At 48.6% G+C, this 72089-nt stretch overlaps 1 protein-coding gene across 1 annotated transcript; it reads right to left on the reverse strand.

Annotated features, from left to right (window-relative positions):
- Window positions 1-20794: 20794 nt before the first annotated feature.
- Window positions 20795-56633, reverse strand: LOC143975688 (IgGFc-binding protein-like). Its single transcript, XM_077478183.1, has 4 exons — window positions 56553-56633; window positions 30519-31721; window positions 27370-27900; window positions 20795-22610 (listed from the first exon to the last, which is right to left on the reverse strand). Exons 1-4 carry the CDS (start codon window positions 56611-56613, stop codon window positions 22252-22254), a joined length of 2154 nt encoding a protein of 717 aa, XP_077334309.1. The 5' UTR covers window positions 56614-56633; the 3' UTR covers window positions 20795-22251.
- Between the last annotated feature and the right edge of the window lie 15456 nt (window positions 56634-72089).

Below are 72089 nucleotides of genomic sequence, written 5' to 3' on the forward strand. Positions count from 1 at the left end.
GATGCGCCGGGTCCTGTGGACCCGGCGGTCACGGATGCTCTCGAGTGCGCGCCCCAGGGGGGCGCGCGAGAGCAGAATTCTGGGAGGCCGTTAATTAACGGCCTCTCAGAGTTAAACAACCGCCCTGAAGCCGTTAATCGGCAATGGGCGGTTGTTAACCTCCTCGCGCCCGCCCTATAGCCGAATGACGGCCGTAGAGCAGGCGCGTTCGTCCGGGCGGTCGTCCCTGGACGGCCTGATGTTTACTTCCGCAATGCGCGCCGCCGCGGGCGCGCATCGCGGAAGTTCTGTGTTCGCCGTGTCCCCCGGGGACAGGCAAACACAGATCGCTGTAAACGGCCAATCACAGCGGCCGTTTACAGCGTGATCGGCGTGTCCAATGGGAGATGATCTCATATGTAAACATATGAGATCATCTCGCAGCGCCGCTCTCCTTCCTCGCACAGACAGTGCGAGAGGGGAGAGATGAACGACTGCAGCGGCAGCCGTTCTGATTGTGGAAAAATAAATAAATTAGAAAAATGAAATAAAAAGTGCCATCCGCCCCCAGCAGTGCCATCCGCCCCCAGCAGTGCCATCCGCCCCCAGCAGTGCCATCTGCCCCAGTGCCATCCACCCCAGTGCTACCTGCCCCCAGTGCCATCCACCCCAGTGCTACCTGCCCCTAGTGCCATCCACCCTAGTGCTACCTGCCCCTAGTGCCATCCACCCCAGTGCTACCTGCCCCCAGTGCCATCCACCCCAGTGCTACCTGCCCCCAGTGCCATCCACCCCAGTGCTACCTGCCCCCAGTGCCATCCACCCCAGTGCCACCTGCCGTCAGTGCCACCTGCCCCCAGTGCCACCTGCCGTCAGTGCCACCTGCCGTCAGTGCCACGTGTCATCAGTGCCACATAGTGCCATCTGTCATCAGTGCCACATATCAGTGCCATTTGTTATCAGTGCCACCTGTCAGTGTCACGTGCCATCTGTTGTCAGTGTCACGTGTCATCAATGCCACTTATCAGTGCCATCTGTCATCAGTGTCACGCGTCATCGGTGCCATGTATTAGTGCCATCTGTCATCGGTGGCACATATTAGTGCCACGTATTAGTGCCATCTGTCATCGGTGCCACGTTTCAGTGCCACGTGTCATCAGTGCCACGTATTAGTGCCACGTGTCATCAGTGCCACGTATAAGTGCCACGCGTCATCAGTGCCACATATTAGTGCCATCTGTCATCAGTGCCACATATTAGTGCCATCTGTCATCAGTGCCACCTGTCATCATTGCCACGTATCAGTGCCATCTGTCATCAGTGTCACGTGTCATTGTCCTGGTGCTTCAAAAGTGTAATAAATAGTCAACAAGTTAGATGTGTAACTTATGTTCCTAGAACACATGATGGCGCTACCTGCATGTTGGGCCTCTCTATGTGGCCAGGCTGTGAAAAAGTCCCACACATGTGGTATTGTAATACTCAGGAGGAGTAGCAGAATTTTTTGGGGGGTGTCATTTGTGGTATACACATGCCACGTGAGAGAAATAACCTATTATAATGACAATTTTGTGGAGAAAAAAAAAAAAAATGAAAAATCTTAATTTTGCAAAGAATTGTGGGAAAAAAATGACAACATCAAAAAGCTCACTATACGTCTTACTAAATACCTTGGAATGTCTACTTTCCAAAAAGGGGTCATTTGGGGGGTATTTGTACTTTCCTGACTTGTTCGGGTCACAAGAAGCGAGATAGGCCACCAGTACATCAGATGTGATCAATTTTGTGCGATTCGCACCACAGCTTGTAGACTCTCTAACTTTCACAAAGACCAAATAATATCCACTAATTTGGGTTATTTTTACCAAAGATATGTAGCCGTATAAATTGTGGCCAAAACTTATGAAGAAAAATTAATAATTTGCATAATTCTGTCACAGAAACAAAGAAATATGCGTTTTTTTTCAAAATTTTCGGTCTTTTTTCATTTATAGCGCAAAAAATAAAAACCCCAGAGGTGATCAAATACCACCAAAAGAAAGCTCTATTTGTGGGAAAAAAAGGACAAAAAATTCATTTGGGTACAGTGTTGCATGACTGAGTAATTGTCATTCAAATTGTGAGAGCACCGAAAGCTGAAAATTGGTCTGGGCAGGAAGGTGTTTAAGTGCCCTGTAAGCAAGTGGTTAACCTCCTCGCGCCCGCCCTATAGCCGAATGACGGCCGTAGAGCAGGCGCGTTCGTTCGGGCGGTCGTCCTTGGACGGCCTGATGTTTACTTCCGCAATGCGCGCCGCCGCGGGCGCGCATCGCGGAAGTTCTGTGTTCGCCGTGTCCCCCGGGGACATGCAAACACAGATCGCTGTAAACGGCCAATCACAGCGGCCGTTTACAGCGTGATCGGCGTGTCCAATGGGAGATGATCTCATATGTAAACATATGAGATCATCTCGCAGCGCCGCTCTCCTTCCTCGCACAGATAGTGCGAGAGGGGAGAGATGAACGGCTGCAGCGGCAGCCGTTCTGATTGTGGAAAAAAAAATAATTAAAAAAATGAAATAAAAAGTGCCATCCGCCCCCAGCAGTGCCATCCGCCCCCAGCAGTGCCATCCGCCCCCAGCAGTGCCATCTGCCCCAGTGCCATCCACCCCAGTGCTACCTGCCCCCAGTGCCATCCACCCCAGTGCTACCTGCCCCCAGTGCCATCCACCCCAGTGCTACCTGCCCCTAGTGCCATCCACCCCAGTGCTACCTGCCCCTAGTGCCATCCACCCCAGTGCTACCTGCCCCCAGTGCCATCCACCCCAGTGCTACCTGCCCCCAGTGCCATCCACCCCAGTGCTACCTGCCCCCAGTGCCATCCACCCCAGTGCTACCTGCCCCCAGTGCCATCCACCCCAGTGCCACCTGCCGTCAGTGCCACCTGCCCCCAGTGCCACCTGCCCCCAGTGCCACCTGCCGTCAGTGCCACCTGCCGTCAGTGCCACCTGCCGTCAGTGCCACGTGTCATCAGTGCCACATAGTGCCATCTGTCATCAGTGCCACGTATCAGTGCCATTTGTCATCAGTGCCACCTGTCAGTGTCACGTGCCATCTGTTGTCAGTGTCACGTGTCATCAATGCCACTTATCAGTGCCATCTGTCATCAGTGTCACGCGTCATCGGTGCCATGTATTAGTGCCATCTGTCATCGGTGGCACATATTAGTGCCACGTATTAGTGCCATCTGTCATCGGTGCCACGTTTCAGTGCCACGTGTCATCAGTGCCACGTATTAGTGCCACGTGTCATCAGTGCCACGTATAAGTGCCACGCGTCATCAGTGCCACATATTAGTGCCATCTGTCATCAGTGCCACATATTAGTGCCATCTGTCATCAGTGCCACCTGTCATCATTGCCACGTATCAGTGCCATCTGTCATCAGTGTCACGTGTCATTGTCCTGGTGCTTCAAAAGTGTAATAAATAGTCAACAAGTTAGATGTGTAACTTATGTTCCTAGAACACATGATGGCGCTACCTGCATGTTGGGCCTCTCTATGTGGCCAGGCTGTGAAAAAGTCCCACACATGTGGTATTGTAATACTCAGGAGGAGTAGCAGAATTTTTTGGGGGGTGTCATTTGTGGTATACACATGCCACGTGAGAGAAATAACCTATTATAATGACAATTTTGTGGAGAAAAAAAAAAAAATGAAAAATCTTAATTTTGCAAAGAATTGTGGGAAAAAAATGACAACATCAAAAAGCTCACCATGCCTCTTACTAAATACCTTGGAATGTCTACTTTCCAAAAAGGGGTCATTTGGGGGGTATTTGTACTTTCCTGGCTTGTTCGGGTCACAAGAAGCGAGATCGACCACCAGTACATCAGATGTGATCAATTTTGTGCGATTCGCACCACAGCTTGTAGACTCTCTAACTTTCACAAAGACCAAATAATATCCACTAATTTGGGTTATTTTTACCAAAGACATGTAGCAGTATAAATTGTGACCAAAATTTATGAAGAAAAATTAATAATTTGCATAATTCTGTCACAGAAACAAAGAAATATGCGTTTTTTTTCAAAATTTTCGGTCTTTTTTCATTTATAGCGCAAAAAATAAAAACCCCAGAGGTGATCAAATACCACCAAAAGAAAGCTCTATTTGTGGGAAAAAAAGGACAAAAAATTCATTTGGGTACAGTGTTGCATGACTGAGTAATTGTCATTCAAATTGTGAGAGCACCGAAAGCTGAAAATTGGTCTGGGCAGGAAGGTGTTTAAGTGCCCTGTAAGCAAGTGGTTAAATAACATAAACCATAATAAAAACAGTAACAAAACAATAACATCAGTTATGACCAAAACATCAGCTCCCCCTAGTGTTGGTCTTTGCAGGTACACCAATAACCCTCAGGTTATATCCAAAAATGATGACACTGCGGTCCCTCTGACGTGGGTTATTGGGCCTCAAGCCGACAGGCTGACTCAGAGACACCCACCTACCGCAATGCCCCCATAACCAATTACCAGATAACCTCCGTTAACTGGAGTACCACCCACAGGACCCGTACCACCGACAGATCCTGACTCTTCATTCAGAACTCTCTTCCTCACCCACAAAGACCAAACACCAGCCACTGCCACGACAGTCCACGTTCTAGTCCTGAAAGAGAAAAACACAAACACACAACACAGGAAAAAAAACACACCTCAACATATACAACCCAAGCTTAGGGAGGGGGGGTGGGAAACTTTTTTCTTGAATGCTTCCTCGTGGAGGGGGCGGGATCAACTTCTCTGCACTGAGTAACTCACAAGCTACTCCCCTCGGCCAATCCCCCGCCCCCTATCATGCAGGGCTGACATGCACTGTTCACACAGTCATGCCAGCCCTCTACCTACGGGGTTTTGTTAGCCCCTGCGGGGTCGGGCTTTTCTGAATATGTACTGTCCCCTCAAGAAAGTGGGTTGCCTTTCAAAATCCATATCCAAGGCTTATCTGCTTGATGGATTCTAAGGGGGAACCCAACACACAAATGTCAATAGTTTTCTTGCTGCAGGGAATCATATTGATTTGTTGGTTTAAAGTCATTGTAATCCCTTCAATGTTCCCGGTGAAGTGACTAGTCTCAGGTGAAACAAATCCTCCTACATCAGTTGTACCTGTTTATCTAGCGCCATCTTTCTCCTACATCCATTGAAAGTGCAGAATTTGCACATGATCTCTTGGCTCTGAAAAGCAGGGGGCGGAGAGCTGAAGTTACATCAGTGATGAGAGCTCTGGGACCTGATTGGAGGGGAGGGGAGGGACACCCCCCCCCCCCTTTCACACCAGAACAGAGTTGAGGCTATCAATCTCAGGCTGTGTGCTGGAGCTCCCTCCCCCGTCATCATTTTTCTCCCGGTGTCAGAAAAACTTAACGTAAGAAGCGACTCGTGATGATAGCAGAGGAGGGAGGCAGCAGAGAGAAATGACACTTAGTGCTCTGGACTGAGACAAGTACACACTATAGAGGGATATGCTATGTTCATATTTCATGTCTGAGGTTTACAACCACTTTAAGGCATCTCCCAGGCCTGTTATTTATGGGAAGTCTGTATTATTGATGACCTTTAAGGCTCATTAAAAGACACACTCATCATTACATTTTGCTTCTTTTAATTCTTTTTGCATTGGTACATGTCTGCCATGGAAGGGTCCAGCTTGCCACGTCCTTCTTTTCTCAAAAGCTTGCAAACCGACCTTTACAAAGGCCAGAGAAAGTAAGAAGATTCGAGACCCACACACTTCAGTGGGGTTTGGTGCTGATTTCAAGGTCAGGATTTCAGACTGGGTTTAACAAACGGAACTTAGCTTGGTGAGTATGAGCTATGTATGAGCCGCACACCAGGCAATCCCAGACATCAAGGAGGTGGTAGCAGCCTCAGTCTATCTCAGTCCCAGCCACACGCATCAACGCGTTTCGTCCTATCTATGGGGCTTAGTCATGGAGGTGCATGGGGCACTCATCCCTACCATAATGCCATTAATGACCTATATACACTGTGCTATGGGAAGATGGGAGCTGGTCATGGCACACCTCAATGGATATACAGCAGGAAGATAGTATACAGTATAAGAGTAAGAGATACATTGGTGGATATATAGAATATATAACCCACAGAGCTGTGTTTATATAGGAGGTGTGCTATACATGTATGTCTATATGTGAGGAGTCCTATAGATTTGTCTATACAAGAGGAGTAGTCTATAGATGTCTATCTGTAAGAGGCCTTCTACAGATCTAACGTCTATACAGGATAAGTCTCCTAGAGATCTGAGTCTATACAAGAGAGCCATCCTATAAATCTGAGTTCAACAGGAGAGGCCTCCTATAGATCTCAGCTCATACAGGAGAGGCATCCTATAGATCTGAGTCCATACAGGAGAGGCCTTCTATAGATCTGAGTCCATACAGGAGAGGCCTTCTATAGATCTCAGCCCATACAGGAGAGGCATCCTATAGATCTGAGTCCATACAGGAGACGCTTTCTATACATCGGCGTCTAAGCAGGAGAGGCCTCTTATAGATCTCAGCCCATACAGGAGACACATCCTATAGATCTCAGCCCACACAGGAGAGAGGTTCTACAGATCTGAGTCTATACAGGAGAGGCCTCCTATAGATCTGAGTTAATACAAGGTAGGCCTTCTAAAGACCTGAGTTTTTACAAAGTAGGTCTTCTATAGATCTGAGTCTATGCAAAAGAAGCTTCCCATAGATCTCAGCCTATATGAAATGGGCATTCTATAAGATCTGAGTCTATACAGGAGAGGCCTTCTATAGATCTGAGTCGATACAAGGTAGGCCTTCTATTGATCAGTCCATACAAGAGACTTCCTATAAATCTGAGTCTATACAGGAGAAGCCTCCGACAGAACTCAGCTTATACAAAAGAGGCCTTCTATAGATCCCAGCCTATGTAAAAGAGGACTCCTATCTATAGATTGGAGCCTATATAAAAGGGGCCTCCCATAGATCTGAGTCTATATAAAAGAGGCCTTCTATAGGACCTGAGTCTATACAGAGGCTTTCTATGAATCTGAGTTTGTACAGGGGTGACCTTATATAAATCTGAGTCTATACAGGAGAGGCATCCTATAGATCTAAGTATATACAGGAGACACCTTTTGTAGGCCTAAATCTATACAGGAGAGGTATGCTATAGAGCTGAGTACATACAGCACAAGTGAGGCCTCCTATAGATCTGGGTTCATACAGGGGTGGACCTTTAACGACAACACCCATAACATGCCCTCATCACCCACAGCAAACATAGCATGCCTCCATCACCAGCAGTACCCAAAACATGATCCATTATACAGAACACCCATTACACGACCCCATCACCCATAATACTTATCACATGACCCCATCCCCCGCAATACTTATCACATGACCCCATCACCCGCAATACTTATCACACGACCCCATCCCCCGCAATACTTATCACATGACCCCATCACACGCAATACTTATCACATGACCCCATCACCCATAATACTTATCACACGACCCCATCACCCGCAATACTTATCACACGACCCCATCACCCACAATACTTATCACACGACCCCATCACCCGCAATACTTATCACACGACCCCATCACCCGCAATACTTATCACACGACCCCATCACCCACAATACTTATCACACGACCCCATCACCCATAATACTTATCACACGACCCCATCACCCATAATACTTATCACTCGACCCCATAACCCGCAATACTTATCACATGACCCCATCACCCATAATACTTATCACACGACCCCATCACCCATAATACTTATCACACGACCCCATCACCCATAATACTTATCACACGACCCCATCACCCATAATACTTATCACACGACCCCATCACACGCAATACTTATCACACGACCCCATCACCCACAATACTTATCACACGACCCCATCACCCGCAATACTTATCACACGACCCCATCACCCGCAATACTTATCACACAACCCCATCACCCACAATACTTATCACATGACCCCATCACCCGCAATACTTATCACACAACCCCATCACCCACAATACTTATCACACAACCCCATCACCCACAATTCTTATCACACGACCCCATCACCTGTAATACTTATCACACGACCCCATCACCCATAATACTTATCACATGACCCCATCACCCGTAATACTTATCACACGACCCCATCACCCGCAATACTTATCACACGACCCCATCACCCGCAATACTTATCACACGACCCCATCACCCATAATACTTATCACACGACCCCATCACACGCAATACTTATCACACGACCCCATCACCCACAATACTTATCACACGACCCCATCACCCGCAATACTTATCACACGACCCCATCACCCGCAATACTTATCACACAACCCCATCACCCACAATACTTATCACATGACCCCATCACCCGCAATACTTATCACACAACCCCATCACCCACAATTCTTATCACACGACCCCATCACACGCAATACTTATCACACGACCCCATCACCCATAATACTTATCACATGACCCCATCACCCGTAATACTTATCACACGACCCCATCACCCGCAATACTTATCACACGACCCCATCACCCGCAATACTTATCACACGACCCCATCACCCATAATACTTATCACACGACCCCATCACCCATAATACTTATCACACGACCCCATCACCCACAATACTTATCACACGACCCCATCACCCACAATACTTATCACACGACCCCATCACCCATAATACTTATCACACGACCCCATCACCCACAATACTTATCACACGACCCCATCACCCACAATACTTATCACACGACCCCATCACCCATAATACTTATCACACAACCCCATCACCCGCAATACTTATCACACAACCCCATCACCCACAATACTTATCACACAACCCCATCACCCACAATACTTATCACACGACCCCATCACCCACAATACTTATCACACGACCCCATCACCCATAATACTTATCACATGACCCCATCACACGCAATACTTATCACACGACCCCATCACCCATAATACTTATCACACGACCCCATCACCCACAATACTTATCACACGACCCCATCACCCGCAATACTTATCACACGACCCCATCACCCGCAATACTTATCACACGACCCCATCACCCGCAATACTTATCACACGACCCCATCACCCATAATACTTATCACACGACCCCATCACACGCAATACTTATCACACGACCCCATCACCCACAATACTTATCACACGACCCCATCACCCGCAATACTTATCACACGACCCCATCACCCGCAATACTTATCACACAACCCCATCACCCACAATACTTATCACATGACCCCATCACCCGCAATACTTATCACACAACCCCATCACCCACAATTCTTATCACACGACCCCATCACACGCAATACTTATCACACGACCCCATCACCCATAATACTTATCACATGACCCCATCACCCGTAATACTTATCACACGACCCCATCACCCGCAATACTTATCACACGACCCCATCACCCGCAATACTTATCACACGACCCCATCACCCATAATACTTATCACACGACCCCATCACCCATAATACTTATCACACGACCCCATCACCCACAATACTTATCACACGACCCCATCACCCACAATACTTATCACACGACCCCATCACCCATAATACTTATCACACGACCCCATCACCCACAATACTTATCACACGACCCCATCACCCACAATACTTATCACACGACCCCATCACCCATAATACTTATCACACGACCCCATCACCCACAATACTTATCACACAACCCCATCACCCACAATACTTATCACACGACCCCATCACCCACAATACTTATCACACGACCCCATCACCCATAATACTTATCACATGACCCCATCACACGCAATACTTATCACACGACCCCATCACCCATAATACTTATCACACGACCCCATCACCCACAATACTTATCACACGACCCCATCACCCGCAATACTTATCACACGACCCCATCACCCACAATACTTATCACACGACCCCATCACCCATAATACTTATCACACGACCCCATCACCCATAATACTTATCACACGACCCCATCACCCATAATACTTATCACACGACCCCATAACCCGCAATACTTATCACATGACCCCATCACCCATAATACTTATCACACGACCCCATCACCCACAATACTTATCACACGACCCCATCACCCACAATACTTATCACACGATCCCATCACCCATAATACTTATCACACGACCCCATCACCCATAATACTTATCACACGACCCCATCACCCACAATACTTATCACACGATCCCATCACCCATAATACTTATCACACGACCCCATCACACGCAATACTTATCACACGACCCCATCACCCACAATACTTATCACACAACCCCATCACCCATAATACTTATCACATGACCCCATCACCCACAATACTTATCACACGACCCCATCACCCGCAATACTTATCACACAACCCCATCACCCACAATACTTATCACATGACCCCATCACCCACAATTCTTATCACACGACCCCATCACACGCAATACTTATCACACGACCCCTTCACCCATAATACTTATCACATGACCCCATCACCCGTAATACTTATCACACGACCCCATCACCCGCAATACTTATCACACGACCCCATCACCCGCAATACTTATCACACGACCCCATCACCCATAATACTTATCACACGATCCCATCACCCATAATACTTATCACACGACCCCATCACCCGCAATACTTATCACACGACCCCATCACCCGCAATACTTATCACACGACCCCATCACCCATAATACTTATCACACGACCCCATCACCCACAATACTTATCACACGACCCCATCACCCGCAATACTTATCACACGACCCCATCACCCATAATACTTATCACACGACCCCATCACCCACAATACTTATCACACGACCCCATCACCCGCAATACTTATCACACAACCCCATCACACGCAATACTTATCACACGACCCCATCACCCATAATACTTATCACACGACCCTATCACCCATAATACTTATCACATGACCCCATCACCCATAATACTTATCACACAACCCCATCACCCATAATACTTATCACACAACCCCATCACCCGTAATACTTATCACACAACCCCATCACCCGCAATACTTATCACACGACCCCATCACCCATAATACTTATCACACAACCCCATCACCCATAATACTTATCACACAACCCCATCACCCGCAATACTTATCACACAACCCCATCACCCGTAATACTTATCACATGACCCCATCACCCACAATTCTTATCACACGACCCCATCACCTGCAATACTTATCACACGACCCCATCACCCATAATACTTATCACACGACCCCATCACCCGCAATACTTATCACACGACCCCATCACCCATAATACTTATCACACGACCCCATCACCTGCAATACTTATCACACGACCCCATCACCCATAATACTTATCACACGACCCCATCACCCATAATACTTATCACACGACCCCATCACCTGCAATACTTATCACACGACCCCATCACCCGCAATACTTATCACACGACCCCATCACCCACAATACTTATCACACAACCCCATCACCCATAATACTTATCACATGACCCCATCACCCACAATACTTATCACACGACCCCATCACCCACAATACTTATCACACGACCCCATCACCCGCAATACTTATCACACAACCCCATCACCCACAATACTTATCACATGACCCCATCACCCACAATTCTTATCACACGACCCCATCACACGCAATACTTATCACACGACCCCTTCACCCATAATACTTATCACATGACCCCATCACCCGTAATACTTATCACACGACCCCATCACCCGCAATACTTATCACACGACCCCATCACCCGCAATACTTATCACACGACCCCATCACCCATAATACTTATCACACGACCCCATCACCCATAATACTTATCACATGACCCCATCACCCGTAATACTTATCACACGACCCCATCACCCGCAATACTTATCACACGACCCCATCACCCGCAATACTTATCACACGACCCCATCACCCATAATACTTATCACACGACCCCATCACCCACAATACTTATCACACGACCCCATCACCCGCAATACTTATCACACAACCCCATCACACGCAATACTTATCACACGACCCCATCACCCATAATACTTATCACACGACCCTATCACCCATAATACTTATCACATGACCCCATCACCCATAATACTTATCACACAACCCCATCACCCATAATACTTATCACACAACCCCATCACCCGTAATACTTATCACACAACCCCATCACCCGCAATACTTATCACACGACCCCATCACCCATAATACTTATCACACAACCCCATCACCCATAATACTTATCACACAACCCCATCACCCGCAATACTTATCACACAACCCCATCACCCGTAATACTTATCACATGACCCCATCACCCACAATTCTTATCACACGACCCCATCACCTGCAATACTTATCACACGACCCCATCACCCATAATACTTATCACACGACCCCATCACCCGCAATACTTATCACACGACCCCATCACCCATAATACTTATCACACGACCCCATCACCTGCAATACTTATCACACGACCCCATCACCCATAATACTTATCACACGACCCCATCACCCATAATACTTATCACACGACCCCATCACCTGCAATACTTATCACACGACCCCATCACCCGCAATACTTATCACACGACCCCATCACCCATAATACTTATCACACGACCCCATCACCCATAATACTTATCACACTACCCCATCACCCACAGTACCCATACCATTTCCCCCATCACCCACAGCATCCATAGCATGCCTCTATTACTAGCAGTACCCATAGCATAATCCAATTTACAGAACACCCGTATCATGGCCCATCACCCACAGTACTCATCACATGACCCATCACCCACAGAACTCATCATATGACCCCATCATCCAGCCAAGAAATATCTCCTGCATCATCGATCCTCAAAGCCATAGAAAAAGCCTTTACAGCATTGGTTTGGAGGAGGAGGGTACCTTGTATAGGGGGTGCCAGCTGGAGGCACAGCAGGGTGAGGAGGCAGGCAGAGCTCAGCATAGTGCTACCAGACAGTCCGAGGTGACAATGACAGGAGATGAGGAGGGATGGGGGATATCTGTACATACATATACATTACATCATCATTACACCAAGTGCCCCTCCTCCCGCGCAACCATGACAATGCCATGTATGTATAAATATCCTGAAGGGTGACAAAAATACCATTTTTGCATACATTTTGGGTTTTACAGACTATGTACGGCTTTCATTTCCATATTTTATAGCCATCCATAAATGATTATTGGTGCCTCCTTCTCCATCCTCTCCGGGTTGTCTATTAAACATGCAATGTTATGGATACAATAAACCTCTCCCTGGGCACATTGATACATTGAATTTGTCTGGAGCAGAATGCGTGAGGACCAGGGATACCTGTTTATACATTGGAGGGATAATGAGGGACACTCTGGACATGGACCTCCATAGGTATTCTGTTACATGTGAACCCGGGTCATCCGAACACTAATGCCGCGTACACACGATCAAACAAGCGGGTGGAAAAGTCCGGCAAACTCAAGTCTGCCGAACAATCCCCCCCGTGTGTAGCCTCCGGCATACTTTTTTGACCCGAAAGTGCGGTGGACTTAGAATGCCGTGTTGCACTCCAATCTTCCCGCCGGACTCGCATTTCGGCGGACAATCCGGCCGTGTGTATGCCAGTCCGCCCTACTTTTGAAATGAGCGGACTTTTCCCGTCCGGAGAAAAGTCCGCCCATTTCGAGCGGGTCTCCAGGTAGGCCGGGCCCGCGAAGGAGTCATCGCTGGCCCCGCCGCCTGGTCTGGACTTAAAGGGGAACCCCAACGCCGAAAAAAATCGGCGTGGGGGTCCCCCCCAAGTCCACAACAGACCCTTGTCCGAGCACGCTACCCGGCCGGCCAGGAAAGGGGGGGGCGAGCGAGTGCCCCCCCCTCATGAGCCGTACCAGCCCCCCACCCCAAAGCACCTTGTCCCCATGTTGATGAGGACAAGGGCCTCTTCCCGACAACCCTGGCCGTTGGTTGTCGGGGTTTGCGGGCGGGGGGCTTATCGGAATCCGGGAGCCCCCTTTAATAAGGGGGCCCCCGGATACCGGCCCCCCACCCTATGTGAATGAGTAGGGGGTACAATGTACCCCTACCCATTCACCTGTAAAATAAAGTACAACAAAAAAACACAACACACGAGATAAAATAATTTATTGCACAGCTCCGGGGGTCTTCCGTCTTCGGGGGTCTTCTCGCCGGACTCCTCCGCTATCTTCTTGTAGCTCTTTTACTAGCGGAGGAGCCCGGCTTTCTTCCTCGCCGCCGTCCTCTCCTTCCGAAGAAGAAGAACGGAAGGCGGCGGCGGCGACAGAAGACTGAACCGAAGTCCCCCGAAGAACCGAAGAGGGGGACAAGACCCCCGAAGTCGGAAGAAGAGGCCGCGGCGACAAAGAAGAATGCCGGGCTCCTCCGCTAGTAAAAGAGCTACAAGAAGATAGCAGAGGAGTCCGGCGAGAAGACCCCCGAAAACGGAAGACCCCCGGAGCTGTGCAATAAATTATTTTATCTTGTGTGTTGTGTTTTTTTTTGTACTTTATTTTACAGGTGAATGGGTAGGGGTACATTGTACCCCATACTCATTCACATAGGGTGGGGGGCCGGTATCCGGGGGCCCCCTTATTAAAGGGGGCTCCCGGATTCCGATAAGCCCCCCGCCCGCAGACCCCGACAACCAACGGCCAGGGTTGTCGGGAAGAGGCCCTTGTCCTCATCAACATGGGGACAAGGTGCTTTGGGGTGGCGGGGCCGCGCTCGCTCGTCCCACTTTCCTGGCCGGCCGGGTAGCGTGCTCGGACAAGGGTCTGTTGAGGACTTGGGGGGACCCCCACGCCGTTTTTTTTCGGCGTTGGGGTTCCCCTTTAAGTCCAGACCAGGCGGCGGGGCCAGCGACGTCTCCTTCGCGGGCCCCGCCTACCTGGAGACGCGCTCGAAATGAGCGGACTTTCCTCCGCGTGTGTGGGCGAGTCCGTTCATTTCAAAAGTAGGGCGTATAGTACGGCGGACTTAGTACGCCGTATTAGTCCGCTGAAAAACTGCCGTCTGTGGGCAAGTAGCCCGTTCGGAAAGTCCGACGGACAGTCTGGCGGGAAGTCCGCCAGTCTAAGTACGTCGGACAGACGGCTACGTGTGTACGCGGCTTAAGATGAGACTTCTTCATTGTATAGGAAAAACACAAGTTTCTAGGAAAAGGATGATGATCTGGGGTCCATTTTATAAAAATAAGTAAAAGACAATAAGACATAAATATCCAACGAATACAAAGCCACAACCTACTCAACAACTGATATTATAGAGAGGAACAAAGCAAAAAACCACGTGCAACATAATCATATCACAGGAAAATGGCGCCCATCCACACATAGTCTCAGAACATTGTGAACCTTGTATGAAAAAAAAAAAAAAAGACTTATATTAGAACCCCTACTAACGCATTTCACCCAAAAGTTACATGGGTAAAATGCATTAGGGGGTTCTTCTACAGGTGGGTGGGGGACAAAGCTGGAGCCATTTTTATTTACAGTGTGCCAAGACAATGTGTGGATGGGCGCCATATTCCTGTAGTCCTAGAGAGATCCTGAGGAGTCGGTACTCATCCCAACCAGCAACGGCGCAACCAGCTGGCCAGGGTAGAAATCTGTTGCGTGCGAGCCATACTGTTTACTGCGTTTGTGGCCAAATATAAATCATATCACACCTGGAAATCAATACAATGTACGACAAAGTTCATCATCTTCATCAGATCCAATATTCAGAATGTGTGCTTGATCTTCAATCACCCCTCAGTCACCCCATTCAGAAGACCTTTCTCCAAGGGTGAACTGGGACGCCGGGGACCACAGAAGAAAGGAGAAGAAGGGCCCTCTTTGCATTTCATGGTGAAAGTTGGGCGTGGCTACAAAACATTAAAGGGAATGTAAAGGTCCATTTTTTATTTTCTAAATAGGTTCCTTTAACCACTTGCAGCCCGGAACCATTTTGCTGGTCAAAGACCAGACCACTTTTTGCGATTCTGCACTGCGCCGCTTTAACTGACAATTGCGCGGTCATGCGACATGGCTCCCAAACAAAATTGACGTCCTTTTTTTCCCACAAATAGAGCTTTCTTTTGGTGGTATTTGATCACCTCTGCGGTTTTTATTTTTTGCGCTATAAACAAAAATAGAGCGACAATTTTGAAAAAAACGCATTATTTTTTACTTTTTGTTATAATAAATATCCCCCAAAAATATATAAAAAAACATTTTTTTCCCTCAGTTTAGGCCGATACGTATTCTACTACATATTTTTGGTAAAAAAAATCGCAATAAGCGATTATTGATTGGTTTGCGCAAAAGTTATAGCGTTTACAAAATAGGGATAGTTTTATAGCATTTTTATTAATAATTTTTTATTATTTTTTTTTTGCTAGTAATGGCGGCGATCAGCGATTTTTATTGTGACTGCGACATTGTGGGGGACCCATCAGACATTTTTGACACATTTTTGGGACAATTGTCATTTATACAGTAATCACTGCTATATAAATGCAGTGATTCCTGTGTAAATGACACTGGCAGTGAAGGGGTTAACCAGTGGGTGGCAGTGTAGGGGTTAAGTTTCCTAGGGGTGTGTTACTAACTGTGGGGGGGTTGGGCTTTCATTTAGTGAACACTGATCTCTGCTCCAATCACATGGAGCAGAGATCAGCGTCACTAGTTGCTAGGCAGAATGGAGAAATGCTGTTTACATGGCATTTCCTCCATTCAGCCGTCCCATGAGACGATCGCGGGGACGCCCGCGCCGATCGAGTCCGCAGGTCCCGCGACCGGACTCACGGGGGTCCCGACCAGCGCGGGAGCGACGCCGCAGGCAGCACGCTCCTGATGGCAGGGCGGCATTGAATATTGGACGTACCTGTACGCCAATATGCCTGCCCGTGCCATTCTGTCGACGTACATCGTCGTGCGCTGGTCGGGAACCGGTTAAGCTAGTGCATTGTTGGTTCACTTACCTTTTCCTTCGATTTCCCTTCTAAATGTTTTTTTTTCTTTGTCTGAATTTCTCACTTCCTGTTTCTCCTCAGTAAACTTCACACCATCATCCGAGTGGTGTTTAGTCAGCCAGAACAGCTTACTGAGGAGGAACAGGAAGTGAGAAATTCAGACAAAGAAAACAAAGAAAAAAAAACATTTAGAAGGGAAATCGAAGGAAAAGGTAAGTGAACCAACAATGCACTAGCTTAAAGGAACCTATTTAGAAAATAAAAAACAAACCTTTACAACCCCTTTAAATACTGGATGTTGTGTAGATACAGTATACTAGGTTAAAGTGTGAATTTTCTCTATGTATACATTGCACATGTCTGACTCAGTCCTTGTACCCACAGCATGCTTCCTAATTAGGTTGAGGAATAAGTGATCATCATGTTGCTCCAACATGTACGATTCTTCATTTTTCATACCTGGTTGGGGTTCCAGACCGCAGGGAGTGGTGCAAAAAAGGGTGGGTGGTGGACTTCTTCCCTTCTGGTCCTGGAAGGAAGGACTGGAACCTCAATGACCGAGCCTGGCCTGCCCTTGGTGACCACTGCCCACCCACTCACCTGATGCTCCTTAAAGGTTCAAAGGTGGACAGGCTGCATTGTTAGATGGAGGGCCGGGCCCTATAGTTTCAGCATTTGTAGAGAAAACCATCATTAAAACTGATGAGCGGGGGCCACCATCAGTCCGCACTCGTCGGTTTTGGATAGAGTGGAGATAGATTGGGACGAATGTAGAAAAAAAATCCCAAATTTTAGGTTGTCACCAGAATTGGAATAGAGGAGAAATCTTCCAATGGGGACAGTAGTTCTGGTGACAATCAAGGATTCCCTTGTTCTGTCAAATTAGCCAATTCATCAAGATCTCCAATTACGTCACTTCGGGGTTAATGTAAACCATGAGTAATTGGAGATTTTGATGAATTGCTGTTTTTACACCACACCGCCAACCATGTACAGTCGGGTACACCATATTATGAGCGGATATTCTTAGTCCGCTCCAATACTAACCAAACAAAATGGCGCCTCCGTGGCGGCGACAGATTTTTCCTTGTTACCCTCACTTTGGAGGGATTTCCTCTCCCGGCATGCACCAGTAGCCAGGAAACTCTTACTGGTTGGCTAAGAGAAGTATGACTATTCGTAAGCCAGTTTTACTGTAACTTGTCATACTAATACCAGAGGTGCCAGTGACACCTACGGGCAGCAGGCAGAAACCACAGCTACATTGAAATTAGGGGAAAACCAAATGAACATGTAGACCATAAGTATCAAACACAAGGCCTGTGGGCCAAATATGGCCCACCAGGCCACTTTATGTGGCCCTCACACCCAGGGCTTTTTTTTTTCAGCTGGAACAGAGTTCCCCCACCTCTGACTCTTGCAGCTCTCTGCCTAGCCAGCACGCACTCACATTGGGACATAATAGTGCCCACCAATGATCTCCTGCAAGTGAGAGGGAGAGACGCAGAGCCACCTAAACTGCCAGAAGGTACTAGAGCCGGGCAGATGAGATGTGAGGAAGCTTTTTTTATTGGGGGGGAACTCTGTACACCGCACACTCCTGAACTCTGCAGGTCACAGACTTCTGAACTCTGAACTGTGTAGGTAGCGCACCCATGGTATGGATATGATGGATATGGATATGGTGGATATGAATATGGTGGATATAGATATGGTATGGATATGGTGGATATGAATATGGTGGATATAGATATGGTATGGATATGGTGGCTATGAATATGGTGGATATAGATATGTTATGAATATGGTGGATATAGATATGGTATGGATGTGGTGGATATAGATATGGTATGCATTTGGTGGCTATGGATATGTTGGATATGGATACTTTGGATATGGATATGGTGAATATGAATATGGTACATATAGATATAGATATGATATGGATATGGTAGATACTTTGGATATGGATATGGGGGATATAGATATGGTAGATATAGATATGGTGGATATGGATATGGTGGATATGGATGTGGTGGATACTTTGGATATGAATATGGTGGATACTTTGGATATGGATTTATTGGATACTTTGGATATGGATATGGTGGATATATATATTGTATGCATATAGTGGATATGGATATGGTGGATATAGATATTGTATGCATATAGTGGATATGGATATGGTGGATATATATATTGTATGCATATAGTGGATATGGATATGGTGGATATAGATATTGTATGCATATAGTGGATATGGATATGGTGGATATATATATTGTATGCATATAGTGGATATAGATATGGTGGATATGGATATGGTGGATATGGATATGGTGGATATGGATATGGTGGATATAGATATGGTGGATAGTTTGGCTATGATATGTTAAATATAGATATGGTGGATATGGATGTGGAGTATGTGGATATGGTGGATAGATACTTGGAATCGGGTGGATATGGATATGTATATGGTGGATATGGATATGGTGGATACTTTGGATATGGATATGCTATGGATATGGTGGATATAGATATGATGTATATAGATATGGTGGATATAGAGATGGTGGATATGGTGGATTTGGAAATGGTGGATATGTATATGTTGGATACTTTGGATATGTGTATGGTGTATATGGATATGGTGGATATAGATATGGTATGAATATGGTGGATTTGGATATGGTAGATACTTTGGATATGGATATGGTGGATATAGATATGATGGATATGGATATGCTGGATTTGTAAATGATGGATATGGATATGGTGGATATGTATATGGTGGATACTTTGGATATGAATATGGTGGATATGGATGTGGTGGATATAGATATGGTGGATACTTCTACACTCTGTATACTGCGTACTCCTAAGTATCTAAGTAGATACATAGTCTTACAGATACAACCGGATCTTTAAGGGCAACCATAATGCCGATGTGGCCCACAATGAATTTAAGTTTGACACCCCTGATGTAGACTATAAACTAATAAAGTTGCCTATCACCCAGCAGCACTAAATGTGACTGGTAGCCCCTGTATAAGACGGGGGGGGGGGGGGCTACAGTGATTTCCCCAGGCTTCAGAACCAGAATCCTACGCATTCATCTTTCCCACTCCCCCATACACGCACCAGTCATACAGTCCCTGTCTGGCAATGAGATCTGTGCCCACCTATAACTTCCATACACAGATACAAACCTGCATGCAATCGGATTGGCCATCTCATTGTCTGTCAGCCAAGTTCTGCAATATACATAAATATACAGCCACACAATGCAATCTCAGTGACTTACCAATCAGCGTACAGGGGCCGGTGACACAATACAATCACACACACAACAACCCCTTCTTCTTCCTGCATCCTTTTGAGCAATGAACACCAGATTCTCAATTCTCGGATTTATTATCACTGGGGGGGGGCATGAAAGGAAAAGACAGATGTTACAATCCAGACAAATTAGCAAACAATATTAAAATAAAAGGAGGTGACTCCAGAATATGACTTCTTCTTCTTCTGGTATGGAATGGATAATGTGGACCATCCCCTATAACCCCTTCATCCTTCCACCCCCCCCACCCCCCCAGTGACCCGCCAATGTAATAAATCTCTGCAGGGGTCTCATTAGTGATGGAAGTTGTAACATATCCCGCGGGAGAGGTGTCAGTAGTGGTTGGCGGGTGTTATATATCCCAAAGGGGGGAGGGATCTCAGTGGTGATTGGTGGGTGTTATATATCCCAAGTGGAGGAGGGGTCTCAGTATTGATTGGTGGGTGTTATATATCCTGGGGGGAGGGGTGTCAGTAGTGATTGGTGGGTGTTATATATCCTTGGGGGAGGGGTCTCAGTAGTGATTGGTGGGTGTAATATATCCTGGGGGGAGGGGTGTCAGTAGTGATTGGTGGGTGTTATATATCCTTGGGGGAGGGGTCTCAGTAGGGATTGGTGGGTGTTATATATCCTGGGGGGAGGGGTCTCAGTAGTGATTGGTTGGTGTTATATATCCTGGGGGGAGGGGTCTCAGTAGTGATTGGTGGGTGTTATATATCCTGGGGGGAGGGGTGTCAGTAGTGATTGGTGGGTGTTATATATCCTGGGGGGAGGGATGTCAGTAGTGATTGGTGGGTGTTATATATCCTGGGGGGAGGGGTCTCAGTAGTGATTGGTGGGTGTTATATATCCTGGGGGGAGGGGTGTCAGTAGTGATTGGTGGGTGTTATATATCCTGGGGGGAGGGGTGTCAGTAGTGATTGATGGGTGTTATATATCCTGGGGGGAGGGGTGTCAGTAGTGATTGGTGGGTGTTATATATCCTAGGGGGAGGGGTCTCAGTAGTGATTGGTGGGTGTTATATCTCTCAGTGGAGGAGTCTCAATAGTGATTGGTGGGTGCAATATATTCGGGGGGGTCAGTAGTGATTGGTGGGTGTTATATCTCTCAGAGGAGGAGTCTCAATAGTGATTGGTGGGTGTTATATCTCTCAGAGGAGGAGTCTCAATAGTGATTGGTGGGTGCAATATATTCTGGGGGGTCAGTAGTGATTGGTGGGTGTTATAAATCCCGGGAAAGGGGTGTCAGTAGTGATTGGTGGATGTGATTTACCATGGGAAGGGTGTCAGTAGTGATAGGTGGGTGTGATATATCCCCGGATTGGTGTCAGTAGTTATAAGTGTGTGTTATATATCCCAGGGGGAGGAGCCTCAATAGTGATTGGTGGGTGTAATATATCCTGGGAGGAGGGGGGTCAGTAGTGATTGGTGGGTGTTATATCTCTCAGAGGAGGAGTCTCAATGGTGATTGGTGGATGTAATATATCCTGGGGGGGTCAGTAGTGGTTGACGGGTGTTATATATCCCAAAGGGGGGAGGGGTCTTAGTGGTGATTGGTGGATGTGATATATCCTGGGAGGAGGGGTCTCAGTGGTGATTGGTGGATGTGATATATCCTGGGGGGGTCAGTAGTGATTGGCGGGTGTTATATATCCCAAAGGAGGAGGGGTCTCAGTGGTGATTGGTGGATGTGAGATGCATTCCAGAAGGGGTGTCAGTAGCAGATAAAGCTAAGCTTCATGGAACAGCACTGGCCCATCCAGGTGAAGTTCTTGTCTGGTGAGATGAGGGTACACATGTTGGTGATGGGGTCATTGGGCTCACCATTTCCCCAGTTCATGTAGTTGGTGGGTTCCCCATCAGTCCAGTATAGGTACCCCCACACTTTGTGCCTGCGGAGGCCGATCCATAGACCATTCTTTGACATACTAGCCATCCTCATTGTGGTGGCCACAAGGTTCTGGGTGCTTTGATCAGGAAGACTGAACAGGTCGGTGTAGTACTGGCGGCAGTAGCGTAGGGCGTCCCACCAACTAAGTTGCGTGCTCATCATGTAGAGGTCGGCCAACCCATCTGAAGGAGGAAGAGAGACATGTTAGTCGGTATTCACAATATTGATATGCAGAACATAAAATTTACATTTAAGCTGACTCAAGGGATCTGCCCCCCCCCTCCTCTATGACAATCTTATCACTCATCTAGCGGGGTTCCCTTTAACTCACCTCCCTCAGCAGGAGCTGTGGGCTTCTTTAACTTTATTCCCATTAATTCTCCATCATCCTCCAGACTCCTGGACAGACCCGGAGATTAAAAATTCCATCTCCTCCCGCTACTCAGAGAGACCCTGGCTGATGATACAGCAGTGACCAGGTACATGAGCTCTTACTAGGTGCTGATTCTTCCATCGCTGTGTCTGGCATGCGGGCCTCTAGCAGAGGGTGCAAGAGCACACATCTCTGTGAAACCCTAGTTGCTGTTTTTGGACACTCTACCAGCAGATTTCAGAGTACTGCCCTTCCAGAGGACCTTCAGCCAACTGAACCTCCAGACCAAAAGGCTCATCCAGCCATATCTTGTGGAGTCTGCCTGGGGTCTCTTCGGTGGGCTACCTGAGCAACAATCTACAACCAACCTCTTAATGAGAGAGGAGCTACACCCCCTTCTCAAAGAACCCCAAGTTTTTGTATAATTCTCCTTTAATAATGTGTGGCAGGGGGTGTGTCCTATGCCTACATACTTTTGCTAATAGATGTCCCTCAATGCCATCTCAAAAGGTTGGGAGGTACGAGGATGGCCTGGCTGGAGTGACACATTCAGATGGCTGAACAGTTTGTGGATTGACTGCTGTCTTTCTACAGGACAATAACAGATATAAGCCAAGTTTGAAACTCTACAAACCGTTGGAGAAGACCATAGTCTGTTCTGAGCAGAGATGTACTGGCATGGACATACTTATGGCTACAGCAGGTGGAAGACAACTGGACCTACCACAAATTGAACAGACAGCTCCATGTGAAGCGTCCATCTGGAAATTGATGGAAGGAATGGCCTAGCTTCAGACAGAACCATCCATGTTAGGGTGCAGGAAGGAATACCTCCAGGTGAAAAAAAAAGGGAGAATGCACCTTGGTGAGGAAAGTTAACACCTCCTCAGGAAAAATCAAGGCAGATGAGGTCCCCCCCCCCCCCCCATGGAGTTGCCAAGAAACAAGCCCCAGTCTCTCTCTTGGATGGAAGGACTTTTCCTGTTGGCATCTAGTGTTCACCTCAACCAAGAAGTCAAGCAGATGCTGGAACAGATGATGTAACAAGGGGTGACTGAAAACAGCAGGAGCCTATGGTTGGCCGCTATCATCTTGGTACAAAGGAAGGATGGCACCAGTTCCTTTTACATGAACTATAGGTACCTGAATGCTGTCACTGCAAGGGATGCCTATCTTCTTCCACATGTTGAGCACTTTCTTTTTCAAACCCCATGATTTCCATGGGGTTTGGGTGCGGCATCCAAACAGGTGAACCCTTCTCTAACTGAACCCGGGCAGCTTGGCTCATCACTAGTTACCACCTGTCAGACTCTTCTGGTCGGATGAAAGAAACTGATTCTCTAACATACTCTCTGTAGCACTCTCAATTGTGCTACTAGTGCCAGTGTAGGCAAATGTATGCTTATGACTCATGGTAAGCTTTGTGAGTCAGAAATTGGGTCATGGTTACTGCAGGTCATGCTAGATGGTGCTACAGAGGCACCCCAAGTCTCCAAGTGTGCCCTGTTCTCTATGTGCCTCCAAGTGCACCCCAAGTCCCCAAGTCCACCATGTGTACCCCAAGTCTCCAAGTGTGCCCTGTGCACATCAAGTCTCCAGGTATGCCCTGTGCACCCCATGTCTCCAAGTGTGCCTTGTGTTTCTCAAGTCTTCAAGTGTGCCCTGTGCACCCCATGTCTCCAAGTGTGCTGTGTGTTCCCTGTGTATCCAAGTGTGCCCTGTGTTCCTCAAGTCTCCAAGTGTTCCTTGTGTTTCTCAAGTCTTCAAGTCTGCCCTGTGTTCTCCAAGTCTCCAAGTGTGATCTGTGTTCCCCAAGTCTCCAAGTGTGCTCTGTGTTCCCCAAGTCTCCAAGTGTGCTCTGTGTTCCCCAAGTCTCCAAGTGTTCCTTGTGTTTCTCAAGTCTTCAAGTGTGCCCTGTGTTTCTCAAGTCTCCAAGTGTGCCTTGTGTTCCCTGTGTCTCCAAGTGTGCCTTGTGTTCCCTGTGTCTCCAAGTGTGCCCTGTGTTCCCTGTGTCTCCAAGTGTGCTCTGTGTTCCCCAAGTCTCCAAGTGTTCCTTGTGTTTCTCAAGTCTTCAAGTGTGGCCTGTGTTCTCCAAGTCTCCAAGTGTGCTGTGTGCTCCCTGTGTATCCAAGTGTGCTCTGTGTTCCCCAAGTCTCCAAGTGTGCTGTGTGTTCCCTGTGTATCCAAGTGTGCTCTGTGTTCCCCAAGTCTCCAAGTGTTCCTTGTGTTTCTCAAGTCTTCAAGTGTGCCCTGTGTTCTCCAAGTCTTCAAGTGTGCCCTGTGTTCTCCAAGTGTGCCTTGTGTCTCCAAGTGTGCCCTGTGTTCCCTGTGTATCCAAGTGTGCTCTGTGTTCCCCAAGTCTCCAAGTGTTCCTTGTGTTTCTCAAGTCTTCAAGTGTGCCCTGTGTTCTCCAAATCTTCAAGTGTTCCCTGTGTCTCCAAGTGTGCCCTGTGTTCCCTGTGTCTCCAAGTGTGCCCTGTGTTCCCTATGTCTCCAAGTGTGCCCTGTGTTCTCCAAGTCTCCAAGTGTGCCTTGTGTTCCCTGTGTCTCCAAGTGTGCCTTGTGTTCCCCAAGTCTCCAAGTGTTTCTCAAGTCTCCAAGTGAGCCCTGTGCACCCCAAGTCTCCAAGTGTGCTTCATGCACTCCAAATGTGTGTGTCTTGTGCTCCCCATTTGTCCTACTATCCTCTTTTCTCCCAGTATACCCTTGTGCACACTGTATCTCCAAATGTACCCCTGTGAGCCCAGTGTCTCCAAATGCACCTCTGTGCACCCCATTTCTTTAAAAGTGTCAGATTTGTGAATTCTTCAGAGCAATCAAAAAGGGCTTAGTCATTGTTATATTTACTATGCCAAGGCGAATGACAGCGGCGGAGCTGCGAGACCCCACCAACAAGATGGATGCGGCGGACTACAGGGGACAGCGGTGACTTTGCTGGCTCCTGTGTCAGGTAAGTGACACATAATGGGCTACTATGCGATGCGATCCGATGCAATGCATAGTAATCCATTATGCTTTGCCTTTGCAGGGAATGAAAGAGGAAGTAAACTCATCAGGGTTTACTTCCTCTTTAAGAACATGTCACATCTATGTTTATGGTGTTACTGTAGCATGTTCCCTTGACAGTGAGTGGAGCTTCCTCCAGATTGGTCAGTGAAAGGAGAAGCAGAAGACTGATGATTTCCTCTCTCTGTCACTCTGCCTACTTCTCCTATTAACATTTTTCTTGTTAGCACATGAGCACCGCAGCATGACTGATGGGCTCCTTGTTCTACCGCTTCCTCTCCCAGTCTGAGCTCTTCGAGACTGCAAGATCCTGACACCAAGTGACTGCTTGATATAACGCTCTCCTACACAGGCTGTTAAGTAACATTAGTTTGGGCATCTGCTGTAGCTACCAGAATTGTTTAGTTTAGTCTGGCTCGAAGCTCCATAGGCTGGGAGTTTGATTACCTTCCCCTGACTCTAGGAGAAGCTTCTGGAGATTGGGGGTGAAAGGTTTCAAATACCCAGCCTGAATATTTAGTAAGGCCTATACAATCTCTGGGGAGGTGTGCCTAGATGGTGGATGGATTCCTGGTAAGTAGGCTGAAGCCCAAAAGAGATTGTTTTTCCCCTGACTGGGAATATCGCTCCATGGGCTGCTTGCCCTGGGGCACTCCTGGTTGTGCTGCTGCCGTGTGCCTGGCTGCTTTGCACTAACTTGGGAAAGAATCTGTTTAACTTTACAGTGAGCCCTATGGGGGTGAGTGTTACATTTATTAATAACCCTTCCTACCTTTGCAGATCTTGGTGGTTGGGCTTTTGAAGACAGTGGTGTTGGGAGTGGTCATTCTATATGGACTGATGTTGTGAGTGGTCATCTCATGTAGACTGGTACTTACAAGTTGCAGGCTCTGGCAGCTACAGTCCAAGCTGCTGCCATAAAAGTTGATGTAGGTGAAGATATTTCCAGAACTTGGAAAGGGCTCTCATCTAATCATATGATATTCCACCCACTCAGCAGGTAGAACCGGCTATCAAAGCCCTAGCGAGGGAAGCAAGTAGCTTAATACTCAATTTTCCAACAGATGATCAGGGTTACCTGGACAAGATAGTCAACCACCTGGTAGTAGGGAACAGCCAGGCAGTAGCATTGGGGGACCTCGGGAGTCTGGAAGCAAAAAGTGGGAGAGTCCACTTCAAGAGACGTGCTTGAATTATAAGATATAGCAGAGGAGGGGACACAAGGGAGGGTCCTAGCTGAAGTGACACATTCAGATGGCTGAACAGTTAGTGGATTGACTGCTGTCTTTCTACAGAAGAATAACAGAATCAAACCATGTTGAGGTGCAGGAAGGAATACCTCCAGAGGAGAAGAGAGAACGCACTTTGGTGAAGAAAGTGAATACCTCACCAGGTACAATCAAGGCAGGTTAGGTCACCCCAAGTTGGTGCTACCAAGAAACAAGCTCCAGTATCTCTCCCAGATGGGAGGACTTTTTCAAACTTACTTGGGAAAGTACCCGTTTAACTCTGCAGTGAGCCCTACGGGGGTGAGTGCTACAATTATTGATAACCCTTCCTACCTTTGCAGGTCTTGGTGGTCAGGCTTTTGAAGACAGTGGTGTTGGGAGTGGTCATCCCATATGAACTGGTGTTGTGAGTGGTCATCCCTTGTAGACTGGTGTTGGGAGTGGTCATCCCTTGTAGACTGGTGTTGGGAGTGGTCATCCCTTGTAGACTGGTATTGGGAGTGGTCATCCCTTGTAGACTGGTGTTGGGAGTGGTCATCCCTTGTAGACTGGTGTTGGGAGTGGTCATCCCTTGTAGACTGGTATTGGGAGTGGTCATCCCTTGTAGACTGGTGTTGGGAGTGGTCATCCCTTGTAGACTGGTGTTGGGAGTGGTCATCCCTTGTAGACTGGTGTTGGGAGTGGTCATCCCTTGTAGACTGGTGTTGGGAGTGGTCATCCCTTGTAGACTGGTGTTGGGAGTGGTCATCCCAAGTAGACTGGTGTTGACAAGTTGCGGCCTCTGGCAGCTACAGTTCAAACCGCTGCCATAAAAGTTGAAGGAGGCGGAGGTATTCCCAGCGCAGGGAAGCGAGGTGGCATTACCTGTGCAGAACGAAAAGTCACAAATCAATATAACAGCTACTCTATTTAATTATACAGGATTTAGATGATGCCAACAGTTTGTGCAGCACTTTGCGATCTAAAGGAGACAATACAGATAAAATTGGGGGTAACTAGCATCAGGGACAGTGAACACATGCCCCGAATCTCCTATGGGAGGGGACCTGGGTGTCCAAACTGCCCGCACAATGCTGCACATTTCATAGGATTTGTGCAGTCATTAGACAGCCATGATCATAAGCAAAGGCACAGAGCCAATCAGAGTGGCTCTGTGCTATGGGATCACTGTGGTTGGTCACTTCTTGTGTTTACATTTAAGAGCCCGCCCCTTCCTCCTATGCTGCCGATCTTCTTCCTGCACCCGTTCCCTGTGCTTTCCTGCTGAGTACACTGTTGGCACTGACCACCATTGTACACTGTTGGCACTGTCCACCATTGTAATGGGGCACGCTGACCACCAATTTAATGGGGCAACCTGACAACTACTGTAATGAGGCGCACTAATCACCAATGAGGTACAATGTAAGGGGACACTGGCTTCCAATATAATGGTGGACACTGACCGCCAACGTAATGAGGTACACTGACCGCTACTGTAATGGAGCACACTGACCACCAATTTAATCGGGTACACGGATCACCAAAGAGGCACAGTGTAAGGAGACACTGACCACCAATGAAAGGGAGAACATTGACTGCCAATTTAATGGGGTACACTGACTACTGTAATGAGGTGTCTTCATTAGCACTGGACATCCGGGGGGAGAAATACCTCTCACCCCCTGCGGGCTTCCCTAAGTCCACAACACCACAATCACCAGCAATGGCAGCAGATGGCATCTCTCCCCACAAACTGCCACCACAATATATTCTGAGCTGGGAGAAGCTCCCCCTCGATTCTGACATGCCTCATGACACAACACTGGGGGTGCCTGGGAGTAAGGACACCCCCCCGGGCCATCTGATATGCTCAATCTAAGGTCTGTAAGTTCAGACATGGAGAGGGGATTACACTGGGGATATAATGGGGGGAGCAAAGATTTGTGCTGGGATGGGGGTTTAAATTTTGTCCTGGGGAAAGAGGATTTGTGCTCAGGGGGGATTTGAGGGAAAGATGCTGGGAGGGAGGCTCTTATGTTGGGAGGGGAGATGATTTGTGCCTGAATGGGTGTCGGGAATTTGTCCTAGAGAAAGGGGGCTTGTGCTCAGTGGGGAATGTGGTGCAGGATTTGTGCTCTGAATGTATATTATGAGGAAAGGAAAGAGCTGGGAGGGTTTTTTGGGGGGAATATTGTGTTGGGGGTCTTTTGGGGGGGGGGGTTGGTGCTTGGATAAGAGATTTTGTTTGGGGGGGTGATTTGGGAGAGGATTTGTACTGAAAGCAAAGATTTTGGCGAAGGAGATTTTTGTGAGGTTGGATATTTGTGCTGAGGGGAGGGTATTTGTGCCAGGGGGTTTGGGTAGGGGAGAAGATTGGTGCTGGGCTGGGGGATTTTTGGGGGAAGGTGATCTAAGAGATGAGTTGTGCTGAAAGAAAAGATTTTGGGGAAGGATATTTTCATGGGTTGGATATATGAGCCGGGGGGGGGGGGGCCATATGGTAGAGGAGTTGTGCTGTAAGGAAAGGTTTTGGGGAAGGATATTTTCATGGGTTGGATATATGAGCCGGGGGGAAAGTATTTGTGTCAGGGGATTTGGGTAGGGGAGAAGATTTGTGTTGGAATGGGGGATTTTGAGGGAAAGTGATTTGGGAGAGGAGTTGTGCTGAAAGAAAAGATTTTGCGCAAGAAAATTTTCATGGGGCTGCATATTTGAGGATGGGGGGGGGATTTGTGTGGGGAGGGTGGATATTGGGGAGGGGATATGTGATGGTATGATGGGTTTGGAGGGGGGGTAGGATTTACTCCTCACTGTTCATCTACTGATGACCTTCAGTGCATTCCTACGTTCCTAAGTTTAGAGGGACACAGGGGCGGACTGACCATTCGGCCACTCGGGCACTGCCCGAGGGCCCCAGGCCACTAGGGGGCCCCCATCAGGGTTGCCATCCTTAGTAAAAACAGGGACAGTATGTAAAAATCTGTGTTTTTTTTACATCTGTCTCTGAAATGTCCCTCACCGACATCCTTTTGGTCTAAAAATCCTGAGATTATAGCTGCCCCACCTCTACAGTACCTTCTCAGCCAATAGAAACATGTCTTTGTATACTGTGTGATTGTATACTGTGTGTGTCTGTTTGTGTATACTGTGTGGCCCCATAATCTCCTATTGCCCGGGGGCCCCATGAGTTGTCAGTCCGCCCCTGGAGGGACAGTATTAATACGGTAGGCCTTCGCAGGTTGGAACGGAAGCATGTTCTGGTCTTATAGGGTGGGAAAGACCAATGGGAGGAAGTTTAACATCTCTGATGTTATTGTGAAATCTTGGTAAGTAGGCCATTGGTCCAATCTATACTTTCAGTAACTGTCCATCGTTTAGTACATAACGACCACATACATTTTTGTCTGAAATAATCCTCAAATCCTCTATGCAGTGCAGACAGTGCAGCTTGCATCATGGCTGAATGACTATAATAATAATAGAATTGTAAGAACTATTACCAGTAAAGCTGTAGGACACGACCCAGACATGTTCATTCAAAAGTTGTTGAACATAGTGAGATCCCGGGGAGACGGTCACCTCCACCCAGGAGTATTTCAGGGTCTTGAAGTCATCGTCATTCCAGGTGGTGTTTGGTGGGACTGGGATTCCATCTACCACTGTTCCTGACATTTTGCCACTAACGGTAACTACAAGCAGATTGGTGGTAAAGCCAGTGGAATCATGAACTACCTGGGAGGTCTCCAGGTCTGTGGTGGCCACCACATTGGACATGAAGGGAGTTAGGGTTGTGTTTGCCTTGATGGGACCTCCGGAACAGACAAGCATGACCATCACATCATGATCGGCAGATATCCAGAGAGCGTCCGTATGAATTTTCTGCACGAAAATGTCTCCTCTTGAAAGACTTTTGGAGGCCACCACCACAGACACATTATACACATTCAGATTGGTGCCTTGAGAAGCCATCACCAGAACGACATCATCATTCCGTGGCTGGACAGACAGCGGGGGCAAAACAAACGATCTTCCCCAGATACTTTCAGGGAGCAGCTGCTCAAAGACGTAGCCGTAGGAGTACAACGGATAATTTTGGTAATCTTGATGGCCACTCAGAACGGCGATGGGTTTATTGGCTTGTATGAAGGACCCCGAGAGGTCACCGCCAGGCAGCTGGAACTGAGCGCCTTGGTAGGGTGAGAGCTGGAAACTCGTTGAGCTTCCAGATGTAAAGGACTGGCCCTGGAATGTGACGGTGCCACCATATAACGTCACTGTGATAGAATTCGCCTGGTCCAGGTTTAATATCGCAAATTGGGCATTGCTTGGTAAGGCTGAGACGGGTGTGATGACATAGTATTGTTTGTCTAGTAGATCCACTGGGTAGATGTATGACCAATCATAGCCACCAGTCCTCCGGACCTTGGAGATGACAGATATACTGCTATTGGATGAAATCACAATGACTCCTGCGGAGGAGATGGAACTGCCATTGAGCATGACGCTGGTTGGAATTGCGAGGTTGACCATTTCTCCCTGCTGGAGGGTAACGCTCTGGAAGAAGTTACAACCTTGTATTGTCACATTGACCATAGCGCAACAGTCAATTCCATTCAGGATGAGCTCAAACTGGCTTATTCCCAGTGGAGATGCTTCCATGAACGCCGTCACAAAGTTCCTGCCACTGTAGAGAGAGGATGACCCTACAGAGGAGAGAAAAATCATGACTATGCATTAGTGATTCACACAACATAAGCTAGAGAAGGAACAGGAATGGAAGGTGGCAAGGCCAAACTAAAGGATAAGTCCACTCAAAATTAATATTTCAGTTTTCTTCTGGAATCTTTAGTGGAAAGTTAGACCACCTGACAGTTTCTTCTATCTCTCATATAGCAGTATATAGTTCCCTGGTCTGTGCACCCGCTGTGCCCATTATGAGGGGTTCCCACCATCCCTGTGCTGAGTTCCCGGGTCTGTACACCCGCTGTGCCCATTAGGAGGGGTTCCCACCATCCCTGTGCTGAGTTCCCGGGTCTGTACACCCGCTGTGCCCATTAGGAGGGGTTCCCACCATCCTTGTGTTGAGTTCCCGGGTCTGTACACCCGCTGTGCCCATTAGGAGGGGTTCCCACCATCCTTGTGTTGAGTTCCCGGGTCTGTACACCCGCTGTGTCCATTATGAGGGGTTCCCACCATCCCTGTGCTGAGTTCCCAGGTCTGTACACCCGCTGTGCCCATTATGAGGGGTTCCCACCATCCCTGTGCTGAGTTCCCAGGTCTGTACACCCGCTGTGTCCATTATGAGGGGTTAATTTTGTTTTATTGAAAATCTTACAAACAACAACTTATATACAATAAAACCATAATAAATAAATAAAAACATATTTACAAAATAATTGAATATCATTATACAAACCAGAAAGAACAAGAACAAAATAAACAGTGCAAAAACAAATTGCGCATTACATAATCCCTATGGGAGAGCCAGACTAAGGAACATCACCGTCACCATGCATGTAGCCTTTTATCAAAATTGTATTGGATCTGAAAATCTAAGGGAGTGAAAGAAGAATACAAAGAAAGCCGCACACCCCGAGATCAACAGGCAGCAGCTACAGAGCCCTGATATTCCTCCACGCCTTTATCCAGGCCTCCTGCTGCCACCTGTCTTTCTCAAGACCCCGAATCTTCCCAACCTCACCCAGAATGTTCTCCACCACCACTTCCACAGGGAGGATTTTACCCCGTAAGGATACCTGACACCGTGCACTCCACGTGAAATAACGGACTACTAAACTAACTAAAAAAAGTGTTTCCAAATCATAATCCCGACGAGTCTGGAAAGCCCCATACACCCACTCTGCATAACTCATATGGGGGAGGAAGGGTATACTCAGAGCCCTCCCCACCCTCTTGTACACCTCTATATTAAAAGGGCACTGAAGTAGAAAGTGATCCATGGACTCCACCACTCCTCCACACTCCACTCTCGGGCAGCCCCGATCACTCATGGAAAGAAACTTCAAGTTGCCCTTCACATATAGTTTTCCATGAAAGGCAAGCCAAGCCTGATCCCTAAACTTCATTGGGATTCTCTCCAAATTAATCAATCTCAAACCCACCCCCAAAACCAGGCTTGGGCAATCCCTCAAGGCCAGTGGCTCGCAAAAAACAGAGCTCATGATCCGCTTCTCAAGAAGTTTCCTTGGAAGAGATCTGACTTCTCCTGCTGTTACTTGCCACTGCCGAAGCATTTTCAAACACGGGGCAACATAAGCCGGGAGCTTATCATGCTTGACCCTCAGGCTTTTCACTGGCCCACCATTTTCCCAGTCTCGCAGAAAGGGCCTAAACCAGGACTGGAAAATACCAACCCACCCAGGCGGTCTCTCTGCCAACATGTTACCAAGATTGTACTTCACAAACATCAGAGAGAAAAAGACTACAGGGTTGATCATCCCTAGACCACCCTCCCGCCTAGAAAGGTAAGTCACATTCCTTTTGACAAGGTTTATTCTGTTCCCCCATAACAGCTGGAAGAAACAAGTATAGACCCTGGTGTAGAGAGAAACTGGCAAAATGCAAACTAAACTAACATATAGAAAAATCGGAATCAGGTAAGTCTTGATCAGATCAACCTTTTCCCTCAAGGAAAGCTGCCAACCTTTCCAGCTTGCCACCTTGGCATCGGCATTCTCCAGCCTGTTCACCCAATTTGCATGACCATAGTCACCTGGGCCAAATTCAATGCCTAGAACTCTAATTTTTTGCTGGGGCTCCGGGAAGTCATCCGGGAGAACAAAGCTCTCACCTTCCACGCCCATCCAGAAAGCTTCACACTTGTCCTGGTTGACCTTTGAACCTGATGCCTCTGAATACTGCGTTATCACTGAGACCACCTCCTGCGCCTCTCCAGTCCCAGAGACAAAAACAGAAACATCATCAGCATAGGCCACAACTTTCAAAGGAGGCTCACCAGCGATGCCCAAAGGTACCCCACACAATGGCCCATTCTCCAGCCTTCTGATGAAGGGGTCAATTGCAAATGCATATAACAGAGGACTCAATGGGCACCCCTGACGCACACCCGAGCCGACCGCAAAGGGTTGCCCGACCCAACCATTAACTAGCGGAAAGCTTTCAGCCCCTTTGTACAAAATCTTAAGCCAATCAATGAAACCCCCCTCCAGGCCATATCTGCCAAGAAGGAGCCATAAGTACTCATGATTAACCCGATCAAAGGCCTTAGCCTGATCCAATGTCAGCAAAAATTTACCCCAACCAGCAGCCCTACAACGCTCCAAGGCCTCCCGGACGGCTAACACTGCTGAGAAAGTGCTTCTACCTTGGACCGAACAGTGCTGGTGGTGGGATAACAAACTGCCTGCCACTGGTGATAATCGCCAGAAAAAAATCTTTGCCAGTATCTTTCTATCGACATTAAGAAGGCTAATGGGGCGCCAATTCTCAATCATCGAAGGATCTTTACCCTTTGACAGAAGGATCACTGCAGATTGCCTCATGGAGGGAGGGAGAGAACCCTCCTGCAAACAGCCATTAAAAACCTCCGCAAGGTAGGGAGCCAGGATCGTCTTAAAACATTTATAAAACTCAGCTGTCAACCCATCTGGCCCTGGCGTTTTCTTGATGGCCAGTTTATCAATAGCCTGGATTACCTCATCTGCAGTGATTTCATCTGTCAAATTCATCAAAGGAACATTATTTTCCAGTCCTGGTGTAGAGTCCAAAAAACCCAACATCCTTGTCCGATCAAGGTTCCTTCCTCCCAGGAGATCGGCATAGTATGACCTGACCACCTCCAGGATCCCTGACCTAGACTTCGTCAGAGAGCCCGTACTGTCCTTCAGGCCATGGACCGTCTTAACTGCTACGCTCTGTTTACAGTTCTGGTAAGGGTCAGGCGAATGGTATTTCCCGTAATCCCTCTCCTGAACCAAAGAGGCGTGCCGGTCATATTCATGTCTCCTAAGGAGGAGCTTCACCTCAGAGATCGCCCCAGAATCTCCTCCATTCGAAACAAGGCGGTCAAGTTTCCTCCGCAAACGCTGGTAGGTGATATACTTATCTCGCTGCTTCTTTCTTCCTATGGCCTTGAAAAGCCTAACAGTCCGCTGTTTTACAAGCTCCCACCATTCTGACTTGCTGTTGCAAAAGTCTAGGATTGTTACCTGTGCTTGAAAAAAATCCTCAAAGGATTGTCTTACTCTCTCGTCTTCCAGGAGGGCCGAATTCAATCTCCAGATACCCCTCCCCCTAGGTGGCATGTCTGAGGCATTCAGAGTCACAGACAGAATACAGTGGTCAGAAAACTCCACTGCCCGACACACAGGTGCCGAAAAAGCAGAGTCTCCCTTTAAAAAAAACCTATCTATCCTACTCTGACTACTACCTCTCTGAAAAGTGAACCCCGTGCTGTCTGGGCAACGCTTAATGTGCGCATCTACCAGACCTGCTTCCCTAACTATCGCATTGAGAAAAAGGGTGTCATAGCCCAGCTTATCTCTGAAACCTCTCCTGTCTTTAGACCTAGTAATGGTGTTGAAATCACCTCCAAAGATAACCTGCTGGGCCGTAAAAAGAAAAGGCTTAATCTTTGTAAAGAGGCATTTCCTGTCCCACTTTGTCTGGGGACCATAGATGTTAATCAGGCACAAGTCCTGCCCCCTTACAGAGACGTCCAAGACCATGCATCTCCCAATCTCTACCTCAATTACCCGCCGGCACGTTACCATACCAGAAAAAAGGACTGCAACCCCGCTGTAAGGCTCGGCCGCAAGAGACCAAAATGAGGGACCACGTCTCCACTCCTTCTTTGCCAGATGTATATCGGCCAGACTACTCAGATGGGTCTCTTGTAAAAACAAAATGTCAGCATCAAACTCGCTGAGCAAAAATAAGGCCATATGACGAGCGCTTACTGATCTCAAGCTGGCAACATTAATGGTTGCCACTTTTAACGGAGTGGGAACTGCCATCAGGGTAATTGAGGCAGACGTTTCTTAGCCTGACTACTCCCTCTCCCTGGAGAACCAGCACGCTTTGTTGCGCCCTGGCACTCATCGTCCATGGAGGACGCTGAACTGAACGAGTCCCAATCATCATCATCATCATCGTCCGACAGGACCTTAAACTTATTTTTCAAAGGCAAAACTTCAGGATTGAAGGGAACTGAACCCCTTTTTTTCCTTATTTTGCCCCTCCTCCTCCTATCCTCCAACCACTCCATATCATCTTTGGATAAACCACAACCAGCCTCCCCACACCTATCCTCCCCTTCAACCCCCTCCCCCCCACTCTCCCTTCCCTTATCTACCACCAGGCCAGCCTCCCCACTATTTTCCCCACTCCTCTGGCCCCCACGATCTGCAATAGGAACCCTGCAGCGTCGGGGGAGGGGGACTGGCACCACACCTGATGCACCAGCCTCAGCACCTCTTGCTGCCTCTGCAATTTTAGAAGACACAGAAGGATTGGACACATTCTTGGCAACTGAAACTTTACATACAGACTGGGAGGACACAGGCACACTAGGTACACGCACAGACTGGGAGGACACAGACACATTGGGTACTGGCACAGACTGGGGAGACACAGACCCATTGGGTATGGGCACAGACTGGGGAGACACAGACACATTGGGTATGGGCACAGACTGGAGAGACACATTGGGTATTGGCACAGACTGGGGAGACACATTGGGTATTGGCACAGACTGGGGAGACACATTGGGTATTGGCACAGACTGGGGAGACACATTGGGTATGGGCACAGACTCAGATGGGATCACAGGCCCTCCAGCTGATGAGCTCTGCGCATCCTCCATGTCCAGACGGAAAAACTCCCTCATGAGCTCAGGCTTGTTGTGCATTGCCTCAGGACACTGACTATAAGGATGTCCCACTGCATTGCACAGATTACACCTTATAATATTACAATCCTTTGCCAAATGCCCTATACCCTGACACAGGGAGCACTTCATTACTGGACAGGAGGATGCAAGATGCCCTTTATCTCCACATTTATTGCAGAGCTTTGGCTGGCCCGGGTAGAAGATGGTCAGCCTGTCCCTCCCCAGGAAAGCTGAGGATGGCAGATGTTGGACAACATTGTCAATGACCTTTAGTTTCAGCTGCACAGACCATCCCCCTGTCCATATTCCCCGATCGTCCAAAATCTTTCTCAGGGGGCTCAGAACGTCCCCATACCTCCTCAGCCATACAGTCAGATCCCCTTGGGGTATAGACTCATTGCGCACAAGTATTGTCACCATTTTAATGAGGGGCTGGCGGGAAATAAGTTTGGGGATGAGCCCTTTCCAGTCCGGCAGGCCCCTACACACGTGTTCAAACTTCTCCCAAAATATGTCCAGAGACTCCGGACGGATAAAGGACAAATCATATTCATAGGAACCTGCCGGACTGATCAGGGCGAAGATATCCGCAGGCCTAAACCCCATCTGCAGGATTTTATCCACCACCACCCTCCTATGTGGGGGGTTTCCATCACCTTCCCATTTCAATTGTACAACATTCCTCCTTTTAAACAGGGAGAAAGATAGAAAGTCCCCATGCTCCCTCCCTGCTTGTTCCCCCTTCCCAGATCCTGTGGCAGCAACACCAGCATAAGTTTTTCTTCCAGCTTTTGCAGTCTTGTCCTCAGATACATTCAAACCTGCTGGCAGAGAGTGTGAATCAGCTGGGATAGCAGTCTTCTGATTAGCAGGACCCACCCCCTCCCCCGAACACTCAGCTTCAATCCTGGGAGCCATCACAGTCTTGGCTGCTGCAGACTCCTGGAGAGCTGTAGTACTACTACCCCCAGCATCTCCTCCACCATTCACAGGAACAGTCGCTGTGCCTGGTCCAGGCAAAGTCACTGTATTGTCCATGGACCTCTCTGCAGACTGAAGCTGACAGTTATTAGCAGATGTTATTGCTCGCTGTACATTGTCTATGGTTCTGGGCTGACTGTCTGCAGTACCACAACCCTCAGCAGGCCCATTGTCATTAAAGATCCCACCATCCTGCACACACACTGTACCTGCACCTGCTCTCTCCACAGGTCTTTCCTCCACAGGGCTAGGAACGGTGTCCATCTTCTCCTCACCTTCCTGGGGAGCTGAATCTGGACTGGCCTCCAGTTTGTTGATCAGATGCAGCATGTCAGAACCTTCATCCTCCTGCTGGGATGTTCCACATTGCTGGGGAGGGAAGGGGACAGAGGCCTCCGCCATTGAGGGCTCAGCAGGTGTCTGAGATGTTGAACAGCTGGGCTCATCCTCCGGGCCCACTTTCTCACTCTCTGCTTCCATCTCCTCGCTCTCCATGCAGGAAGAAGCTCCTTTCCTCATTTGGTTAAATCGCTCCTCATTTTTATATTTTTCTTTAAAAGCTCCACTATTCTCCTTCAGAGAACTCACCAATTCCTTCTGCTTCCGCAGAGCTTGTTCCAGGTCCTTCAATTCAGGCCTCAGAGCCGGTCTCTTCTTACTGAAGACTTTGGCACAAATCTGCTTCTTCTTTTTAAATTCAGCTTTCAAAGCTCCCAACTTCTCCTCTTCCTTCTCAATCCGCTTCAGTGTTTCCACAATCCTCCGTCTAAAGGAAGAAAGAGATTCATCCTTCCTTGGGCCAGGCCCAGAATCTTCCGCAGGTTGAGGCCTATCCAGGGGGCCCCCGCCAGGGTCCTCCCCAGGATCCAGCATCCTTCCTGGGGCAGAGGAGTAACTCTAGCCCCTGGTCTCTGGAAACACAGGAGCAAAGGAACTAGCAACCTCTCACCTCGCTGTCAAGGAGAGGAATGGCAGTTTCCCACCATCCCTGTGCTGAGTTCCCGGGTCTGTACACCCGCTGTGCCCATTATGAGGGGTTCCCACCATCCCTGTGCTGAGTTCCCAGGTCTGTACACCCACTGTGCCCATTATGAGGGGTTCCCAGCATCCCTGTGCTGAGTTCCTGGGTCTGTACACCTTCCGTGCCCCACTATCCCTGCGCTGAATTCCCAGGTTTGTACACCTTCCGTGCCTATAATGAGGGGTTCCCACCATCCCTGTGCTGAGTTCCCGGGTCTGTACACCCGCTGTGCCCATTATGAGGGGTTCCCAGCATCCCTGTGCTGAGTTCCTGGGTCTGTACACCTTCCGTGCCCCACTATCCCTGTGCTGAGATCCCAGGTCTGTACACCCGCTGTGCCCATTATGAGGGGTTCCCACCATCCCTGTGCTGAGTTCCCGGGTCTGTACACTCGCTGTGCCCATTATGAGGGGTTCCCACCATCCCTGTGCTGAGTTCCCAGGTCTGTACACCCGCTGTGCCCATTATGAGGGGTTCCCACCATCCCTGTGCTGAGTTCCCAGGTCTGTACACCCGCTGTGCCCATTATGAGGGGTTCCCACCATCCCTGTGCTGAGTTCCCAGGTCTGTACACCCGCTGTGCCCATTATGAGGGGTTCCTACCATCCCTGTGCTGAGTTCCCGGGTCTGTACACCCGCTGTGCCCATTATGAGGGGTTCCCACCATCCCTGTGCTGAGTTCCCAGGTCTGTACACCCGCTTTGCCCATTATGAGGGGTTCCCACCATCCCTGTGCTGAGTTCCCAGGTCTGTACACCCGCTGTGCCCATTATGAGGGGTTCCTACCATCCCTGTGCTGAGTTCCCGGGTCTGTACACCCGCTGTGCCCATTATGAGGGGTTCCCACCATCCCTGTGCTGAGTTCCCGGGTCTGTACACCCGCTGTGCCCATTATGAGGGGTTAATTTTGTTTATTGAAAAATCTTACAAACAACAACTTTATATACAATAAAACCATAATAAATAAATAAATCATATTTACAAAATAATTAACCGCTTCCCGCCCGCCCTATAGCCGAATGACGGCCTTAGGGCGGGCGGCTTCCCTCGCCTGGCCGTCCCTGGACGGCCTGGTGTTTACTTCCGCAATGCGCGCCGCCGCGGGCGCGCATCGCGGAAGTTCTGTGTTTGCCGGGGACAGGCAAACACAGATCGCTGTAAACGGCCAATCACAGCGGCCGTTTACAGCGTGATCGGCGTGTCCAATGGGAGATGATCTCATATGTAAACATATGAGATCATCTCTCAGCGCCGCTCTCCCTCCTCACACAGACAGCGTGTGAGAGGGGAGAGAAGAACGGCTGCAGCAGCCGTCAGTGTACAAAAGAAAAAAAAAAAAAAAAAGTAAAAAAAAAGTTTAAAAAAAAGTGCCATCCTCCCCCAGAGCCATCCTCCCCCAGTGCCACCCCCCCAGTGCCATGCCCCCCCCCCCAGTGCCATCCTGCCCCAGTGCCATCCGCCCCAGTGCCATCTCCCCCAGTGCCATCCTGCCCCAGTGCCATCCGCCCCAGTGCCATCCACCCCAGTGCCATCCACCCCAGTGCAATCCACCCCACCCCAGTGCCACCTGCCCGCAGTGCTATCTGTCCCCAGTGCCACCTGTTGTCAGTGCCATTTGTCCCCAGTGCCATCTGTCATCAGTGCCACGTATAAGTGGCATCTGTCATCAGTGCCACGTGTTATTAGTGCCACATAGTGCCATCTGTCATCAGTGCCACGTATTAGTGCCATCTGTCATCAGTGCCACGTATCAGTGCCATTTGTCATCAGTGCCACCTGTCAGTGTCACGTGCCATCTGTTGTCAGTGTCACGTGTCATCAATGCCACTTATCAGTGCCATCTGTCATCAGTGTCACGCGTCATTGGTGCCACGTATTAGTGCCATCTGTCACCGGTGGCACGTATTAGTGCCACGTATTAGTGCCACATGTCATCAGTGCCACGTATTAGTGCCACGTGTCATCAGTGCCACATATTAGTGCCACGTGTCATCAGTGCCACATATTAGTGCCACGTGTCATCAGTGCCACGTATTAGTGCCACGTGTCATCAGTGCCACATAGTGTCATCTGTCATCAGTGCCACGTGTCATCAGTGCCACGTATAAGTGTCATCATTGCCACGTATCAGTGCCATCTGTCATCAGTGTCACGTGTCATTGTCCTGGTGCTTCAAAAGTGTAATAAATAGTCAACAAGTTAGATGTGTAATTTATGCTTCTAGAACACGTGATGGCGCTCCCTGCATGTTGGGCCTCTCTATGTGGCCAGGCTGTGAAAAAGTCCCACACATGTGGTATTGTAATACTCAGGAGGAGTAGCAGAATTTTTGGGGGGGTGTCATTTGTGGTATACACATGCCACGTGAGAGAAGTAACCTATTACAATGACAATTTTGTGGAGAAAAATAAAGAAAATGAAAAATCTTCATTTTGCAAAGAATTGTGGGAAAAAAATGACAACATCAAAAAGCTCACCATGCCTCTTAGTAAATACCTTGGAATGTCTACTTTCCAAAAAGGGGTCATTTGAGGGGTATTTGTACTTTCCTGACTTGTTCGGGTCACAAGAAGCGAGATAGGCCACCAGTACATCAGATGTGATCAATTTTGTGCGATTCGCACCACAGCTTGTAGACTCTCTAACTTTCACAAAGACCAAATAATATCCACTAATTTGGGTTATTTTTACCAAAGATATGTAGCCGTATAAATTGTGGCCAAAACTTATGAAGAAAAATTAATAATTTGCATAATTCTGTCACAGAAACAAAGAAATATGTGTTTTTTTTCAAAATTTTCGGTCTTTTTTCATTTATAGCGCAAAAAATAAAAACCCCAGAGGTGATCAAATACCACCAAAAGAAAGCTCTATTTGTGGGAAAAAAAGGACACAAAATTCATTTGGGTACAGTGTTGCATGACTGAGTAATTGTCATTCAAAGTGTGAGAGTACCGAAAGCTGAAAATTGGTCTGGGCAGGAAGGGTGTTTAAGTGCCCAGTAAGCAAGTGGTTAAATATGACTATACAAAGCAAAAATAAAAAACAACAACATAATAAATGGTGCAAAACAAATTGCGCACAACATAATCCCTACGGGAGAGGGATTAAAGGCATATCCCTTTAAGCATACAGACCATTGCCATTGCTCAATGGCTCTCAAGGTTAGGTAATGAAGGCCTATTGGCCAAAAAATGTAGGATGAATTAATCATTGGAGATACCAAATGCTATTAGCATACCGCATGTGATCTGGACTTCTGGATGTTTTTGCCTTTTTTTTTAATTGCTTTTTATTTAGGATAAATGAGTGACCTGGACTATTGGGGTCCTTCTATCTTCCCCATTTCCTTCATACGGGAGAGGACTAAACGAGGAGTCCTTTTCCCTTGTTGGAAGAGCTGAGGGTATCTGAGCCTTGTGCTTGGTTCTATGGTGATTGGATGAGGATGAGTTCTGGAACAAGGTGACATCCGGAAACTCTGAACACCTTATTCACTGTCTGACTTTCCTGGATATACTGTAATGCCGTGTACACACGACCGGACTTTTCGACGGACAAGGTGCGATGGTCTTCCCAACGGACTATCGGGAGAGTTCCAAAGGACTTTCCGAACGAATGGACTTGGCCACACACAATCACACCAAAGTCCGACGGATTGGAACGTGATGATGTACGACCGGACTAGAATAAGAAAGTTCACAGCCAGTAGCCAATAGCTGACCTAGCGTCGGTTTTCATCCATCGGACTAACATACAGACGAACTGATTTTTAGACTGGACTCGAGTCCGTCAAAAAGATTTGAAACATGTTTTATTTCTAGGTCCGTTGGACTTTTGGAGAAAAAAAAGTCCACTGGAGCCCACACACGATCGGAATATCCGACGGATCCATTCCGTCAGGCCTAGTCCGTCAAAAAGTCCAGTCTTGTGTAGGCGGCATAAGAGGTCCTGATATCTTGTAAGTAGCGATGGGCTGAACTGCTCTGGTTGTGATTCAAGCAGGGTTCTCCAAACTTCAGAGAGGCTCAGATCCCCTCCAAGGGTCTACTTTGTATTTTGGGGGTGATTTGAAGGGGGTCTGGTGTTCATTTTTAAGAGGGTACTTCACACCAGAAAAATGCACGAGGTCCCTTAAAAAATCCATACTAGACCCTAATGCCGCGTACACACGATCGGAATTTCCGACAACAAATGTTCAACGTGAGCTTGTTCTCTGGAAATTCCGGCCGTGCGTAGGCTCCATCGGACATCTGCTGTCGGAATTTCCGACAACAAATGTTTGAGAGCTAGTTCTCAAATTTTCCCGACAACAAAACTCGGCTCTTCTGCCTCGGAATCAAGCAGAAGAGCCGCACTGGCTATTGAACTTAATTTTTCTCGGCTCGTCATGCGTGTTTTACGTCACGACGTTCTTGGTGATTGGAATTTCCGACAACATTTGTCCGACCGTGTTAATGCAAGACAAGTTTGAGCCAACATCCGTCGGAAAAAAAAATCAACGGTTTTGTTGTTGGAATGTCCGTTTGTCTGTATGCAGCATTAATCTGAGGAAGCAGCCTGGCTGGAAAGTATAATGAAGGAAACAAGAGTGCAACTCCCTCCTGAACCATACCAGGCCACATGCCCTCAACATGGGGGGGGTGCCCGGCAAAGCACCTTGTCCCCATATTGATGAGGATAAGAACCTCATCTCCACAACCCTGGCTGGTGGTTATGGGGCCTGTGAATGGGCGACTTATCAGAATCTGCTCTCTTTAATAATAAGAGGACCCCCCAGGTAAAGGCTCCAACTATGTGAATGAGCAGGGGTGCATAGAACCCCTACTCATTCACAAGAAAAATTATAACCTAGAAATAAATAAAACCAACATTTTGAAAAGTTTCTTACTACAAAAAATTAAATCCACGAAAATGTCCCTCGTTTTAAGTCCATTGTCAATCACAAAGCCTGCTGCCTGCCGACTTACCCTCCAAAAAAAATCCTGACTACCTGGTGCACACGACCAATTCTGACCACGCTCATAGCCGAATGGTAGCTCCCTGACCTGCCATTAATATATAAAGGAATGTGATGGTGGTGTCATGGCACTGCCATTGATGTCACTGCTATCCCTGCCCCTTAAGTGGTGGAGATTCCTGGTGATGTGAGGGATTCTTAGGGGCATAGTGGGTGCCAGCACCCCCGGCTTCCTTAGGCTTCCTTAGGAACCAGAGACAGCCGGATGCTGTCACGTATAGAAGCTATAGAAATACTGCTTCTGTATATGATGGAGAAGGGATCTCACCGCTCCAGGAGCACACATGCAGGCTGTAAACTGTTCTCTTCGGCTGGGAAGCCACAGGTGCTGGCTATTACCACTAGCAACAGATGAAAAACAAGCACTGGACTGCAGCACTCTTCAGAAGACCACTTTCTTTTATTGGAAAATCACATCACAGCTCAACAAACACCGCGAACAAGGAAAAATGACTTGCTTATTCATAGCACTACAACTAGTGCGAAACATCAGCAATTTTTCCTTGTTAGCTGTGTTTGTTGAGCTGTGATGTGATTTTCCAATAAAAGAAAGTTGTCTTGTGAAGAGTGCTGCAGTCCAGAGATTGTTTTTCGTCTGTTTCTGTATATGATATATGGCTCCCGCCAAATGGACAAAGGTTCGGGCATATGTCCAAATACCCAAAACAACCAAAGTTTACCTCAAGGGTCCACTGGGTGGCAGTGCGAAGGCCCCTTCCTTTTAATGACCTGGAAGCCTCTCTTCCGGGTCCCGGTGTCACTGTCCCCAGTATGGCCTTGGAAGAATCGATCTTCACTCCATTCATGTCCTTGGAGGACAGGTAAGAAATCAGGACCCCCCATGTCTCATTAAAGACAACCTGTCACCAATAATACATCACATGGGGATTTTTAGTGTAAAAATGAAATCACTTAAAATCCCCTTCAAAATATTTTGAGCCCCCACACATACAAATGTGTACGAATGCACATATGAATGTAAATGCACACGTTGGGGAGACAAGGCACAAAAACATCAATTTCACCATACATGTTACATATCGCCGCTCATATCGACTGGGATCAATAATTCCAGGCTCGTTATTTACAGGTAGCTCCAAGCTGATGATGACCTATACGGGACTTTTAAAGCATCACCTATGGGAAATATAAGGAGCTGAAGTTTGTCGCCATTTCACGGGCGCCTGCAACTTGAAGGCTTGACATGTTGGGTATCTATTTACTCGGCGCAACCTCATCTATTATATTATACCAAAATAATTGGATAATATATTGTGATTATGAGTCTGTAAAATTAACATTGGTGGGAGTTTTTATTGAACTAATACATTTTGTAAACCATTGCGATAATATTGCGTAACATAAAAAATTAGAACTACCAACATTTTATTTTCTAGGATGATCTGTTTTCGGAAAATCTAAAATGTTTGGGGGGGTTCTACGTAATCTTCAGGCTTTAAATGTCTTTTTAAACGCTCGTGTAAAAAAAAAAAAAAACGTAAAAATGGTGTTGGCAGGGAAAGGGTTAAAGATGGAGGCAAGTAGTTGATTTCTGGTTTTGATTGATTAATTGATCGGGATGTGTATGTCATCTATATAGCGTGCGTGCGGACATGTTGGCAGTGAAGGAGAGGACGTTACTTTCTTTCCATTTCTATGTCTTTGTATCGGTATGTCTTGTTTCTTCTTGGTCATGAATGATGAGCGATGATTGGCGGATGGTGGGAGTAGGCGGGTTCCGTAATAAATCTTCTCATTATCTCCTGTGACAGGATGCAAAGCTCCAGCTGGCTGTGTGTATAATGTGTATATATAGTGTGTATATATAGTGTGTACACATCATTATGGAAAGCAGAGAGGACAGAACACAAAGAGACTCCGATCATCACCACATCATTATCCTGGATACACCGTGTTATAGAAAGATGGGGGGGAGGGGGCAGAGTACTCCTCGATAGGCATACAGCAATATAGAGAGAGATACACCACTGTATATATAATCTGTAGATCAGGAGGAGTGCTATAGATCTGTGTCTATAGGTGAGAAGTCTTATAGATCAGGAGGAGTGCTATAGATCTGTGTCTATAGGTGAGAAGTCGTATAGATCAGGAGGTGTGCTATAGATCTGTGTCCACAGGTGAGGAGTCCTATAGATCTGTGGTTATCTATACAGGAGAAACATCCTGTAGATCTGACTCTATGAGCACCCATACCACCACCTATATCACTTTATTACCCACAGTACCCATAACATCACCATCATTATACACAACACCCATAATATGACCCCATCACCCACAGTACCCATCAGATGACCCCATCACCCTCAGTACCCATCAGATGACCCCATCACCCTCAGTACACCTCAGATGACCCCATTACCCTCAGTACCCATCAGATGACCCCATTACCCTCAGTACCCATCAGATGACCCCGTCACCCTCAGTACCCATCAGATGACCCCATTACCCTCAGTACCCATCAGATGACCCCGTCACCCTCAGTACCCATCAGATGACCACATCACCCTCAGTACCCATCAGATGACCCCATCACCCTCAGTACCCATCAGATGACCCCATCACCCTCAGTACCCATCAGATGACCCCGTCACCCTCAGTACCCATCAGATGACCCCATCACCCTCAGTACCCATCAGATGACCCCATCACCCTCAGTACACCTCAGATGACCACATCACCCTTAGTAGACCTCAGATGACCCCATTGCCCACAGTACCCATAACATGACCCATCACCCACAGTACCCCTCATGCCACGTACACATGACCGGACTTTCCGGCAGAAAAGGTCAGACGGAATCATTTCATCGGATATTCCGATCATGTGTGGGGGCTTCAGGTGACTTTTTTTTTTTTTCAAAAATTCAGATGGACCTAGAAATACAACATGTTTTAAATCTTTCCGAAGGAATCAATTTCTATCGGGAAAACCGTTCCTCTGTATGGTATTCTGACGGACCAAAAACGACGCAAGGGCAGCTATTGGCTACTGGCTATTGAACTTCCTTTTCTAGTCCCGTCGTACATCATTGCGTTCTAAATGAACGGATTTTGGTGTGACCGTGTGTGGGCAAGTCAGTTTTAGCGGAACTCCATCAGAACTCTGTTGGAAAGACCGGTCGTGTGTACGCAGAGTTAGATGACCACAATGCCCATAGTACCCATAACATGACCCATCACCCTCAGTACCCCTCAGATGACCCATCACCGACAGTACCCATACCATGACCCATCACCCACATTACCCATAACATAACCCATCACCCACAGTACCCATAACATGACCCATCACCCACAGTACCCATAACATGACCCATCACCCACAGTACCAATAACATGACCCATCACCCACAGTACTCATAACATGACCCATCACCCACAGTACTCATAACATGACCCATCACCCACAGTACCCATAACATGACCCATCACCCACAGTACCCATAACATGACCCATCACCCACAGTACCAATAACATGACCCATCACCCACAGTACTCATAACATGACCCATCACCCACAGTACTCATAACATGACCCATCACCCACAGTACTCATAACATGACCCATCACCCACAGTACTCATAACATGACTAGTGATGGACGAACTTCCGACGGGACGTTTCGCGAACGCGAAACGCGAACGGGCACAAACGTTCGCGAAAACGACCGTTCGCCGCGGGCTCCATTGACTTCAATGGGAGGCGAATTTCGCAAACCTTTAGGTCGAATTTGCGGCCACGGGGTAATTATTAGGGGGTAGCACGTAGTCCCACCACCTGGACAATAGCATAATACATGTATGAGGTGAATTTGGGATCGATAACTACAAGCATTTTTTTTTTATTTGGGAAATTGTTCTGACAATTCAGGACTATGGAGCTAATGAAGGCAATGGAGGAGAGGGAAGGTCAGGGACCAGGGTAGGCAAACAAGAGGGTGCAGGAGATACAGAGCACTGACAGCAGCACCGTAATACAGAGCACTGACATCAGCACCGTGACATACAGCGCTGACAGCAGCTCCGTGACATACAGCGCTGACAGCAGCTCCGTGACATACAGCGCTGACAGCAGCTCCGTGACATACAGCGCTGACAGCAGCTCCGTGACATACAGCGCTGACAGCAGCTCCGTGACATACAGCGCTGACAGCAGCACCGTGACATACAGCGCTGACAGCAGCTCCGTGACATACAGCGCTGACAGCAGCTCCGTGACATACAGCGCTGACAGCAGCTCCGTGACATACAGCACTGACAGCAGCTCCGTGACATACAGCGCTGACAGCAGCTCCGTGACATACAGCGCTGACAGCAGCACCGTGACATACAGCGCTGACAGCAGCTCCGTGACATACAGCGCTGACAGCAGCTCCGTGACATACAGCGCTGACAGCAGCTCCGTGACATACAGCACTGACAGCAGCTCCGTGACATACAGCGCTGACAGCAGCTCCGTGACATACAGCGCTGACAGCAGCACCGTGACATACAGCGCTGACAGCAGCTCCGTGACATACAGCGCTGACAGCAGCTCCGTGACATACAGCGCTGACAGCAGCTCCGTGACATACAGCGCTGACAGCAGCTCCGTGACATACAGCGCTGACAGCAGCTCCGTGACATACAGCGCTGACAGCAGCTCCGTGACATACAGCGCTGACAGCAGCTCCGTGACATACAGCGCTGACAGCAGCACCGTAAGCAGCCCCAGGAGGAAGTCAGCACAGCACAGGGATGGTGTGATCCCCTCATAATAAGAACCCCCAGGAGGAAGTCAGCACAGCACAGGGATGGTGGGAGCCCCTCATAATAAGAACACCCAGGAGGAAGTCAGCACAGCACAGGGATGGTGGGAACCCCTCATAATAAGCAGCCCCAGTAGAAATATGACACCGCTCAACCTCTTCAAAGAGGAGGGTAGGGGCATATAGTACGGTGTGCTTTTTTGGGTCAGGGAAGTGAGCCAAATGAATTAAGAAGGTCTGTGTGCTTGATTCCAAAAATTGTTTATAGACATATACATGGTCTACTGATCACATGTGTTGAATTCCTCCGAGATCCATGCCTCATTCATTTTTAGAAATGTGAGGTAGTTAACACTGTGGTGAGCTAGGCGAGTACGCTTATCGGTCACAATCCCCCCTGCTGCGCTGAACGTCCTTTCGGACAGGACACTGGATGAGGGGCAAGCCAACAGTTCGATTGCAAATTGGGCAAGCTCTGGCCAGAGGTCAAGCCTGCCCACCCAGTAGTCTAGGGGTTCATCACTCCTCAGAGCGTCCACATCGGCCGTTAACCCAATGTAGTCGGACACCTGACGGTCTAGGCGTTCCCTGATGCTGGATCCGGATGACACCTGTCGATGGGTCGGCTGAAAGAATGACCTCATATCCGAAGTCACCAACACATCTTCAAACCGGCCTCTTCTTGCAGGCGCTGTTGGATTGGTACCCGCAAATCCTTCTCTGGGAGTGGGAATTGCTCCTCTGCCAGCGCACGCAAAAGCAGAATGCAGCATTTCTCGAAGCAAGGCCTGGAAGTGCTGCATTCTGACAGCCCTCTGCGACGGCGGTAACATTTCCGCCATTTTGTGTTTGTACCGGGGGTCTAAGTACGTTGCCACCCAGTACTGGTCCTTGACCCTCATGCTTTTTATACGGGGGTCCCTATTAAAACACTGGAGCATGAAGGCCCCCATTTGCACTAAAGTGGAAGCGGTGTGGTGGCCTGGCTCCTGCTCATCATCCAGGATAATGTCGTCCTCTTCATTCTCCTCTCCCCATCCTCGCACAACAGGGATCCCAGAAAGGTTTAAAGCATGCTCTTCTTGCTCCTGCTCATCCGCCCCGGCACCATCCTCCTCTGACTCCTCATCAGACTCCTGTTGTTGACTTGTCTCAGATAGAGTAGCCCCCCCTGGGAATTCATCCAGCATTGCGACTTCCTCATCTTCCCGCTCCTGCTCCTCCACAGCCTGATCAATGACACGACGCAATGCACGCTCCAGAAAGAAGGCATAAGGTACCATGTCACTGATGGCGCCATGGCTGCGACTGACCAGTTTGGTGATCTCCTCAAATGGCCGCAGAAGTCTGCATGTGTCGCGCATGAGCAGCCACTGGCGCGGTGAAAAAAAACCCAGCTCCCCAGAACCGTTTCTTTCGCAGAGTTCATACAGGTAGACGTTAACTGCACGTTTCTGCTGGAGCAGCCTATCAAGCATATAGAAGGTTGAGTTCCATCGCGTCGGGCAATCGCAAATAAGACGTCTGACCGGCAGATGGTGTCGCCGCTGAATGTCAGCAAGGCGAGCCATGGCCGTGTAAGATCTTCTGAAATGGGCCGAGATTTTCCTTGCCTGCCGCAAGATGTCCTGGACCCCAGGGTATTTGACAAGGAATCGCTGCACGACCAAGTTTAAGACGTGTGCCATGCACGGCACGTGCGTGATTTTGCCCTGTTTCAATGCGCTAAGCAGATTGGCACCGTTGTCACACACCACTTTACCAACTGTCAAATTGAGCGGTGTTAGCCACTCATCTGCCTGTGAACGCAAAGCTGAAAGGAGTGCCGGGCCAGTGTGGCTCTTTGCTTCCAGGCACAACAGACGCAGCACGGCATGGCAACGTCTCACCTGGCATGTGGAATAGGTTCTGGGGAGCTTGGGCGGTGCAGTGGAAGAGACGCTAGCAGCGGAAAAGGAGGAGGCAGCTGAGGAGGAGAGGGAGGAGGATGGAGTAGGAGGAGGAGAAGAAGAGTCAGGCCTGCATGCAATCCGTGGCGGTAAAACCAAATCTACACGGGTGCCACGGGTTACATGCTTGACGGCCGTCAGAAGGTTCACCCAGTGGGCAGTAAAACTGATATACCTTCCCTGCCCGTGTTTGCTAGACCACGTGTCTGTGGTCAGATGTATCTTGGCACCGACACTGTGTGCCAGAGATACATTCACTTGCCGCTGAACATGGCCATATAGCTCTGGGATGCCCTTCTCTGAGAAATACTTCCTTCCTGGGACCTTCCATTGTGGTGTTCCAATGGCCACAAATTTGCGAAAGGCCTCCGAGTCCACCAGTTTATATGGCAGTAGTTGGCGGGCTATGAGTTCTGACAAGCCAGCCGCCAACCGTTGGGCAAGAGGGTTATCCGGCGTCATCATTTTTTTACGCTCAAACATTAGGCCCACGGAAGCCTGCCTTTTTGCAGAAAAATGTGAGCTTGGCGTGATGGAAGGTGGAGTGGAGGACAATTGTGAGGAGAGAGGAGAAGGAGAAGTAGAAGACGAGGCTGGACGGTGAGAGCCTGCAGTGTGGCTTTGTGTGTTCCGTTGCTCCCACTGGGCTCGGTGATGGCTGCTCATGTGCCTTCTTAAGGCGGTCGTCCCTAGGTGAGTATTGGGCTTACCGCGACTAACGCGTTGACTGCAAAGATTGCAGATGGCAACGCTATTGTCAGCAGCGGACACGTTAAAAAAAGCCCACACTGCGGAGCCATGTGCCGGTGTCCTGGGAGCGCCAGATGTGACCGTACATGGTCGATGACTCGCTCCTGATACATTTGCAGTCTGCTTTGTCCCTGCTGTGCAATGTAAGTCATTGCTGCTTCTCCTCCCTATCTGCTGGTCCATATCTCCCTCTGAACTCCCCTCCTCTTCCTCTCTTGTGGGCACCCACGTGACATCACTAGACACGTCATCATCAACGTCACCTTCCCCACCGCTATAAGTAGAGTAGGCAGCAACACCGGGGACCAACCTCCTCCTTGGGCTGATCTGGGTACTGGCGTCAGACTGCTGAGTAGCGCTTGTTGCTACCTCCTCTTCCTGATCCAATACCAAGAGTGGCTGCGCATCAGAAATGTCCTCTTGATATGGATCGGAAAATAATTCCAGTGACTCAAGCGGAAGGTATGTGGTGGTGGTGGTGGTGGTCGTGTTGTTGGTGGTAGTGTCTTTGGGGGTGCACATAGCAGAGAGTGAAGAAGAGGGTGCAGATCGAGAGGATGAGGAGGGTGCAGAAGAGTAAGGCTGAGCGAGCCACTCAACCAAGTCTGGTGCATCCTTTAAAGTAATTGAACGCACCTTCTGCAACTTCCCACTTTGGCTCAAGCCTGTTGCTCCTGCCCTACCCCTACCACCCCTGCGGAAGGGCCTGCCTCTTCCTCTGCATGTCATTTTTTAAATGACCCTGTGACAAAACTCTTAGTCCCTATACCGCTGAAGGACTGCTGCAGTATAGGTGAGCGGTCAGCAGTGGTGCACGTCAACCCTATCTATTGTGGACCTATAGCGGTCCTTACAGAACAGCAGACTGTACCGCACTCAAGCCTATGTACCGTAGCACCCTATACCAAGTTACCAGTCCTTATAAGAACTTTTGTGGACCAAGCAGGTTGTGTATTAGTGTTTAGCAGACTGTACGTCAGTCCCTATACCGCTGAAGGACTGCTGCAGTATAGGGCAGCGGTCAGCAGTGGTGCACGTCAACCCTATCTATTGTGGACCTATAGCGGTCCTTACAGAACAGCAGACTGTACCGCACTCAAGCCTATGTACCGTAGCACCCTATACCAAGTTACCAGTCCTTATAAGAACTTTTGTGGACCAAGCAGGTTGTGTATTAGTGTTTAGCAGACTGTACGTCAGTCCCTATACCGCTGAAGGACTGCTGCAGTATAGGGCAGCGGTCAGCAGTGGTGCACGTCAACCCTATCTATTGTGGACCGATAGCGGTCCTTACAGAACAGCAGACTGTACCGCACTCAAGCCTATGTACCGTAGCACCCTATACCAAGTTACCAGTCCTTATAAAAACTTTTGTGGACCAAGCAGGTTGTGTGTTAGTGATTAGCAGACTGTACGTCAGTCCCTATACCAATGAAGGACTGCTGCAGTATAGGGCAGCGGTCAGCAGTAGTGCACGGCAACCCTATGTATTGTGGACCGATAGCGGTCCTTACAGAACAGCAGACTGTAACGCACTCAGGCCTATGTACCGTAGCACCCTATACCAAGTTACCAGTCCTTATAAGAACTTTTGTGGACCAAGCAGGTTGTGTGTTAGTGATTAGCAGACTGTACGTCAGTCCCTATACCAATGAAGGACTGCTGCAGTATAGGGCAGCGGTCAGCAGTAGTGCACGTCAACCCTATGTATTGTGGACCGATAGCGGTCCTTACAGAACAGCAGACTGTACTGCACTCAGGCCTATGTACCGTAGCACCCTATACCAAGTTACCAGTCCTTATAAAAACTTTTGTGGACCAAGCAGGTTGTGTGTTAGTGATTAGCAGACTGTACGTCAGTCCCTATACCAATGAAGGACTGCTGCAGTATAGGGCAGCGGTCAGCAGTAGTGCACGGCAACCCTATGTATTGTGGACCGATAGCGGTCCTTACAGAACAGCAGACTGTAACGCACTCAGGCCTATGTACCGTAGCACCCTATACCAAGTTACCAGTCCTTATAAGAACTTTTGTGGACCAAGCAGGTTGTGTGTTAGTGATTAGCAGACTGTACGTCAGTCCCTATACCAATGAAGGACTGCTGCAGTATAGGGCAGCGGTCAGCAGTAGTGCACGGCAACCCTATGTATTGTGGACCGATAGCGGTCCTTACAGAACAGCAGACTGTACTGCACTCAGGCCTATGTACCGTAGCACCCTATACCAAGTTACCAGTCCTTATAAGAACTTTTGTGGACCAAGCAGGTTGTGTGTTAGTGTTTAGCAGACTGTGCGTCAGTCCCTATACCGCTGAAGGACTGCTGCAGTATAGGGCAGCGGTCAGCAGTAGTGCACGGCAACCCTATGTATTGTGGACCGATAGCGGTCCTTACAGAACAGCAGACTGTAACGCACTCAGGCCTATGTACCGTAGCACCCTATACCAAGTTACCAGTCCTTATAAGAACTTTTGTGGACCAAGCAGGTTGTGTGTTAGTGATTAGCAGACTGTACGTCAGTCCCTATACCAATGAAGGACTGCTGCAGTATAGGGCAGCGGTCAGCAGTAGTGCACGGCAACCCTATGTATTGTGGACCGATAGCGGTCCTTACAGAACAGCAGACTGTAACGCACTCAGGCCTATGTACCGTAGCACCCTATACCAAGTTACCAGTCCTTATAAGAACTTTTGTGGACCAAGCAGGTTGTGTGTTAGTGATTAGCAGACTGTACGTCAGTCCCTATACCAATGAAGGACTGCTGCAGTATAGGGCAGCGGTCAGCAGTAGTGCACGGCAACCCTATGTATTGTGGACCGATAGCGGTCCTTACAGAACAGCAGACTGTAACGCACTCAGGCCTATGTACCGTAGCACCCTATACCAAGTTACCAGTCCTTATAAGAACTTTTGTGGACCAAGCAGGTTGTGTGTTAGTGTTTAGCAGACTGTGCGTCAGTCCCTATACCGCTGAAGGACTGCTGCAGTATAGGGCAGCGGTCAGCAGTAGTGCACGTCAACCCTATGTATTGTGGACCGATAGCGGTCCTTACAGAACAGCAGACTGTAACGCACTCAGGCCTATGTACCGTAGCACCCTATACCAAGTTACCAGTCCTTATAAGAACTTTTGTGGACCAAGCAGGTTGTGTATTAGTGTTTAGCAGACTGTGCGTCAGTCCCTATACCGCTGAAGGACTGCTGCAGTATAGGGCAGCGGTCAGCAGTAGTGCACGGCAACCCTATCTATTGTGGACCGATAGCGGTCCTTACAGAACAGCAGACTGTACCGCACCCAAGCCTATGTACCGTAGCACCCTAGACAGACCAAGTTACCAGTCCTTATAAGAACTTTTGTGGAACAAGTGAGTTGTGAATGATTAGCAGACTGCAGCAGAAGGGCAGCAGTCAAGTATAATATTCTTTCTATATTTGGAAGAAAGAATATTATACGTGTACAAGCCTATTACCGTACCACTGATACCAGTCCTGAAAAGAACCTTTGTGGAACTAATAGTAACAGCAAGTCTTTAAAATTATCCTCACTGCCTGACACACTGCTTCCTGCCTGTCCCTATACAAATTGGCAAAAAAGAGTAGGCTGGAACGATTAGCTGGAACAGCTCTTTTGTGGACCTGATAGTAACAGCTAATGATGATGATGATGATGATGATGAAGAAAGACTAATCTGGCTGAGCTGTCCCTAAAATAGCAGCATACAGCGCTCTGTCCCTTTATCTAAACTGACAAAAGAAACTCAGGCTGCTGACCTAACACCTATACCAGTCCTGAAAAGAACTTTTGTGTACCAAATAGCTAGCGTTTTCTCTGTCCCTACTCCACACAGGATCCTTTCCCTACAGTGACAGAAGAAAGAATGTAAAATGGCCACCGGATCGGGTGTATTTATAGGTTAGGGGGAATGTCCAAGTGTCCATGAGCTGTCATGTCTCAATTGGTTGTCCTGTAACACATGATAAACGTGTCACGAAAGGTTAAAGTTCTTGTATACATTAAACACGTAAGTCCGCCGGGGCGAACGACGGAAAAAGGCGTTCGAACCCGCGGACGGCGAAAGTCGGAAATTCGCCGCGAAACGACCGCCGGGCGAACCGTTCGGCCATCACTAAACATGACCCATCACCCACATTACCCATAACATGACCCATCACCCACAGTACCAATAACATGACCCATCACCCACAGTACCCATAACATGACCCATCACCCACAGTACCAATAACATGACCCATCACCCACAGTACCCATAACATGACCCATCACCCACAGTACTCATCAGATGACCCTCTCACTCATAATACTCATCAGATGACCTGATCACCCAGAGTAACTGTCAGACGACCCCATCACCCTCAGTACCCATAACATGACCCATCACCCACAGTACCCATAACATGACCCATCACCCACAGTACCAATAACATGACCCATCACCCACAGTACTCATCAGATGACCTCATCATCCACAGTACCCATAACATGACCCATCACCCACAGTACCCATCAGATGACCCCATCACCATCCGTACCCCTCATATGACCCTATTACCCACAGTGCCCGTCAAATTACCCCATCAACCACAGTGCCCATCAGATGACCCTCTCACTCATAATACTCATCAGATGACCTGATCACCCAGAGTAACTGTCAGACGACCTCATCACCCTCATTACCCCTCATATGACGCCATTGCTCATCAAATGACCCTATCACCCACAGTGCCCATGAGATGATCCCATTGCCCACAGTACCCATCAGATTACCCTCTCACCGACAAAATTCCGATCATATGACCTCATCACCCACAATACCCATCAGATGACCTCCTCACCAAGAGTACCCATCAGATGACACCATTGCCCACAGTATTCATCAGATTACCCTCTCACCCACAAAATACCCATCATATGACTTCCTCACCCACAATACCCATCAGATGACCTCCTCACCCAGAGTACCCATCAGATGACACCATCACCTACAGTACCCATCAGATGAACGCATCGCCCTCAGTACCCATCAGCTGACCTCTTCCCATAAAACGATCCCTATCATACACCTGTATTAATTATCCTCAAATCCGTACATAAAAGAAACCCCAAGAACCTTCAAAGTAATGGTTCGGAGGAGGAGGAGGAGGAGGGTACCTTGTATAGGGGGTGCCAGCTGGAGGCACAGCAGGGTGAGGAGGCAGGCAGAGCTCAGCATAGTGCTACCGGAAAGTCCGAGGTGACAATGACAGGAGATGAGGAGGGGTGGGGGATATCTGTACATACATATTTACCTGAACACAGTGTCATCATCACACCATCCGCCCCTCCTCCACCCCCACATACCTTTCACTATCTCTGTGTATATATATATATATATATATAGATATCAGGGTGGGCACCTGTGACAATCAGATCTATATATACAGGAGGGATCGGATCTTTTCTGAAGGGAGACAATTATATGCTTTTTGCAGAGCCAGTTTTTGTCGGTGACTGTATGTACAGCTTTCATTTCCATATTTTATAGCCATCCATAAATGACTGTTGGTGGCTCCTTCTCCATCCTCCCCGGGTTGTCTATTAAACGTGTAATGTGATTATAATCATGTATGTAACCCAGTGGAGGCCCGTCCATTAGGGGCGCCCGAGTGCCGCCCCCTCTATCCATGGCCGCCACCCCCTATTCATGCGTCTGGCCCTTTTCAGGACGCCAGGCACATTAATTACAGCGGCAGGGGGATATTTTTTTAAGCACCTGATTAAAGCCATAGGCTCTGATAGGCTTCAAAATAGGGTGGGCTCGGGGCGCAGAGCATTGCGCTACGAGCCCACCCAGGTGTAACAACAATGAATATTCACAATTGAAACACTGATCCAATCAGAGGCAGGTCTGAGACCCGTTTTCCGATTGGCTGAAAAGAGAAGAATCCCTATCGGCCACCAAGGAGGAGGGAGGAAACGGAAGCCCGTGGAGAGCAGAGGAAGGGAAAGCCACCACTGCCAAGCAAGGCAAAGCCACCGGTGAAGCCACCAGTGAAGCCCAGGAGAAGCACTGCCCACCATAGATGGGGTAAGTGCACCAGACCCAACCACCGGGGGGGTTGGGACTGTTTTCCACCCCCCCTAAAAAAATTACCATTGATATTACCTCTCCCTGGGTACATGTATACATTGTATTTGTCTGGAGCAGACGGTGTGAGGAACAGGAATAAATGTTTATACATCAGAGGGATAATGGGGGACACCCTGGACAGTCCCCCCTAAAATACCTACCAGACCCTAAGAGAATGGTATGGATTTTGGAGGGGGGGGGGTCACGTCACACAATTTTTTTTTTTTTATGAGGTCTTCCTAAAAACCTATACCAGATCCTTAATCACCCCATGCAGCCTGGCTGGCCAGAAAAGGGAGGGGATGAGCAAGCACCCCCCATGAACGATACCATTACACATGCCCTTTTCATGGGGGGATCCCATGTCAATGAGGACAAGGGCCTCTTCCTCACAACCCTGGCATAGTGGTTGTGGACAGTGTCGTCTCGCTAGGGGGGGTTTACCCATCAGATGACCCTCCCGCCAGAGGCCCTGATCTGTGCCTCTCAGGTCTCGTGGCTGTGTCCCTCAGTGGAGCGGACCGAAGCCGCCTCCCCCTCCTCTCTGTTTACATCCACACAGGAGGAGGAGCCTAGGGGACACACCGCTGTGTATATCCGTCTGTGCTGTTCTGAGGTCTGTACACTTTACTATGGGTAGATGGACATGTGCGGGGGGGCACAATGGGAGGGGAGAGGGGTGTCTATACTGATGGGGGGGTCTGCATTGAAGGGGTGTCTATTTTGATGGTGGGGGTCTGCACTGAGGGGGGGAGTGTCTATACTGATGGGGGGTCTGCACTGAGGGGGGTGTCTATACTGATGGGGGGTCTGCACTGAGGGGGCTGTCTATACTAGTGGGGGGTCTGCACTGAAGTGGGGTCTGCACTGATGGGGGTGTCTATACTGATGGGGGTATGCACTGAGGAGAGGATCTATACTGATGGGGGGTCTGCACTGAGGGGGGGTGTCTATACTAGTGGGGGTCTGCACTGAGGAGAGGATCTATACTGATGGGTGGGTCTGCACTGGGGGTCTCTATACTGATGGGGGGTCTTCACTGATGGGGGGTTTGCACCGAGGGAGGTGTCTATACAGAGGGGGGTGTCTATACTGATGGGGGGGTCTTCACTGATGGCTGATGGGGGGTCTGCACTGAGGGGGGTGTCTATACTGAGGGGGGTCTCCATATTGATGGGGGGTATGCACTGAGGAGGGGGTCTATACTGATGGGTGGGTCTGCACTGATGGGGGAGTCTGCACAGAGGGAGGTGTCTATACAGAGGGGGGTGTCTATACTGATGGGGGTCAGCACTGAGGGGGGTCTATACTGATGGGGAGGTCTGCACTAGGGTGATGTCTATACTAATGGGGGTCTGTACTGTGCAAGGGGGTCTGCATTAAGTGGGGAGGTCTATACTGATGGAGGGGGTCTGTACTGATGGAGAGGGTCTGTACTGATGGAGGGGGTCTATACTGAGGAAAGGGGGTCTGTACTGAGGGAGAGGTCTATACTGATGGAGGGGGGTTTGTACTGAGGGAGGGGGTATTTACTTAGTTCGGGGGGTCTATACTGAGGGAGGGGGTATGTAGTTAGTTGAGGGGGGTCTACTGTGGTGGGGGGTCTGTACTGAGGGGGGACTATAGTTGGTGGAGGGGGTGACACCATTTTTTTTGCACCAGGGGACACCAACCCTAGTGACGCCACTGGTTGTGGTGGGTCTGCAGGTGGAAGGCTTATCGGAATCTGAAAGCAATCTCTCATAATAAGGGGGCCCTGGATAGTGGCCCTCCCACCCGTGAATGTGACAGCTCCATTAGCTTTATAACAAAAGGGGCGAGGATGGTGATGACATCATTGACTATATTTGGTAAAGCCGCGTACACACGTAGCGGTATGTCCGACGTACTTAGTCTGGCGGACTTCCCGCCAGACTGTCCGCCGGATTTTCCGAACAGGCTACTTGCCCACACACGGCACTTTTTGAGCGGACTAATACGGCGTACTAAGTCCACCGTACTATCCGTCCTACTTTTGAAATGAACGGACTCGCCCACACACACGCAGAGGAAAGTCCGCTCATTTCGAGCGTATCTCCAGGTAGGCGGGGCCCGCGAAGGAGACGTCGCTGGCCCCGCCGCCTGGTATGGACTTAAAGGGGAACCCCAATGCCGAAAAAAAACGGCGTGGGGGTCCCCCCCAAGTCCACAACAGACCCTTGTCCGAGCAGGCTACCCGGCCTGCCAGGAAAGGGGGGGCGAGCGAGCAAGCGCCCCCCCCCCCTCCTGAGCCGTACCAGGCCGCGTGCCCTCAACATAGGGGGTGCCTTGGGGAAGGGGGGGCCGCGCGCCCCCCCACCCCAAAGCACCTTGTCCCCATGTTGATGAGGACAAGGGCCTCTTCCCGACAACCCTGGCCGTTGGTTGTCGGGGTCTGCGGGCGGGGGGCTTATCGGAATCCGGGAGCCCCTTTAATAAGGGGGCCCCCGGATACCGGCCCCCCACCCTATGTGAATGAGTATGGGGTACAATGTACCCCTACCCATTCACCTGTAAAATAAAAGTACAAAAAAAACACAACACACGAGATAAAATACTTTATTGCACAGCTCCGGGGGTCTTCCGTCTTCGGGGGTCTTCTTGTAGCTCTTTTGCTAGCGGAGGAGTCCGGCTTTCTTCCTCGCCGCCGGCTTCTTCTTCCGACTTCGGGGGTCTTGTCCCCCTCTTCGGTTCTTCTGCCGGGCCACCTCGCCTTCTTATAGCTCTTTTACAGGCGGTGGCCCGGTCTTCTGTCGCCGCCACCGCCTTCTGTTCTTCTTCTTCTTCTTCTTCTTCTTCTTCTTCTCCAGGAGATGTTGACTCGACAATCTCTCCCCCCCTTGCCCAAGGCACCCCCCATGTTGAGGGCACGCGGCCTGGTACGGCTCAGGAGGGGCGCTCGCTCGCCCCCCCTTTCCTGGCCGGCCGGGTAGCGTGCTCGGACAAGGGTCTGTTGTGGACTTGGGGGGGATTTTTTTTGCCGTTGGGGTTCCCCTTTAAGTCCATACCAGGCGGTGGGGCCAGCAATGTCTCCTTCGCGGGTCCCGCCTACCTGGAGACCTGCTCAAAATGAGCGGACTTTTCTCCGGGCGGGAAAAGTCCGCTCATTTCAAAAGTACGGCGGACTGGCATACACACGGCCGGATTGTCCGCCGAAATGCGAGTCCGACGGGAAGATTGGAGTGCAACACGGCATTCTAAGTCCGCCGTACTTTTGGGTCAAAAAAGTATGCCGGAGGCTACACACGGGGGGATTGTTTGGCGGACTTGAGTTTGCCGGACTTTTCCACCGGATTGTTTGATCGTGTGTACGCGGCATAAGTGTCATTGACAAAATGTGGACAGTGGTGGGGGAGAGGTGTACCTACAGGGGTCACAATTATGAAATAAACCTCATTCTTCAGGGGGCCCATGAGGCTGCCCGGTATACTTGGATAGGAGGGGAGGCGGGGGGGGGGCATATAGAGATATAGAGGAACATCCCCTTTATCTTCCTGATGCACCTGCTGAAAGCCAGCTTCTCCTCCTCTCAAGCATTCAGCAGGCACAGGAGGAAAATGGAGGGGATCTGCTCCTCTACATGCCGCCTCCCACCATCCCTTCTATCCAGGTCCTGCTGTCACCCGTGTGCTCTCCTGCCCCCCCCCCCCCACAGTGATTCCCCCTTCCCCCCTCTGTACACTGCTCTACATCCTACTGTACTCTGTACACTGCTCTACATCCTACTGACCTCTGTACACTGCCCTACATCCTACTGACCTCTGTATACTGCCCTACATATTACTGACCTCTGTACACTGCTCTACATACTACTGACCTCTGTATACTGCCCTACATCCTACTGTCCTCTGTACACTGCTCTACATCCTACTGACCTTTGTACACTGCCCTACATTTTACTGACCTCTGTACACTGCTCTACATCCTACTGACCTCTGTACACTGCCCTACATATTACTGACCTCTGTACACTGCCCTACATACAACTGACCTCTGTACACTGCTCTATATCCTACTGTCCTCTGTACACTGCCCTACATACTACTGTCCCCTGTACACTGCTCTACATCCTACTGTCCTTTGTACACTGCTCTACATCCTACTGTCCTCTGTACACTACTCTACATCCTACTGACCTCTGTACACTGCCCTACATCCCACTGACCTCTGTATACTGTCCTAGATATTACTGACCTCATTACACTGCTCTACATCCTACTGACCTCTGTACACTGCTCTATATCTTACTGACTTCTGTACACTGCCCTACATACTACTTACCTCTGTACACTGCTCTACATACTACTTACCTCTGTACACTGCCCTACATATTACAAAAGAAGAAATAATACAAGAAATATATAATTATTTTAAAATTGTAAAATATATATTTTTTTTAAAGTGTAAAAAATAGATTTTTTTCAAAAAATTAAAAAAAAAAAAATTGTAAATTGTAAAGATAAAATAAAATAAGATGGTAAAAAAATAAAATAAAACAAAATAACAAAAGTAAAAACTACTGACACCAATAGTGGAATTACCAGGGTCGCAAAGGTCGCACTTGCGAACGGGCCCTGGCATTCCACCACCGGGCTCAGAGGGAAGGGCCCCAGCCGTGGGTTAGGGGGGGCCCTTCATGTTCTCTTGGTTTCTTGTCCTGGGGACCCTTAAGGTTCTTGTTATGCCTCTGCACTTTGATATATGCTTTTTGTCCTCCCGCCAAATGGGGGGTGAATGGACCGAACTTTGGGTGTTCATATGAACGTCCGAACAGCCAATGTTTAGTCTGAACCTACGATCAGCCAGAGCCATTGGCTCATCCCTACCCCAGTTCACCTGAACCCTAAAATGAGTCTCGTGTTTACAGAAAAGAAATACTTTATTGTGATCAGAACGGCGTGTAAAACACATAAAAGGTGTGTCGGTACAGAAACTGGAATGCTTTTGGGTTCCTTTTTTTTCATCAATAAGTCATAAATTTCCAATGAATACAGAGCTACAATTTACTCAATACTAATATTAGAAAGTAAAACAAAGGACCATGGGACATCTAAGGGGCCACATACATCGTATCACACAGGGGAATCATCAATACAACGTATGGCAAAGTTCATCGTCTTCATCAGATTCCATCTTCTGAATAGTGCCGTGATATGTGTCCGATCTTCAATTACGGTAAACCAGGGACTCCACCACCTAGTACCATTGCATCTCAGAAGACTTCTATCTTCTAGAACAGCCGTTGTCTCAACTAAGGTTCTATAGAACGGTCCTCAAGAGATCAAGACTCCCAGGAGATCCTTAAGCTGTGGCTGATTTACCTCCGAATTGATGGTGCCTAAATAGTTCCATAGCCAACACTATTTGGCAATGCCAGTAGCTTGATACACATCTCTTCAATGGTGGCATTCTGACTTTCTCGGTAAAGGTTGCACACTTCCTACTGGCCATCATTGTAAAGGGGTATTTTACCCATGTGTGTCAACATAACCTGAATATATAACATATATAAAAGCAGCCAACTGGATCTGCACCCCACTCAGTCCTAACCCCGCCTCAGTTCAGGATATATAGTGCAGTCCTTCCTGATTCAGTCACAAATCATGCCTAAAGCCCTGAAAAAGGGCAAGTCTGTTGCACCAAAAAAAGCATTGGCTGTATTTGATACCTCTGCTCAAGCAAAAACATACTTCAGAGTGTGACTATCATCTTTTACTAGGTGCTTCTAAATACATACTCAGGATAGAAAATGTATGTAGGGCAGAGTAAAAAGGTAAGTAGTATGTAGGGCAGTCTACAAAGGTCAGTAGTGTGTAGGGCAGTGTACAGAGGTCAGTAGTATATAGGGCAGTGTACAGAGGTCAGTAGTGTGTAGAGAAGTGTACAGAGGTCAGTAAAATGTAGAGCAGTGTACAGAGGTCAGTAGTATGTAGGGCAGTGTACAGAGGTCAGTAGTATATAGAGCAGTGTACAGAGGTCAGTAGTGTGTAGAGCAGTGTACAGAGGTCAGTAAAATGTAGAGCAGTGTACAGAGGTCAGTAGTATGTTGGGCAGTGTACAGAGGTCAGTAGTATATAGGACAGTGCACAGAGGTCAGTAGTGTGTAGAGCAGTGTACAGAGGTCAGTAGTATGTAGGACAGTGTACAGAGGTCAGTAATATGTAGGGCAGTGTATAGAGGTAAGTAGTATTTAGGGCAGTGTACAGAGGTCAGATGTATGTAGAGCAGTGTACAGGAGTCAGTAGCATGTAGAGCAGTGTACAGAGGTTAGCAGTATGTAGGGCAGAGTACAGAGGACAGTAGTATGTAGGGCAGTGTACAGAGGTCAGTAATATGTAGGGCAGTGTACAGATGACAGTAGTATGTAGAGCAGTGTACAGAGGTCAGTAGTATGTAGGACAGTGTACAGGGGTCAGTAATATGCAGGGCAGCATACAGAGGACAGTAGTATGTAGAGCAGTGTACAGAGGTCAGTAGTATGTAGGGCAGTCTACAGAGGTTAGTAGTATGTATAGCAGTGTACAGAGGTCAGTAGTATGTAGGGCAGTGTAGAGAGGTCAGTAATATGTAGGGCAGTGTACAGAGGACAGTAGTATGTAGGGCAGTCTACAGAGGTCAACACTATGTAGGGCAGTGTACAGAGGTCAGTAGTATGTAGAGCTGTGTACAGAGGTCAGTAGTATGTAGAGCAGTGTACAGAGGCCAGTAGTATGTAGAGCAGTGTACAGAGGTCAGTAGTATGTAGGGCAGTCTACAGAGGTCAGTAGTATGTAGAGTAGTGTACAGAGGTCAGTAGTATGTAGGGCAGTGTACAGAGGTCAGTAATATGCAGGGCAGTGTACAGAGGACAGTAGTATGTAGAGCAGTGTACAGAGGTCAGTAGTATGTAGAGCAATGTACTGAGGTCAGTAATATGTAGGGCAGTGTACAGAGGACAGTAGGCTGTAGAGCAGTGTGCAGAAGACAGTAGGATGTAGAGCAGTGTACAGAGGACAGTAGGATGTAGGGCAGTGTACAGAGGACAGTAGGATGTAGAGCAGTGTACAGAGAACAGTAGGATGTAGGGCAGTGTACAGAGGACAGTAGGATGTAGGGCAGTGTACAGAGGACAGTAGGATGTAGGGCAGTATACAGAGGACAGTAGGATGTAGAGCAGTGTACAGAGGACAGTAGTATGTAGGGCAGTATACATAGGACAGTAGGATGTAGAGCAGTGTACAGAGGACAGTAGGATATAGGGCAGTGTACAGAGGACAGTAGTATGTAGGGCAGTATACAGAGGACAGTAGGATGTAGAGCAATGTACAGAGGACAGTAGGATGTAGGGCAGTGTACAGAGCACAGTAGGATGTAGGGCAGTATACAGAGGACAGTAGGATGTAGGGCAGTGTACAGAGGACAGTAGGATGTAGGGCAGTGTACAGAGGACAGTAGGATGTAGGGCAGTGTACAGAGGACAGTAGGATGTAGGGCAGTATAGAGGACAGTAGGATGTAGAGCAGTGTACAGAGGACAGTACTATGTAGGGCAGTATACAGAGGACAGTAGGATGTAGAGCAGTGTACAGAGGACAGTAGGATATAGGGCAGTGTACAGAGGACAGTAGTATGTAGGGCAGTATACAGAGGACAGTAGTATGTAGGGCAGTATACAGAGGACAGTAGGATGTAGGGCAGTGTACAGAGCACAGTAGGATGTAGGGCAGTATACAGAGGACAGTAGGATGTAGAGCAGTTTACAGAGGACAGTAGGATGTAGAGCAGTGTACAGAGGACAGTACTATGTAGGGCAGTGTACAGAGGGCAGTAGTATGTAGGGCAGTATACAGAGGACAGTAGGATGTAGAGCAGTTTACAGAGGACAGTAGGATGTAGAGCAGTGTACAGAGGACAGTAGGATATAGGGCAGTGTACAGAGGACAGTAGTATGTAGGGCAGTATACAGAGGACAGTAGGATGTAGAGCAGTTTACAGAGGACAGTAGGATGAAGGGCAGTGTACAGAGCACAGTAGGATGTAGGGCAGTATACAGAGGACAGTAGGATGTAGGGCAGTGTACAGCGCACAGTAGGATGTAGGGCAGTGTACAGAGGACAGTAGTATGTAGGGCAGTATACAAAGGACAGTAGGATGTAGAGCAGTTTACAGAGGACAGTAGGATGTAGGGCAGTGTGCAGAGCACAGTAGGATGTAGGGCAATATACAGAGCACAGTAGTTTGTAGGGCAGTGTACAGAGGACAGTAGGATGTAGGTCAGTGTATAGAGGACAGTAGGATGTAGGGCAGTGTATAGAGGACAGTAGGATGTAGGGCAGTGTACAGAGGACAGTAGGATGTAGGTCAGTGTATAGAGGACAGTAGGATGTAGGGCAGTGTATAGAGGACAGTAGGATGTAGGGCAGTGTACAGAGGACAGTAGGATGTAGGGCAGTGTATAGAGGACAGTAGGATGTAGGGCAGTGTACAGAGCACAGTAGGATGTAGGGCAATATACAGAGCACAGTAGTTTGTAGGGCAGTGTACAGAGGACAGTAGGATGTAGGTCAGTGTATAGAGGACAGTAGGATGTAGGGCAGTGTATAGAGGACAGTAGGATGTAGGGCAGTGTACAGAGGACAGTAGGATGTAGGGCAGTGTATAGAGGACAGTAGGATGTAGAGCAGTGTACAGAGGACAGTAGGATGTAGGGCATTGGGTGAAGTATATATACTGTATGGGGTGATGTCTATACTAGTGATGGACGAACTTCCGACGGGACGTTTCGCGAACGCGAAACGCGAACGGGCACAAACGTTCGCGAAAACGACCGTTCGCCGCGGGCTCCATTGACTTCAATGGGAGGCGAATTTCGCAAACCTTTAGGTCGAATTTGCGGCCACGGGGTAATTATTAGGGGGTAGCACGTAGTCCCACCACCTGGACAATAGCATAATACATGTATGAGGTGAATTTGGGATCGATAACTACAAGCATTTTTTTTTTATTTGGGAAATTGTTCTGACAATTCAGGACTATGGAGCTAATGAAGGCAATGGAGGAGAGGGAAGGTCAGGGACCAGGGTAGGCAAACAAGAGGGTGCAGGAGATACAGAGCACTGACAGCAGCACCGTAATACAGAGCACTGACATCAGCACCGTGACATACAGCGCTGACAGCAGCTCCGTGACATACAGCGCTGACAGCAGCTCCGTGACATACAGCGCTGACAGCAGCTCCGTGACATACAGCGCTGACAGCAGCTCCGTGACATACAGCGCTGACAGCAGCTCCGTGACATACAGCGCTGACAGCAGCACCGTGACATACAGCGCTGACAGCAGCTCCGTGACATACAGCGCTGACAGCAGCTCCGTGACATACAGCGCTGACAGCAGCTCCGTGACATACAGCACTGACAGCAGCTCCGTGACATACAGCGCTGACAGCAGCTCCGTGACATACAGCGCTGACAGCAGCACCGTGACATACAGCGCTGACAGCAGCTCCGTGACATACAGCGCTGACAGCAGCTCCGTGACATACAGCGCTGACAGCAGCTCCGTGACATACAGCACTGACAGCAGCTCCGTGACATACAGCGCTGACAGCAGCTCCGTGACATACAGCGCTGACAGCAGCACCGTGACATACAGCGCTGACAGCAGCTCCGTGACATACAGCGCTGACAGCAGCTCCGTGACATACAGCGCTGACAGCAGCTCCGTGACATACAGCGCTGACAGCAGCACCGTAAGCAGCCCCAGGAGGAAGTCAGCACAGCACAGGGATGGTGTGATCCCCTCATAATAAGAACCCCCAGGAGGAAGTCAGCACAGCACAGGGATGGTGGGAGCCCCTCATAATAAGAACCCCCAGGAGGAAGTCAGCACAGCACAGGGATGGTGGGAGCCCCTCATAATAAGAACACCCAGGAGGAAGTCAGCACAGCACAGGGATGGTGGGAACCCCTCATAATAAGCAGCCCCAGTAGAAATATGACACCGCTCAACCTCTTCAAAGAGGAGGGTAGGGGCATATAGTACGGTGTGCTTTTTTGGGTCAGGGAAGTGAGCCAAATGAATTAAGAAGGTCTGTGTGCTTGATTCCAAAAATTGTTTATAGACATATACATGGTCTACTGATCACATGTGTTGAATTCCTCCGAGATCCATGCCTCATTCATTTTTAGAAATGTGAGGTAGTTAACACTGTCGTGAGCTAGGCGAGTACGCTTATCGGTCACAATCCCCCCTGCTGCGCTGAACGTCCTTTCGGACAGGACACTGGATGAGGGGCAAGCCAACAGTTCGATTGCAAATTGGGCAAGCTCTGGCCAGAGGTCAAGCCTGCCCACCCAGTAGTCTAGGGGTTCATCACTCCTCAGAGCGTCCACATCGGCCGTTAACCCAATGTAGTCGGACACCTGACGGTCTAGGCGTTCCCTGATGCTGGATCCGGATGACACCTGTCGATGGGTCGGCTGAAAGAATGACCTCATATCCGAAGTCACCAACACATCTTCAAACCGGCCTCTTCTTGCAGGCGCTGTTGGATTGGTACCCGCAAATCCTTCTCTGGGAGTGGGAATTGCTCCTCTGCCAGCGCACGCAAAAGCAGAATGCAGCATTTCTCGAAGCAAGGCCTGGAAGTGCTGCATTCTGACAGCCCTCTGCGACGGCGGTAACATTTCCGCCATTTTGTGTTTGTACCGGGGATCTAAGTACGTTGCCACCCAGTACTGGTCCTTGACCCTCATGCTTTTTATACGGGGGTCCCTATTAAAACACTGGAGCATGAAGGCCCCCATTTGCACTCAAGCGGAAGGTATGTGGTGGTGGTGGTGTTGTTGGTGGTAGTGTCTTTGGGGGTGCACATAGCAGAGAGTGAAGAAGAGGGTGCAGATCGAGAGGATGAGGAGGGTGCAGAAGAATAAGGCTGAGTGAGCCACTCAACCAAGTCTGGTGCGTCCTTTAAAGTAATTGAACGCACCTTCTGCAACTTCCCACTTTGGCTCAAGGCTGTTGCTCCTGCCCTACCCCTACCACCCCTGCGGAAGGGCCTGCCTCTTCCTCTGCCTGTCATTTTTTAAATCACCCTGTGACAAAACTCTTAGTCCCTATACCGCTGAAGGACTGCTGCAGTATAGGGCAGCGGTCAGCAGTAGTGCACGTCAACCCTATGTATTGTGGACCGATAGCGGTCCTTACAGAACAGCAGACTGTACTGCACTCAGGCCTATGTACCGTAGCACCCTATACCAAGTTACCAGTCCTTATAAAAACTTTTGTGGACCAAGCAGGTTGTGTGTTAGTGATTAGCAGACTGTACGTCAGTCCCTATACCAATGAAGGACTGCTGCAGTATAGGGCAGCGGTCAGCAGTAGTGCACGGCAACCCTATGTATTGTGGACCGATAGCGGTCCTTACAGAACAGCAGACTGTACTGCACTCAGGCCTATGTACCGTAGCACCCTATACCAAGTTACCAGTCCTTATAAAAACTTTTGTGGACCAAGCAGGTTGTGTGTTAGTGATTAGCAGACTGTACGTCAGTCCCTATACCAATGAAGGACTGCTGCAGTATAGGGCAGCGGTCAGCAGTAGTGCACGGCAACCCTATGTATTGTGGACCGATAGCGGTCCTTACAGAACAGCAGACTGTAACGCACTCAGGCCTATGTACCGTAGCACCCTATACCAAGTTACCAGTCCTTATAAAAACTTTTGTGGACCAAGCAGGTTGTGTGTTAGTGATTAGCAGACTGTACGTCAGTCCCTATACCAATGAAGGACTGCTGCAGTATAGGGCAGCGGTCAGCAGTAGTGCACGGCAACCCTATGTATTGTGGACCGATAGCGGTCCTTACAGAACAGCAGACTGTAACGCACTCAGGCCTATGTACCGTAGCACCCTATACCAAGTTACCAGTCCTTATAAGAACTTTTGTGGACCAAGCAGGTTGTGTGTTAGTGATTAGCAGACTGTACGTCAGTCCCTATACCAATGAAGGACTGCTGCAGTATAGGGCAGCGGTCAGCAGTAGTGCACGGCAACCCTATGTATTGTGGACCGATAGCGGTCCTTACAGAACAGCAGACTGTAACGCACTCAGGCCTATGTACCGTAGCACCCTATACCAAGTTACCAGTCCTTATAAAAACTTTTGTGGACCAAGCAGGTTGTGTGTTAGTGATTAGCAGACTGTACGTCAGTCCCTATACCAATGAAGGACTGCTGCAGTATAGGGCAGCGGTCAGCAGTAGTGCACGGCAACCCTATGTATTGTGGACCGATAGCGGTCCTTACAGAACAGCAGACTGTAACGCACTCAGGCCTATGTACCGTAGCACCCTATACCAAGTTACCAGTCCTTATAAAAACTTTTGTGGACCAAGCAGGTTGTGTGTTAGTGATTAGCAGACTGTACGTCAGTCCCTATACCAATGAAGGACTGCTGCAGTATAGGGCAGCGGTCAGCAGTAGTGCACGGCAACCCTATGTATTGTGGACCGATAGCGGTCCTTACAGAACAGCAGACTGTAACGCACTCAGGCCTATGTACCGTAGCACCCTATACCAAGTTACCAGTCCTTATAAGAACTTTTGTGGACCAAGCAGGTTGTGTGTTAGTGATTAGCAGACTGTACGTCAGTCCCTATACCAATGAAGGACTGCTGCAGTATAGGGCAGCGGTCAGCAGTAGTGCACGGCAACCCTATGTATTGTGGACCGATAGCGGTCCTTACAGAACAGCAGACTGTACTGCACTCAGGCCTATGTACCGTAGCACCCTATACCAAGTTACCAGTCCTTATAAGAACTTTTGTGGACCAAGCAGGTTGTGTGTTAGTGTTTAGCAGACTGTGCGTCAGTCCCTATACCGCTGAAGGACTGCTGCAGTATAGGGCAGCGGTCAGCAGTAGTGCACGGCAACCCTATGTATTGTGGACCGATAGCGGTCCTTACAGAACAGCAGACTGTAACGCACTCAGGCCTATGTACCGTAGCACCCTATACCAAGTTACCAGTCCTTATAAGAACTTTTGTGGACCAAGCAGGTTGTGTGTTAGTGATTAGCAGACTGTACGTCAGTCCCTATACCAATGAAGGACTGCTGCAGTATAGGGCAGCGGTCAGCAGTAGTGCACGGCAACCCTATGTATTGTGGACCGATAGCGGTCCTTACAGAACAGCAGACTGTAACGCACTCAGGCCTATGTACCGTAGCACCCTATACCAAGTTACCAGTCCTTATAAGAACTTTTGTGGACCAAGCAGGTTGTGTGTTAGTGATTAGCAGACTGTACGTCAGTCCCTATACCAATGAAGGACTGCTGCAGTATAGGGCAGCGGTCAGCAGTAGTGCACGGCAACCCTATGTATTGTGGACCGATAGCGGTCCTTACAGAACAGCAGACTGTACTGCACTCAGGCCTATGTACCGTAGCACCCTATACCAAGTTACCAGTCCTTATAAGAACTTTTGTGGACCAAGCAGGTTGTGTGTTAGTGTTTAGCAGACTGTGCGTCAGTCCCTATACCGCTGAAGGACTGCTGCAGTATAGGGCAGCGGTCAGCAGTAGTGCACGGCAACCCTATGTATTGTGGACCGATAGCGGTCCTTACAGAACAGCAGACTGTAACGCACTCAGGCCTATGTACCGTAGCACCCTATACCAAGTTACCAGTCCTTATAAGAACTTTTGTGGACCAAGCAGGTTGTGTGTTAGTGATTAGCAGACTGTACGTCAGTCCCTATACCAATGAAGGACTGCTGCAGTATAGGGCAGCGGTCAGCAGTAGTGCACGGCAACCCTATGTATTGTGGACCGATAGCGGTCCTTACAGAACAGCAGACTGTAACGCACTCAGGCCTATGTACCGTAGCACCCTATACCAAGTTACCAGTCCTTATAAGAACTTTTGTGGACCAAGCAGGTTGTGTGTTAGTGATTAGCAGACTGTACGTCAGTCCCTATACCAATGAAGGACTGCTGCAGTATAGGGCAGCGGTCAGCAGTAGTGCACGGCAACCCTATGTATTGTGGACCGATAGCGGTCCTTACAGAACAGCAGACTGTACTGCACTCAGGCCTATGTACCGTAGCACCCTATACCAAGTTACCAGTCCTTATAAGAACTTTTGTGGACCAAGCAGGTTGTGTGTTAGTGTTTAGCAGACTGTGCGTCAGTCCCTATACCGCTGAAGGACTGCTGCAGTATAGGGCAGCGGTCAGCAGTAGTGCACGGCAACCCTATGTATTGTGGACCGATAGCGGTCCTTACAGAACAGCAGACTGTAACGCACTCAGGCCTATGTACCGTAGCACCCTATACCAAGTTACCAGTCCTTATAAGAACTTTTGTGGACCAAGCAGGTTGTGTGTTAGTGATTAGCAGACTGTACGTCAGTCCCTATACCAATGAAGGACTGCTGCAGTATAGGGCAGCGGTCAGCAGTAGTGCACGGCAACCCTATGTATTGTGGACCGATAGCGGTCCTTACAGAACAGCAGACTGTAACGCACTCAGGCCTATGTACCGTAGCACCCTATACCAAGTTACCAGTCCTTATAAGAAC

The sequence above is a fragment of the Lithobates pipiens genome, unplaced genomic scaffold (genome assembly GCF_037356315.1).
Source record: "Lithobates pipiens isolate NorthernLeopardFrog02 unplaced genomic scaffold, aLitPip1_a1.2 Scaffold_13, whole genome shotgun sequence".
NCBI classification, from domain to species: Eukaryota; Metazoa; Chordata; class Amphibia; order Anura; family Ranidae; genus Lithobates; species Lithobates pipiens.

Excerpts from the sequence above, each read along its gene's own strand:
- LOC143975688 (XM_077478183.1), bottom strand. The coding sequence starts at position 56,613 with ATGCTGAGCTCTGCCTGCCTCCTCACCCTGCTGTGCCTCCAGCTGGCA. Across the intron at positions 27,901-30,518 it reads CGTGTCCTACAGCTTTACTG|GTAATGCCACCTCGCTTCCC; the intron begins GTAATAGTTCTT and ends CGTTCTGCACAG. Across the intron at positions 22,611-27,369 it reads GACCACCAAGACCTGCAAAG|ATGGGTTGGCCGACCTCTAC; the intron begins GTAGGAAGGGTT and ends TTCCTCCTTCAG.